At 39.4% G+C, this 72,089-nt stretch overlaps 1 non-coding gene across 1 annotated transcript; it reads right to left on the bottom strand.

Annotated features, from left to right (window-relative positions):
• On the bottom strand, positions 37,900 to 37,971 carry TRNAC-ACA. Its single transcript has one exon. It is a non-coding gene; the product is annotated as a tRNA-Cys (tRNA).

Genomic DNA, 72,089 nt, shown 5'->3' with positions numbered 1-72,089 from the left:
ACTTTTTTGAGGGTTAAAGTCTAGCAGGAGATAGGAACATGATTAAGACCTATTTATGCCATGCTATCGGAGAAGGCAATGGCACCCCACTCCAGTACTCTTGCCTGGAAAATCCCACGGACAGAGGAGCCTGGTGGGCTGCAGTCCATGGGGTCGCTAAGAGTCGGACATGACTGAAGTGACTTAGCATGCCATACTATAAAGTCTCATGTTTAACCTCTATGAGATTTACTTGGAAGCTTTAAGCAGTGAAGCATTTTTTTTGAAGTATACTTGATTTACCATATTATGTTAGTTTCAGGTAGAGATGGTTTCTATGGTAGCTCAGATGGTAAAGAATCTGCCTGCATTGCAGGAGACCCAGGTTTGATCCCTGATTTGGAAAGATATACCCTGGAGAAGGAAATGGTAACCCACTCTAGTATTCTTGCCTGGAGAATCTCATGGACAGAAAAGCCTGGTAGGCTACAGTCCATTGGGTTACAAAGAAGTGGACATGAATGAATGACTAACACTTTCACTTTCATGTATATGACATGATAACTCAATATTTTTATAGATTGTACTTTGTGAATAAGTTTATTACAAAATAATGGTTGTATTTCTCTCATGCACAATATATCCTTGTTGCTTATTTATTTTATACATAGTAGTTTGTATCTCTTAATCCCACATCTTTATTTTACCTCTCCCCCTGTCCCTCCCCACACTGGTAACCATTAGTTTGTTCTCTATAACTCTGAGTCCATTTTGTTAGTCACTGTGTAAAATAGGTTCTTCAAAAAACTAAAAATAGAACTATCATATGATCAGGCAATTCCACTCTTGCATATATATATATGGTTTATATCTGAAGAAAACAAAAACATTAATTCAAAAAGAGATAGACACCCCAGTGTTTAAAGCCAAGATATGGAAGCAACCTAAGTGTCTATCAACAGATGAATGAACAAAAGAAGATGTGATATATATATATATATATACACACACACATATATATACACATATATATACACATATATATACATATTTATGTGTATATATATGTATATATATATGGTGTTGTTTAGTCACTAAGTTGTGTCTGATTCTTGTGTGAATCCATGGACACAGCCCGCCAGGCTCCTCTGTCCATGGGATTTCCCAGGTAAGAAAACTTGAATGGGTTGTCATTTCCTTCTCCAGGGGATCTTCCTGATCCTGGGATCTAAGCTGTGCCTCCTGCATTGCTTGTGAATTCTTTACCACTGAGCCACCTGGGAAGTGTATATATATAATATTTCTAATATTCCATTGTATACGTATACACATGCAATTTAATATTGCAAAGAACCTACTCATTGGAAAAGACCCTGATGCTGGGAAAGACTGAAGGCGTGAGGAGAAGGGGACGACAGAGGATAAGATGGTTGGATGGCATCACCGACTCAGTGGACATCAGTTTGGGTAAACTCCGGGAGTTGATGATGGACAGGAAGGCCTGGCGTGCTGCAATCCATGGGGTCGCAGAGAGTCAGACACGACTGAGCGATTGAACTGAACTGAACAGTCATAAAAAGGAATGAGATAATGCCATCTGCAGCAAGTAGGTGGACCTAGAGAGTATTTTGCTTAGTGAAAATAGTGAGACAGGGAAAGGCAAATTCTCTGTTATTACTTATAAGCAGTGAAGCATTTTTGAGGCTGGGCTGTAGAGACCGTAAGTGGTGTAAGGAAGACCAGATGGAAAGCTAGAGAATATTCCAGGCCCAGACCCAAGAAGATGAGGCTTAAATTACAACGATGGTTGTAAGGGTGGGCTTGAGCAATGTATCAAAATGAATGCTCAGTAAATATTTGTGGCTAAAAAGGAAGGAAGTTGGGAGGGAGGGCAAGAGGGAGGAAGGGAAGGTTGGAAAGAGGAAAGAAAGGAAAGGAGCGAGGAGGGAAAGAATGGGGAGCAGAATTAGCTAAAACCCCTTGAAATTCTCCCAGGTGGTGTATAATCTTTGTAACTGTATACAGTATTTAAAAACCACATTCTATAACAGCAGTTCTCAGTGAAGTGTCACATTAGAACCACTTGAGTAACCTATAAAATCTTGATGCTATGACTATATTCCAAACCAATTAAGTTAGAGCCTCAAGGGGTAGACCCTGGGTCTCAATATTTTTTAAAAGTTCTTCCCAATGATTCTAATGTGTAGTCAGGACTGAAAAATCAGTGCTCTGTAGACTGCCTGTCTCTGGAATCAATCTCTGCCTAATAATTGGTTGCCATGGAAATTTATCCACTAGTTTGGTGAGGGTTGTAAAACCTCCAGGTTACTTTAATTCTAAAAATAGCTAATACACTTTTCAGTCATTGGGATAACAAAGTCTTATTATGATCCACAGCCAAATTAAAAGTATTGCAGTAGGACCCACTTTTCTCTATATGGATCCATTTAGATCAACTCAGAGAACTCAGGTTAGGCTCTGGTTCTAGCTATGCACTAAACAGCATCAGAACAGTCACTGGACATTTGCTTCTAATTTGCTGGATAGAACCATTTCTAAGGTTAACCTCCAAAGTTAACCTCCATGTTACCTAGGAGTGATGTGGACAATAGGCTTACGTATTGTTCCTGCGTTTTTATTAGCTGTTACAACACTAGGGAAATCACTTAACCTGCAGTTTCTTATCTGCATAATAGAGACACTCATATCTCAAATTTGTTTTTGAAGATAGAACAAGATAAGACATTTGTCAATTTGTCAATTTCAATTATTATATAATATGATAGCTGTAATAACAATGGGCTTCCCTGGTGGTTCAGCTGGTAAATAATCCACCTGCAATGCAGGAGACCTGGGTTCTATCCCTGGATTTGAAAGATCCCCTGGAGAAGGGAAAGGCTACCCACTCCAGTATTCTGGCCTGGAGAATTCCATGGACTACAGTTCACGGGGTTGCAAAGAGTCAGACACGATTGAGCAACTTTCACTTTCATAACAATGATAGTAATAGATGTTTCTTCTGTCTGTTGATATCAATAAAGATGTACAGAAATTTAAGATTAAAGGCAATTTATGTATTAGCTTTCCTTCATTCTACCAGGTTTTTAAATATCAGCATCCAATGTGCACTCCCTTCTCTTTTGAATCACAGTGCTTAACAATAATTCGGGGGACTTCCTTGGTAGTCTAGTGGCTAAAACACTGTGCTCAAAATGCAGGTGGCCTGGGTTTGATCCTTGGTCAGGGAACTAGATCTCACATCACTAAAGAACCCACATGCTGTAACAAAGATTGAAGATTCCAGGTACTGGAACTAAGACCTGGAGCAGCCAAATAAATAAAGATTTAAAAACATAAAGCAAAACAAAAACAATAATTTGGGTTGCCAAAACCTGTGACATGCATGTTACACTTTTCTGAAGGTTGAAGGGGATGTTCAAACTGAGTCAGACAAAGATCCTCATTAACAATTATTTATCCTCTGGGGTGCAGTGACTGACATGGCTAGAATCTCCACATTCTTGCAGGGAACATAATCACTTTGTGAAATCAGTGTCATTCATGAAACACCTCCTACACATACATAATTCCTGCAATTGACAAGTTTATCTCAGTGTATTACAGATGCTCTGTTATCTAAAAGGCAAACTTGGAGAGGAAAAAAAAAAGCGAAACAATTCATTTTCAGTCTAATTAAAGTCATTATAAACAGCCTCCTGGTGCTTAACCTTTTTTCCTCCAAAATCCCAATCTTTGAGTTGAATGCTCAGATCTGGAGCTTCACTGAGGTTTTCCTTAATTGCCTTTCCATCTAATGGGATTCACTTCATTATTACCTCTGCCAAAAGCTGCCTCCAACTTTCGGCTCCCATGCTGAGCCATTTACATGCCTATTTATAATGTTAAATGCTGAAGTCACACCACCTTAAAGCTTAGGTAGCTAAATTGGAGTGTGACTGCACTGACTGGGAAGCGCTGACTTAGATTACATTTTCTTAGATATCTATAAACTGTCTCCAAACACCTCTCTTTCTGCTCATTCATCCCCTGAATTTTGGGCTCACCTTCCTTTCTTCCTTTCTCCCTCCCTCCCATTTTCCCTCCTTCCTTTCTCCCCTTGATTCTTTCTCCTTCTCCACCTCCTTTCCTTACCCTGTCATGTTCCATGTCCATCCTCACAATAACCTCCCAGAACCATCATACTATTTCAACAACGTCTACGATCATATCACCACTATCTTTTTTTTTTTTTTTAACAGCTAGCTTGCCATCTATCTTTAGTTAACTTTAACAAAAGTCTGCGTACTCAGTTTCAAGATCCCAGTTTAAAGCTGGGCTGACTAAAGGTCAAGAGAGAAAAATAAGATGATGAAGACGACCAGTTCACATGCGAGTAAGGCAGGATTTGAACCCAGCCCTTGTCCTCTGGGAACAACTGGGTGAATCAACATAAATGAACTGTCACATCATAGAAGGGGGGTGACCAGAGATGAACAGTGTGCAGCTAAGTCCTCTCAGTGAGTCTCTAGGGCAGAAACAGCAGGAAGTCAGACTTACCAACCCCCAATGCCTTGTTCTTTTTATCCCTTTTCACAAAATCTCCTTGAGCAGCGTATTAAGTAGGAATCTTTGTGGTCTTGTCAAAGAGAACATTAGGGTTAGAAGTGGCTCAAGGGTAGGGACATATTCTTACCTAGCGTCACAAAGAGGGCAGCGTTAGATAGGGCGTCAGGAATTTTTTGTTGGTTTGCTGCATTGTTGCCATGAAGCTTTGGAACTGTTGGTCTAGTGAATCCTCCTTTTTCTGTGCATATGAACACAGAGCTTTGAGGAGAACACGGGGATATTTCTGGGAAACTGGAGACGCTGGCTCACTTTAGGGGTTTCTGTCCCATGTCTACCAAACCTTGACAGGTCATGTGTGCATGTGCGCATATGTGTGTGAGTGTGTGTGTGTATCTGTGCAAGTGCACATGTGCATTAAGCACTAGTGTGATCCTGAGCAGGGTCCTGTGGGGCTCCTGGAAACAAAGCCTTTCTGTGCCCCTCCCCCATTTCTCCGATCATAGGAATCAGCCTTCATTCAGCCCCCATGGCCTTCCCTGAGTTCCAGTGGGCCGATTCAAGAGTTGCTTATTAGGGACTGGAGGATGTGAGCCCAGGAAGAAGTGAAGGGTCAAGAGAAAAACATTGCACCCTTCCGGCAAAGTCCTGGTTCCCCAACAAGGGCCACCCACAACAGTATTTTTGAGTTGTTTTGCAGACACTGAAACCCCCAGTAGGTACAAGTTAATAGTTAATGACGGTATGCTGCCCACAAGAATGTTGACCCCTGAAGGTTAATGATACTGACTCCTACTCACCTTACCACCAACCAGTCAGGAAAATGTCCACAAGCTAATCATGTCTCTTTGAATCACTACTCTAAAACCTTTCAATTCCCTCTCCACGTTGGGACACACCGCTTGGAGGGCATCAGCCTCCTGTAGCCCTCTTTGACTGGTGAAGCAATAAAGCTATTCTTTTCATTTCACACAAAACTCTGTCTCTGCGATTTGATTTAATTCAATGTTGAGGTACAGAGGCCAGATTTGGCTTCAGCAGTAAACACATCCAGAGAGGTGTGTTTTAACATAGCCTCTGGCCTTCAAAGCGCTTACAGCTCAACCAGAGAAACTGGCTAACACTGAAATAATGAACAAGATACAGCTTAAGAATTTTTAAATGCAATAGAAAGACGAAGTCTATTACAGCCCAGCTCCAAGAACAAATATTATGAAGACTTTGGAAATGGTGATTATGCAAATATTTACGGGATGCCTATTATTTGCAAGACTCTGTTTGCTACTGTTTAAATATTCAGTGGGAGATGGCATTGTCTTGTTCGTAATTTTAATCAAGTATAAAATATCTTGAGGTGAACACTGGAAGCAGTGAGAACATAGAGAGGAAAGCAGCCCATTCTCACTTCCTTGATAAGGCAGCATCTATGCTGAGGGCCAGAGAATACATCCAAATTAGGCAGGAAGGGTGGTTATTTTCTCTTCAGCTTCCCCTTTCCTGGTTGTTCTCTGCTGCAGACTAAGCGGGTGACATCTGTATGATATAGTACTGTTGCTTCCTTGCTCTTTGGTATCTGCTTGGGGCTTGGCCAGCAAGCAAATACTGATAGGAGATAAGAGGCTTGGTGGAGAGAGAAATGGGGTGTTTCTACCCTGCTCCCTCCCTGCTGGAATATCCATCAGTTTCATCTCTCCATGATTGCAGCACTTGCCAGGAGGCTCCTCTTCTGGGATTCTAGGTTCTGGTCCTCAGCTGGCCCCAGACTACGTGGCCCTACAGGGATAAGAACGTCCCAACTTGCTAGTTTCTGAACATCTCACTATTAATTTCCTCAGCATCCTTTTCTTAAACCAGCCTAACATTCCGTTCCATAACTGGTTCTTATATTAAAAGCCTCTTCATGTGAACAGTTAAGGGTGGATTCTGTTGCCTGCCTATAAGCTGGTTGATGGATATACCAGGTGAAGGCAGAGTGAGAGGTGGGTTGGGAAGGGTGTAATGCCCAGTAACCATGTGTTGTTCCATATGGATGGAGTAAATTATGACAGTGTGGTAGAGAGTGCTGAGACTAAAGAGGGAAGCTGAACATAAAGGGCTTTGCATGTTGCACTGGTAAGTTTCTACGTGACAATATAGAAAAATGTTTACGATATATTAAGTAACAATAAAAACCAATTTTGAAATGTTTATGTGTACATTATAATTTTAACTGTATTATACTTAGGGTAAATGATATAATAAAATACGTAAAATGACCGTGGGGCTATCTTATGGTATTTACTATTTCAGGGATTTGTTTTATCTAGTGAATTTTCTGAATTGGATTACATTGATTTTATGTATTTTAAAATACACTTTTAAAGAGCAAATATCCTGAAGCACTTGTTCAGTGGAACTCCCTTAAGCACAATGGATAGAAGGTGCATTCCTGATGAGTTCAGCCTCACTCACAGAATTCACAATTCTGTGCAAGTGGGCTGTGAGCACCTCTCTAAAGGTAGTCCCCTAATGGGGTATAGACACTGGAGATTTCGTGGTGGAGCACAGTGGGAGACAACTTTTTTCCATATAAAGGCTGAGTCTAGGGAAACAAAGTTTCCCTGAAAACAGGATATTTCACTAACTGTCCCAAAGCTAGGGTATTTCAGGGAATAGAAACTGCTCCCATATGTTGAAGTAATTTTTGTGTAGGTTCTTGAAAGAAGAGATGAGTATTCCATAACATGTGAATATAGCATGATCAGACAGGCAATCTACCACAAAGCAGTGTCAGTGGTTCGGGTTTGCCTGTGCGATGGGTGAGTGGACACAAATTTGGTTTGGTAAAGAATCTGACTTAATATCACACTCTTAATGTTCCTCATTCTGGCCTTTTCCACCACCAGCCTTCTATTAAATACTTTGTTGAATAGGTCACAGCGAAAGATGAGTTTGTGGCCTGATTTAAGCTGATTTGAATTTCTCGTAACTGCATCTGTCATTGAGGATTAATGCATTTGATCATAAACCCTGCTGGGGAGGAAAAACCTTTTCGCTACCATTCTAGGTTCCTCTGGCTGATGTAAGACTTAAACTGACATAAGACAGATTAACAGGAGAAAATCAAACCATGTTCAGTAACATGTATACACGGGAGAGGTTCACAAAAACTAACTTGTCAAATAGTCAAAAATCTTCATTTAAATATCATCTCCAGGTGATGACAAAAGAGAATGTTGAGGGTAGTGCTTTGTAATTTCAAAGGGGAGGAAGGCAATTGGCATGGAGCGGAAAAATAAAATGTTTGTAATAAAGGTTTGCTGGGTGATGAAAAGATAATGGGCCACAGAGTTAAGCCTGATCTCTAAGAGCTTCCTTCACCACACCCAGTTCATGCTCGAAGGTATCTCTAGTGATAGCTGGATTCCTCTATCTAAATTCTTCAGGCAGTTAGGGGGAAGGTCAAAGTTTGCTCTTGAGTCTTTTGGACCTTGATTATCTTCAGCTCAAAATACTCTTCATGCCAAAGAGATATCTTGGAATAGCAAGTTTTGCACCCCTACAACAACCTCCAAGAGCTTGGTTTGTGCAAATCTGTTTCTGAAAGAAGGTTCCACCTACAAAGATAATAAACTTGGTTAGGTGCCTCTAGGAATCTCCCTTCCATTCCCCTAGTCTGGGGCTCCTCTTATGGACTATTCACTTCCAGTGGGATGATGTCTAGGACTTGGCCTGGCTAAGGAGTGAACACGTCCATGAGTAAGGATGGTCGTATGCACCATCTTATTTCTTGACTAGCCTAAGAAATGTCAGCACAGATGACATCTTTCAGCCCTCAGAAAACCATTTCCTGGTAAAGGGGAAAATCTGCAGAACAGCTCCCAAAGTTGTAAACATCTATCACAGGCAGAGAGTAAACATTTAATCAGTTCCGAGCCTTTGGGACTTTAGATCACGGCCCTGTGCAGTAGCTGTGGCCTTACAGTGCAGAAGAGAAGGGAAAGTCTGTGGTGACAACTGGCACATTACTGGCGCTACCCTACCATCCGTCTTCCTTTGGATTCTCTAGTCTCCCTGCCTAGGCTTTGCTTGGGGGGCCAAATCCAGCTATGAGACAAACAGAGCCCGTCATGGCCAGGGGGCCACTTGCAAAGGAGGACAGCGCACACTGATAACGTGCTTGCCACAAGGGCATCTCTCAAAAATGCCACTGTGACAATCAGACTTGGCAGCAAGGAGTTATGCTTCTTAGAGAAGAGGGCTGGACCACGAGTTCTGAGAAATAGTATGTCTCAGCAAGTCTCGTGAGTCAGGCTTATTGGAGATCAACTCTTAGCTCTGCCACTAACTCTCTCTGACTCTGGGCATGTTATTCCACCTCTGTCCTAATTTCACCTAGTTTCGTAGGTTAAATGAAACCTATCTGTTAACGTTAACTTGGTTGCTAGATGACTAGCAAAGCATAAGCACCTATATTAGACAAATGTAAGCAATACACGTTACTTCCATTTAAAATTCTTCTACTCATTTCTTACATGAGAAAATCAGTGCTCAGAAGGGAGAATGAAATGTTTTTACCGACGTTACATAGCTGTTTTTTGGTGAAAAGTGTATACTGGAAAACACATGGAATCAAGAAGAAATGGGTTTAAATCCCAAGTTTATTTTTCAATGTGATGTTGGGAGAGTTGCTTAACTTCTCTAAGCCTCGGTTTTCTCATGGATATAAGGGGTTAATGATGTTGCTCTGCCTTGTCTCTTCCATACAGTTATTAATAATTTATGTTCCACTAAGAAAGAAAAATGTTCTAGCTAAGGAGTTTGATAGGAGACCCCCACATAAATCTGGGATACCAAAGGGTTATGCCCTCCAGGTAAGTGAAATAATGACATCCCCAGAAAGTTTGTATACCTCAGCCCTGGCGGCAGAGGGGGCATCTTTCTTAAGAACTTAAATCACATGTGTTCAGGCCATCATGCCTTCTGGATTTACACTGCCAGTATAATCCCCCATTTCCAACAAAGAGCAAAAAACCCTAGTGCAAAAAATTTTAAATTGGCTTGATGCCCCCATATGACAAGTGGAAGCTGACTTTTCTAGAAAAACTAATAACAGTCCATAGAGATTTTAATATATTTTAAGATCCATTCCAAGTTTCAATTTGTGAAAGTATGAAAAAACATGCATGTTAGAATTGATGAAATATGATAAACACAGCAGTACTCTCTCACATGATTAAGGAATAATGATTACATGTATACGTAATCATACATGATTACAAGTATAAGTGGGGCTCTGTCTATGTACCTTCTTAATTGTGTGTGACTTTGAGTGGGTCTCAGAAAAGGATGACATCTGTGGTTCCTAACATCCTCTTCACTTCTGCTTTAATGGTTTATCTTAGAATATTGCATGTTATTTTTATTTATTCCCAAAGATTTACTTCTGTCAGGTCTCAGGCTCAAATTAAGGCATCCTTAACTGCACTGAAATGTCCAACAGTTTAATGGCTCAATTTTCTGAAGAATTAGGGGAAGGAAATGCTTCTACTAAATTCCTCTTTATCACCTACAGTTTCTATTCTAATCACCTGATATTGTTCATTATCTCTTTTAACATTGAAGTATATTAGTAGGCCAACAGTCTCCAGCTCTGAAATCTAGCCTTGGCCGAAGGTGGCAAAGAAATCCCAGGAGAAGCATTTTTCCATTTTTGGATCCTAATAATAAAGATGGTAATAAGGTTGCAATCTTTTATTTTCATGCCACAGTAAGATACTTCATGAGGGATGCATTTACGAAAGACCACAAAGGGGCATATCAATACTTTTTAACCATTGTCTACCTCAATGAAACTATGAGCCATGCCATGTAGGGCCACCCAAGACGGACAGATCATGGAGGAGAGTTCTGACAAAAAGTGGTCCACTGGAGAAGGGAACGGCAAATCACTTCAGTATTCTTTCCTTCAGAGCCCCACGAACAGTATGAAAGGCAAAGAGATCGGACACTGAAAGATGAACTCTCCAGATTGGTAGGTGCCCAATATGCTACTGGAGATCAGTGGAGAAATAACTCCAGAAAGAAAGAAGAGATGGAGCCAAAGCAAAAACAACACCCAGTTGTGGGTGTGACTGGTGATAGAAGCAAAGTCTGATGCTGTAAAGAGCAATATTGCATGGGAACCTGGAATGTTAGGTCCATGAATCAAGACAAATTGGAAGCGGTCAAAAGGAGGGAGGGACAAAAGGGCTTTTGGTGGAAAGAGAAGTGAGGAAAAGGGAGGAGTCCGTAAGCCTGCAGAAGGGCCTGATGCCCATCCTTTTAGCCACCTGTGCTTCCGTACTATGCTACCTACTTTCCAGGTCCCTTGCTCAGTTGAGTTGGCTGGACTATGAGGAGCATGTGAAAGCAAGATTTAAGTTGTGGAAGGAAGTCACATTCTGACGGGCTAATCTCAAAATCTTTTAACCAATCACACATGACAAGATATGGAAGCATTCTCTGAAAGCAAGGGGTCTGGGCAGCAAGGAGACCAGTGAGAAAGTTGAATGGTATAGAAATATGTATTTGCCACTCATTTGTTAATCCAGCAGAGCTCCCCAGGTGGTGCTAGGGGTAAAGAACCTGCCTGCCAAAGCAGGAGATGTGAGAGATATGGGCTTGATTCCTGGGTTGGGAAGATGCCTTGGAGGAGGAAATGACCACCCACTCTAGTATTTTTGCCTGGAGAATCCCCATAGACAGAGCAGCCTGGTGAGCTACAGTCCATAGAATCTCAAAGAGTCAGACACTACTGAAGTGGCTTAGCGCTTATTCATCCAGCAACAGTATACTGAGTATAATCCAAGCACTGCACCCTTAGCTAGGTTCAGAGGAGAGGGATAAAGTGTCTTGTAATGCCTCTTTTTGGTCAGGGAACCCTAACAACATACATCAGGAATGGAAAGAAGACCGTTCTTCAAATGAATGAGTACATCCTCCCTTTCTTCCTTCCTTCATTTGCTTTTCAGTTCAATAAATATTTGTGTGCAAGACACTATATCGCACACGGCAGCGAAGGAAATCTACAATCTAGTAGAAACATACATGTTTGTTTTGAGGGTATACTCAAAGGTCCTGTTCACAGTAGGTGCTCAGCAAATCTCTGTCAGTAATACTAGCGACAAGGATGCTGACTGGGCCCTTAGACTTTATTTTCAATATGTTGAACATTTAGAAAAATATTTGATATGAATCTCAATTAGTTATTAATTACCTATTTTAATATAATGACACTCATTTCAGCAAAAGATTAATTTAAAAAATGTCAAGTGATTCGTTAATGTATAATTGTTTCTTCCTTAATAAGTTGAATACGCATTTCTTTCTTTTTCTGAAAAGGAAAAGAAATCTGAGTGTTTTGAGTAAATCCTGAATAAGATTGGCAAAGAAATGAGATGTTAATTTAGATGCTGCTTAATAAAAATATGATTTCACAAAGTGAAACTTCACTTTATATTCTACCTGAAAGCTCCTTTATGAAGGATCTGGGAGACTGAGTCTATGGAAGAAACACATTAATTTTCCAAAACATAAGCTCAAGGTTGTAATCTCAACTCTTATCTTTGCATTAAACACTCTGAAGCCCGGTTCAGAAGGAAGGAATAATTTGCACCAGTCTTGATTATAAATAGAATAGTAACCAATTAAGGTACAAAACCAGGAGATAAAAAGTAGAGGCTTCAGCATCAGGAGAGAGACAGTGATATATACTGTGCCCCCAATTTAAAATCTAAGAAAACAGATTTGATAAGGCTAGTCACTTCTCTAGGTTGAGATGGTCTGAAAAGAGTCATCACTGAAGATTTAAGTCTAGGGCTGTCTAATCTGATGACTATATCCCTTTTCTGTTGGTCCCTTCAGCTGGGGTATAGCCAATGTCCCAGAAGAGAGAGATTTTATAATTTGGTTCTCATTGTATATTTTAGGTTTAAGACTAAATTTTCCAAGAAATATGGAGGATAACAAGATAGCCTTTATCTTTTTCACATGATTTCTCTTCCAAGAGCTTCTAGGTGCACAGGGAAAAATTTTCACAGCTTTCAAAGACTATGGGTGTAGAAGGGTTAGAGGCAGTGTTTTCCAAGCCAAGAGCCTTCATGGTTGTGCAGGAGTCCAAGAGCCTCAAGATGATGATGCTAAAGTGATCATCTAGGAAACATATTGCAGCCTGGGCTCTGGAACTGGACCAGAGACCCCCTTTGTTTAAAAACACCGCTCTGTATTTTTTACTAGCTGTTTGATTGAACTTGAGTAAGTTATTTCACCTCTCCAGGTTTCATTTTGCTCTAATAATAAAAAGGATGTAAGCCTAATTCACAGAGACCATGTAAAGAGCAAACAAATTAATCAGATTAAAATGCTTAGTCCAGTGCCTAGCACATAGTAGGTACACAATAAATCTTAGCATTTTTAGCATAAGTTTTAGCTCTTATTTTTCAGTCTACCGTTAGAAGGAGAAACAGGTTAACTACCAGAAAAATATCACCATGGTTTAAATATGCATGAGAAAAATCAAAACTCTGTGTCCACATATTTGTGGAAAAAGAAAGCTGTTGAAAAATAAACATCTGAGCTGTTTCTGAATTTTCTCATTAACATTTGTTTGCTCTTTTTGATTCCTTTTGTTTTTGCTAGCAGACAAGTGGTAACAGGTGCCAAAGTTTAAGGAAAAATACGGGAGAAAAAATTTAAATGTGATTATAACTATCTATTCATTAACTCTTTTTTCCCATGCAAATTATGGGGGGATGTGAGTAAGAAAATGCAACTCAGGGAACCAATCACGTTATGATGAGCACCCTGTGTTGGTCTTCTGGAAGGCAGGGCTGAGGCTGCCCGCAGAGATAGATAAAGAGCTTCCCAGTGGGGTCTGAAGCCCCAGGTCTGAGTTTTAACAAAACTGGGCCAGGTATGGGATGAATGCTGGTCCCAGTTGCCTGGGATGTTTCCAGTTTTTAACACTGAAAGTGTCACATGCTGGGAAACTTGGCACTGAAAAATCAGGATATGTGGTCAATTCTAGTGAGAATTAGATTCAGCAGCAGGTGAGATACTAGACCCAACTAATCATTGTTGTTGTTGTTGTCTAGTCGCTAAGTCATGTCTGACTCTTGTGACCCCGTGGACTGTGGCCCACCAGGCTCCTCTGTCTACGGGGTTTGCCAGGCAAGAATGTTGGAGTGGCTTACTTCCCTGGTGACGCAGTGGTAAAGAATCCGCCTGCCAATGCAGGAAATGTGGGTGTGACCCCTTATCTAGGAAGATGCCCTGAAAAAGGAAATGGCAACCTACTCTAGTACTCTTGCCTGGGAAGTCCCCTGGACAGAGGAGCCTGGGGGCTACAGTCTATGGGCAGCAGAGTTGGGCATGACTGAGTGATTGAACAACAACTAACCATGCACGCCTGTAATAGACATTTGAATTAAATTCCCCACCTTCTACCTCGTGCCTTTGTTCACTTTTAAAGAACTAGGCACAGTCACTATGCAGTCAAACCCACCTAGCTGGACAGAGAAAAATGCAAAAGGGCAGAGATTTTTTGTCTTAAGTAGACTCTTAGTTCCTGTCCATCATTTGCTTGTTCACATGGAGTATATTTGTGGGGCTATTTTTCCCTTTGCAAGGAGAACAGCTGAGCTGTACTAGTAGCAATGGTGGCAGCAGGACAGGGCAAACCTGGAAAAAAGATTTCATGGATGTGGTTCACAGTGTGACAAGTACCAAGTAGGTAGAGTGCACTCAGAATGACTGTCTACACAGGTTCAATAAGATGAAATAACATGGAAACCTCACTCATTCTAGAAAATGCAATCTGATATTTTGCAGAGAGCCTAGAAAGAAGAGTATTTTCATAGTCTCTTTTTTGAGCACTTAGAAGTGCCATGCATTTATTTATATGTGTTCTCACGTAATCTTTTAATACCTCTGTGAGGTAGTATAGACCAGAAAGACGGAGGCTCAGTGACAAGTCTGTGGATGGAGAAAATAGTTTTCAGTTCAATCTGTGTGGAAAAGTAGGTAGATCACCTTGGGTGTGTTTTTTTGCTGCAGTGAGAATATACCCCTTTATATTTATTTATCAAATAGGTCCTCCTGATTTCTTAGGGTAAGTTTCAAGTTTAGCTAAGAGAATAAACATGAAGTTACTTTGTAAGATGGTATCTGGGTATAATAATACCTCCTCTTATACCTACATGCACACAAACTTTCACAAACATGCACACGCAGATACATGTACCCTAATGCACATAGTAACTTTAGAAAATGTGTTTATTTGATATTTGTGACAATAGCTAACCAAGAAATGATTGGGGAGTGGGGAACTTTAGTCTTTGTCAGTCCTGCCACGCCCTCTGCAAGCCGCACAAAATGAATAGGATGTTAATACAAAGCGCAAAGCCTTTCAGATGCGGCTTCCTCTGGGTCCCTCCTAATTAGAAATTCCTTACTCCATCCTTGCTCTATGCTGTGGTTTTACATCTATACATCTCAATTTTTGACTGTTTGCCTATCTATTGGAAATACAGACACAACTGCAGTATTCGTGCTTTGAATACTGATGACATTCCAAGTATTTGTGAATATTAACTAGGATATGTTGTCTCACAAAGAGAAATGGTTAAAATTATAATTTGTATCTTGTTATCTTGTGGGATTTTGTTCTTAATCTTTCTAATTTCACACAGTCATTCTGGAGTGATACTCCTTGTTTTTGTTTTTGTTTTTTTTTTTACAATGGGTAAACAGCTTGTTTTATACTTGGTAGTAGCTCATTTTCTGTCATATATGATGAGGATTTTATATATCAGAGCAAGCCAAAGGATTAAAATTTCCAGGCAATTTGGCATTTGAATTCAATTCTTGACTTTGAAAGTTTGCATTTAAAGCAAACCAAAATGCTGTTTGACAGAGTCCTACACCATCAAGTATATTCATGTCTGGTTCAAAAGAAACAAAAAAAGTCTGTAAAGCACAAACAAGAAAGTTTGAAAAATTGACTTGTCTTGACAAAGGCCATCTGAAGTTCACAGTTTCCCTATAGAAATAATAGTAGTGTTTTGCCAATGACAAAACAAATCCAAATATCAAAGTTTTGATGATGTTGAAAACTAAGATCCCATGAGGTCTGAGGGACTTTGAGTTAGACATACATACTCTCTTATCTTTTTGAGGCTTGAGATGCCCATCCAAACATCGCAAGACTATGTTATTGTAGAAGCTTTCTAATGTCTTTAGTGCACTGATGAATATAAATGAGTCAAACTGCTCTCAAGACACCAATGGAAAGAAACATGGCTGTTCCTTGGAGGGTTTGACCAAATCAGGAAGGCTCAGCAAAGTTCCGGGATACACAGCTTCTAACCATGCTTCTTACCTTCATATGGATCTCATTGTTCCCTTGGATCTAGTCTTGCTGCCTTCCCTCAGTCCCCAACATTTAAGATCTTGTATCAAGGAGTCACAGAGACTGATGGCTGAAAGGGAGCTTATTTAATTTAAACTAAACCTTTCAGGGCTTCAATTCTCTCTATAGACTATGAGTCACGTGTTCATTTCACTGATAACTAAGACCCCGCCATGATTAAGACTAGATCACCTGCAGGGTAGTCTAGTTCTTTGAATGGCTGTCCTTTGTTCTCACCTAGATTCATTTCTGCCTTCCTTTCTTCATCCTCTCTTTTCCTTCTCTCCTTTCCCTTGTATTCTCCTTCCTTCCTTCTGTCCTTCCGTCCTTTTCTTCCTTTCTTTCTTTAAAAAAACTGATAAAGATACCAAGTGCTAGGTGCTAAAACGTAGGAAGTCATACCCAAGAGAAGGATTAAAGCTTCAGTTTCTGCTCTCAAATACCTGAACCTTTGTAGTGATAGAAGAAAATATGATACGCAAAGAAAAAACACCATGCTGTGGAAATAAGGAAATGGTGTTCAACCCATCCTGCCTCCTAGTCTCCTAATACATATGGGTTAATCAAGCAATGGGGAAATCCAGGGGACATTTCTTAGCGGAGGGTTGGGTTGGTAGAATTCTTGGACAAAAAAAAAAAAAAAAAAAAGAATTCTTTAGAAAATCATCTTTCCACCTTTGTGAATCATCAAATCAGGTGACCAGAATCCTCCAAGGGGAGGTGAAGGACTGATATGAGCAAGGCCAACTACAATCCTTCTGTAGGTATTTTGAATCTTAGTCAGAGTAATAAAGTGATAGAGAAATCTTTTAGAGTAGATATTTTTAAATTAAAAATATTATACTGAGGGCTTCCCTGGTGGTCTAGCAATTGAGAATCTATCTGTCAATGCAGGGGACACAGGTTCAATCCCTGGTGCAGGAAGATCCCACATGTTGCAGAGCAACTAAGCCTGTGTGCCACAGGTACTGAAGCCTGCCTGCCTAGAGCTCTTGCTTTGCAACGGAGAGAAGCCACTGCAATGAGAAGCTGGAGCAGCACAGTGAAGTGTAGCCCCCACCCGCTGTGACTAGAGAAAGCCCATGAGCAAGAATAAAGACCCAGCACAGCCAAAAATAAATAAACAAGCGAATAAATAAATCTTTCTAAAAAGCACATTGAGACATAGTTGATATATAGTATTATGTGAGTTTAAGGTATACAGTGTGCTGATTTGATACGTTTACATATTGCAATATGATTACCACTACATATTAGTTAATACTTCTATCATATCACATTATCATGTATATTGTTTGTGAATATTTAACATCCACTTTGTTAGCAACTTTAAGTATATAATACAGAAACATTTGGGACATTTCATGAATTTGCATCTTTGCCAGCGATCATTCCAAATTTCTCTATCCTCGCAGTTTAGTGTATGTGCTGCTGAATGTGGACTGGGGCAGATTTGCACTGTGTAACTTACATAAGAGGGAATAGAAGTCAAGGGTTTCGTGTTCTCCATATTCATAGCACCGCTCTGGTTTTGTTTATACTATGAGTTATGCAACACCTTTCCATTATATTTCAATGGTTTTTATCTAGCAAGAGGTAAAATCAGTCATTTTTAGTCAAATAACTAACTGCAACATAAAGGTTATGAAACAGACAAGATATCTATATATATGTGTGTGTACAAATGCATGTGTGCGTACCAAGTTGTTTCAGTTGTGTCCAACTCTTTGTGATCCTATGGGCTGTAACTTGCCAGGTTCCTCTGTCCATGGGATTCTCCAAGCAAGAATACTGGAGTGGGTCACCATAACCTCCTCCAGGGGACCCTGAAAAGTCTGTCTGTCTGTCTATCTATCTATCTATCTATCTATATACACACACACATACATATTTGTGCAGATATATGTGTGTGAAAACCTGGAGGGCCAATATAACCTGAATGTATATCTGAAGGATGAGGTTTGAGGAAAGAGGTGAGGATGTCAGGATAGAATTATTGGGAAACAAAGTTGGAGAGATCAGAAGAGAAATTCTGATTGGATGTCTTGTGCAATCTTCTCAAGAGCTGAAGAGTCAAAACATTAAGAATTTTATTCCTGACTCTTATCTCCATCCTGATTTTTAAAGAAGTGGACAATAATGTCCAAAGAGCTTAAACCACTCTCCATAATGTGGTAGCTGGTGCTGGATATGAGCACAGATTTGTGATAGAAGATTAAATCCACACTATAATGATATCTGTCATACCCTTTTGATGGAAATTAAGAAAAGAGGAAAATAATTTGGTTTCTCAAAACAGATATTACAAGGACTAATAAACAAAATGAAAACAAAAATATTGAAGTGACCACAGATAATGTTCAGTTAGAATATTTCAATGTTAGAAAGCTTATTGATGCAATTAAATATATTAAAAAAAGCCTCTCAATAGAATTAGAAAAAAAATGACAATATTCAGCATCTTTATCTGATTAAATACAAACATCTCTAGGAAAGGTGTGTAAGGAACTCTTTTACTTTTTAATGGCTACTTACTAATAACAAACACAGAAATTACACTTAAATATCATAATACTGGACATTCACTTTAAGCTTAGAGACATGATACCTATTCTCTCACTAATGCTGTTCAGTGTGCATTGAAGAATGCAACATGTAAGTGCGAAAGCAATGAAAGCCTGCAAGACTGAACAGAGTCAAAAGCATAGTAAGATACAGATGACAGAGCGATGCATGTAAGATACCAGGGGTCATCAGAACTAACACTGAAACTGACTACAAAACGTTAACAAAATTTCTGGTTACACATTCAATACCAGCATAACCTTGCTTTACGGCACTCTGCTTTATGATGCTGTGTAGATATTACATTATTTACAAAATTGAAGGTTTGTTTCAATCCTGCATAGAGTAAGTCGCTCAGTTCCAACTTTTTCAAAAGCATTTACTCACTTCTTGTCCCTATGCCACATACAGTAATAATATAGTATCGAAACTTTTTCACTATTATGAATTTTTATGATGATCTGTGACCAGTGATCCTTGATATTACTATTGTACTTATTTGGGGGTGTCATGAACAAGGCTCATATATGTTGGTCAACTTAATAGATAAATATTGTGGTGTTTTGACTGCTCTACCAATCAGATGTCCCCACCACTACTACACACACATCCCTCCCTTTTCTCAGATGTCCTTTATTTCCTGAGATGTATCAATGTTGAAATTAAGCCAATTAATAATCCTACAATGGCCTCTCAGGGTTCAAGTGAAAGAAAAGTTGCACATCTCACATTAAAAATAAAAACCAGAAATGTTTAAGTTCGGTAAGAAAGCCATGCTGAAAGCCGTTAAGCCAAAAGAAAGATTTCATATGCTAAAGAATTAACTAAGCTGTGAATGCAAAGAAAACGTTCTTGAGGGAAATTAAGAGAGCTACTCCAGTGAACACAGGGATGATGAGAAAAGGAAACAGCCTAACGCTGATAGTGAGTTTCTGGATAGCTGCAGCATTCCCGTAAACCAAAGCCCAATCCAGAGGAAGGTTCTAACTCATAGCTGAGAGCTGTGAGGAAACTTCAGAATAAGAGTCTGAAGCTAACAGAGGTTGGTTCATGCGATTTAAGGAAAGAAGCCATCTCTATAACATAAAGTGCAAGGCGAAACAGCAAGTGCTGGGTCCGTCTAGTCAAGGCTATGGTTTTTCCAGTGGTCATGTATGGATGTGGGAGTTGGACTGTGAAGAAGGCTGATCACCAAAGAATTGATGCTTTCAAACTGTGGTGTTGGAGAAGACTCTTGAGAGTCCCTTGGACTACAAGGAGATCCAACCAGTCCATTTTGAAGGAGATCAGCCCTGGGTATTCTTTGGAAGGACTGATGCTAAAGCTGAAACTCCAGTACTCTGGCCACCTCATGTGAAGAATTGACTCATTGGAAAAGACTCTGATGCTGGGAGGGATTGGGGGCAGGAGGAGAAGGGGATGACAGAGGATGAGATGGCTAAATGGCATCACTGACTCGATGGATGTGAGTCTGAGTGAACTCCGGAGTTGGTGATGGACAGGGAGGCCTGGCGTGCTGCGATTCATGGGGTCGCAAGAGTCGGACATGACTGAGCGACTGAACTGAACTGAACTGAGGTAGAAGCTGCAAGTTATCCAGAAAATCTAGGTGAGATAATTAATAAAGGTGGCTACACCAAACAACAGATTTTCAGTGTAGATGAAAACAGTCTTACATTGGAAAAAGATACCATATAGGACTGTCATAGCTAGAGAGGAGAAGTCAATGCTTTGTTTCAAAGTTTCGAAGGACAGGTCGACTCTCTTCTTTGAGGCTAATGCTGCTGCTGACTTCAAGGTAAAGCCAAGGCTCCGTTACCATTCTGAAAATTCTAGGGCCCTTAAGGATTGGGCTGAATCTACTCTGTGCATGTTCCATCAGCAGAACAACAAATCCTGGATAACAGCACATCTGTTTACAACATGGCTTACTGAGTATTGAACCCCACACTTGAGACCTACTGCTCAGATAAAAAGATTCCTTTCTTTTATGACTGCTCATTGACAGTGCATCTGGTCACCCTAGACTTCTGATGGAGATGTACAACAAGATTCATCTTGTTTTCATGCCTGCTAACACGACACCCATTCTGCAGCCTGTAGATCAGGGAGTAATTTCAAATGTTGTCTTATTATTTAAAAAATACATTTCATAAGGTTATAGAAGTCATAGATGGTAATTCCTCTGATGGAGGTCAACAAAGTAAACTGAAAACCTTCCTGAAAGGATTTACCATTCTAGGTGTCATTAGAAAGATGAATTCATGGGAAGATGTCAAAGTATCAACATTAATAAGAATTTGGAAGAAGGAGTTGATTCCAGTCCTCATGGATGACTTTCATGGTTTCAAGATCTTGGTGGAGGAAATAACCTGCAGATGTGGTGGAAATGGCAGGAGAATTAGAATTAGAAGTGGAGCTTGAAGATGCGGCTGAATTGCTGCAATTTGATGATCAAACTTTAATGGAGGCAGAGCTGCTTCCCATGAATGAACAAAGAATGTGGTTTCTTGAGATGAAAACTACTCCTGATGAAGATGCTATGAAATGACAACAAAAGGTTTAGAATAGTACATAAATTTAGTTGATAAGGTGGCAGCAGGGCTGAGAAGATTGATTCCAATTCTGAAAGAAGTCCTACTGTGGGTAAAATGCTATCAAATATTTATAGCATTGTGCACTCCAGAGAAATTATTCATGAAAAACATAATCAATCAATGTGGCAAAGCCTAACTGCTATCCTACTTTAAAAAATTGCCACAGCCACTCCAACCTCCAGCAACCATCACCTTGATCAGTCAAAAGCCATCAACATTGAGGCAGAGAAAGTTTTGCCTGCATCCTCTTCTTGAGTTTTATAGATATCTTGTCACATATATGTCTTTAGGCCATTTTGAGTTTATTTTTATGTATGATGTGAGGGTGTGTTCTGACTTCATTGGTTCACACGCAGCTGTCCAACTTTCCCAGCACCACTGCTGATAAGACCGTCTTTTCCCCATTGTATATTCCTCTCTCCTTTGTCAAAGAATAATTGTCTATAGGTGTGCGGGTTTATTTCTGGACTCACCATTTTGTTCCATTGATCCATATGTCTGTTTGTGTTCCAATTTTAATTATTGCAACTTTGAGGTATTGCCTGAAGTCTGGGAGGCTTATGTGTCCTGCATTGCTGTTTTTACTCAGAATTGCCTTGACAATTCTGAATCTTTACGGTTCCTTATAGATTTTGACTATATGGACCTTTGTAGGCAAAGCTATGGTTTTTCCAGTAGTCATGTATGGATGTGAGAGCCAGACAATAAAAAAGGCTGAGCACCAAAGAATTAATGCTTTCAAACTATGGTCCTGGGACAGCAAGGAGATCAAACCAGTCAATCCTAAAGGAAACCAACCCTGAATATTCATTGGAAAGAATGATACTGAAGCTGAAGCTCCAATACTTTGGCCACCTGAAGGGAAGTACCAACTCATTAAAAAGACCCTGATGCTAGGAAAGATTGAAGGCAGGAGGAGAATGGGGTGACAGAGAATCAGATGGTTGGATGGCATCACCAATCCAATGGACATGAGTTTGAGCAAGTTCTGGGAGATGGTGATGGACAGGGAAGCCTGGCATGCTGCAGTCCATGGAGTCGCAAAGAGTCAGACATGACTGATTAGTCAAACAACAACACTAGATTTTAGAATTATTTGTTCTAGTTCTGTAAACAATGCCATGGGTAATTTATTAAGGACATTAAATCTGTAGATTGCTTTGGGTAGGATGGTCATTTTAAAATTATTAATTCTTCCAATGCAAGAACATGAAATATCTTTCCATTTCTTTGAATTATCTTTAATTTCCTTAATTAATTAATTTCCTTATTAACGTTTTATAGTTCTCAGCATATAACTGTTTAGCATCCCTGCTGAGGTTTATTCCTAAGTATTTTATTTCATTTTTTGATGTGATTTTATAAAAGATTGCTTGTTTACATTCCCTTTCTGATATTTCATTGTTAGTGTAAAGAAATGAAAGTGATTTCTATATTTTTGTATTTTCTGTAATCTTGTATTCTGCTACTTGCTAAATTTGCTTATCAGTTCTTGTACTTTTCATGTGGAGTCTTTAGGGTTTTTCATGTATAGTATCACGCCATCTGCATATAATGACAATTTTCCTCTTCAGTACCAATTTGAATATCTTTTATTTATTTTTCTCTGACATAAATAGTACCAATGTCTTATTAGGTAAATCTCCTAAGGAAATTGATATAAGAGCAAAAATAAACAAATGGGACCTAATCAAACTTATAAGCTTTTGCACAGCAAATGAAACAAAATGAAAAGATGACCTACTGACTGGGGAAAATATCTGCAAATCATGTGACCACAAAAGGCTTAATTTCCAATATATACAGACATCTCACACAATTCAACAACAGCAAACAAAAAACCTCATCAAACAATAGGCAGAAAATCTAGATATTTTTTCATAGAAGACATACAGATAGCCCATAGGCACATGAAAAGATGCTCAACATCGCTAGTTATTAGAGAAATGAAAATTCAAACTACAATGAAGTACCTCTTCATACTGGTTGGAACGGCCAGCAGTAAAAAATCTACAATAATAAATGCTGGAGAGGGTGTGGAGGAAAGGAAACCCTTTTACACTATTCGTGGGAATGTAAAGCAGAAACATTACTTTGCCAACAAAGGTCCATCTAGTCAAGGCTATGGCTTTTCCAGTAATCATGTATGGATGTGAGAGTTGAACTGTGAAGAAGGCTGAGTGCCGAAGAATTGATGCTTTTAAACTGTGGTGTTGGAGAAGACTCTTGAGAGTCCCTTGGACTGCAAGGAGATCCAACTGGTCCATTCTGAAGGAGATCAGCCCTGGGATTTCTTTGGAAGGAATGATGCTAAAGCTGAAAGTCAGTACTTTGGCCACCTCATGCAAACAGTTGACTCATTGGAAAAGACTCTGATGCTGGGAGGTATTGGGGGCAGAAGGAGAAGGGGACGACAGAGGAAGAGATGGCTGGATGGCATCACTGACTTGATGGACGTGAGTCTGAGTGAAATCCGGGAGATGGTGGTGGACAGGGAGGCCTGGCGTGCTGCAATTCATGGGGTCACAAAGAGTCAAACACGACTGAGCGACTGAACTGAATCTGATGCAGCCACTATGGAAAACAGTTTCAAAGTTCTCATAAAACTAAAAACAAAGTTGCCATATTATCCAGCAATCCCACTCCTGGGCATATACTCAGGCACACTATAATTTGAAAAGATACACACATCCCTATATTCATAGCAGCACTATTTATAATAGCCAAGCCGTGGAAGCAACCTAAATGTCCACTGACAGATGAATGGATAAGGGGGATGCGAAACATATTTACAATAGAATACAGCTCAGTCGTAAAAAAAGATGAAGTCATGTCATCTGCCACATGGATAGACCTAGAAATTATCATACTACCTGAAGTAAGTCAGAAAGAGGAAGATAATGCCGTATGACATCACTTATACATGGAATCTAAAAATATGATACAAATGAACTTATCTATGAAGCAGAATCAGATTAAAGACAGATTCGCGGTTGCCAAGGGGAAGGAGGGTGGGAGAGGAAAGGACTGGGAGTCTGGGGTGAGCAGATGCAGACTATTATATACAGAAAGGAGAAGTAACAAGGTCCTACTCTATAGCGCAGGGGACAATATTTAATGCCCTGTGACAAACCATAATGGAAAGAATAGAAGATATTAAATATGTATGATATATACACATATGTGTATGAGTCATGTTGCTGCACAGCAGAAATTAACACAACATTGTAAATCAAGTGTACTTTGATAAAACTTTAAAAATTTTAAAAAAGTCAAACCAGGGCCTTCCTCCAGCTAAAAGCTTATGACTCGCTGAAGGCGCGTAGATGATGGTTAGTATTTTTTAGCCATAAAGCATTCTATAATTAAGGCATGCACATTTTAAAAGACACAGTGCTGTTGCACACTTAACAAGGCACAATATAGTGCAAATATCAGTTTATATGCAATAGGAAACCAAAAAATCTGTGGGACTTACTTGATCCTGATATTCTCTTTCTTGTGCTTGTCTGTTCCTGAATCTTCAGTGATGCTAAAACATGCCTATTTATGCAATCAAGAATACTTCACTATACCAATAAGCAACCATGAGGTACAAAAGACAATTAATTTATATTACAAAAAATACTCTAAAGTATCTAAGAATTGAACTAAAAATAGACAATCACTTTAAGAAGATAAAAAACAAAGTTCTAATAAAGAGTTTGCTGCTGCTGCTGCTAAGTTGCTTCAGTCATGTCCGACTCTGTGTGACCCCATAACGGCAGCTCACCAGGCTCCGCCGTCCCTGGGATTCTCCAGGCAAGAACACTGGAGTGGATTGCCATTTCCTTCTCCAATGCATGAAAGTGAAAAGTGAAAGGGAAGTCACTCTGTCGTGTCCGACTCTTCGTGACCCCTGAACTGCAGCCTACCAGGCTCCTCCACCCATGGGATTTTCCAGGCAAGAGGACTGGAGTAGGTTGCCACTGCCTTCTCTGAATAAAGAGTTTAAATAAGACTAAATAAATAAATACTATATACTGGGATAAAGTACTTAATCTTGTGAAGAGGAAAACTCCCTAATTTAATCTATTATTTCAAGGCAATTTTGCTCAAAATTCCAGGGAGGACCTTGGAAAATGTCTTCAAAGTATAACAAACACTAAAATTATGTTGAATAAGAAGAGCAAAATGGGAGACTAGCCATATAGTATGAAATATTACAAGACACTTCTGCTTTCAAGCAAGATACCAACAGGAATTGGATTTATTATCCTGCCTGAAACAAGTTTTCAGAGAGAGACAAAACGTTTCTGTAAAAGTTTCTGGTTCTCAGCCACCAGCACAGGACTGTTACAGCTGGGAAAGTCCTGGGGTTGCCTCCCCATTTGGCCTGGAGAGAGTTTCCAGACCAGTGCCCTGTGAATGAGAACCCAAATGGATCCCTGACCAAAGCTATGATTCTGGGGTCCCAATGTATTAATAGCTACAGTTCTCCGTACTTACTCCTGGAAAGGTCAGAGCTTCTCAGAGAGAATAATAGAGACCTGCAGAATTTCCCCCCGAGTTTTCAGCTGAGTTTTTCTTTCTCTCTTTTTTTTTTTTTAATTAAAGAGGGTATTAAATCTTTACTGATTATACATGATAATGGATGATACACAAGCTTCATTCCCATCTATAATTTTATCTGGTACCATAATTCAATTTAGATATATTACATCAGTTCAGTTTAGTTCAGTCCAGTCACTCAGTCATGTCCGACTCTTTGCGACCCCATGAATCACAGCACGCCAGGCCTCCCTGTCCATCACCAACTCCCGGAGTTCACTCAGAGATGTGCCAAAAGTCATTAATAACCAAAAAACGAAAAAGAAAAGAAAAACCCCATGACTTTGCATGGGCGACCCTTTTAACAGTAAACTCCAGGTCACAACACAGTAACTGTGAGTTCAACTACACCAAGGTTTTCTGAAGATAACAGCTTCTCCATCAAGGCGAAGTCGCTCAGTCATGTCTGACTCTTAGTGACCCCATGGACCGTAGCCTACCAGGCTCCTCCATCCATGGGATTTTCCAGGCAAGAAAGTATGTTGTAAATAAGTTTCAAATGGAACCTGGCATCATCCTGAGGGAATTCTAACTTCACACTGTTGGGGTAGTTTACCAAAATGGCTTCAGAGTAGACTAACTTTACATAGCACAATTTTAAAAAAAAGACATTTATTTAGATGTCAGACTGTTACATTTAGCAATTAACAGCATGGGTGCAAAAAAAAAGAATAAAAAAGAAAGAAAGAAAAATCTGCATTAAAACCCTTTGCTGGAATGCTTTACACTTTCCACAGAACAGACACTAAAGTGACTTGCTATGTAGTTAGTCACAAGTACAGTCCTTGAGGTTTCTTTGCCCATACACATTACTATTGTCTAAAATGTATCTTTTTTGTAGCTTTAGCTGAGTTTTAGTAAGAACATGCTTATAAGGAAACCACAGAAGCCTGGGAAAGAACCACCCTGAAAGACTAGGCCATTCTGGGACTTAGTGGTGATGGTGATGGATTAACCGTGGATTAACCACCATCCTGGGGCTCATACAAAACCAAGAACAGGCATTCCACATCAGTGAGTCAGTATTCGGTTGTTTATTAAAATGTGTTAAGAAAATGAATTTGGAAGCCTTTCTTAAACCACTTATGACAATAAACTTCAAATAGATTCAAAGTAATAGTTGGTTCCTGAAAACGTCTGATTGTCTTTAAGACCACTGGAGTTTGGAAGGAGTTCTCAAACAAATTAAACACACACACACACACACACACAAAGGTTTAAAGAAAAAGTTTTAGGATTTGATTAAAAGTGAATTTTTCTATTGGACAAAGGACATCATAGATAGATAAGAAGCTGCTGAAAGTCCTTGAATTAACTAGATTTAATAGAAATAAAACTGAGAAAATAAAGTACCTCTTATGAATCAGAATAAATAATAAGCTGAGATATTAATAATAGTAAAATAAATTTGCTTTTTTACAGTGACAAACACACGATGATACCTACTTTTAAATTTTAAATTTAAGTGGTAAATACACATTTTCAGTTATCATAAAGTTGTTTAGTCACTCAGTGGTGTCTGATTCTTTGCGACTCCATAGTCTAACTGTTAGGCCTAATCAAGTTGCACAGAAATAATTACAGTGGAAAGTCTTCTACAGCTACATAGTTCCCCTGCCACTGCCTCCTGATGCAGTGGTTGTTAATTTCTTATATCTCCTTCTGGAAACATTTTATGCATTGTAGATGCAAATAAAAATATTTATTTTTAGTTAATGATATTTCTGGAAGATCATTCCATATTAGTACTCATAAAACTTCTTCATCTTATGTTTTAAAATTGGGTCTAGTTGCTACATGCTGAGATGGTCACCATAAAATCAAATTGTGCCAAGACAAAACTTTTTTTCCTCTCAATTAAAAAAAAAAGAGAGACAGAGAGACCTGGTTGATTCAATTATAGTATAGTTATATAACAAAATGTTATGAATTTTTAAAAAAAATTAAGTGTTTTTTCTGCATAGAAGCTCTCCCTTGCTTAGTCAATAGCTTCTGGTATTATGCTTGATGGGTGGCCTCTGTCTTTGATACCTTTCAATGCTTCCCCTTTGCATGAAATGTTCCCTTGGTATCTCTAATTTTCTTGAAGAGATCTCTAGTCTTTTCCATTCTGTTGTTTTCCTCTATTTCTTTGCATTGATCGCTGAAGAAGGCTTTCTTATCTCTTCTTGCTATTCTTTGGAACTCTGCATTCAGATGCTCATATCTTTCCTTTTCTCCTTGGCTTTTCACTTCTCTTCTTTTCACAGCTATTTGTAAGGCCTCCCCAGACAGCCATTTTGCTTTTGTGCCTTTCTTTTCCATGGGGATGATCTTGATCCCTGTCTCCTGTACAATGTCACGAACCTCCATCCATAATTCATCAGGCACTCTATCTATCAGATCTAGGCCCTTAAATCTATTTCTCACTTCCACTGTATAATCAGAAGGGATTTGATTTAGGTCATACCTGAATGGTCTAGCGGTTTTCCCTACTTTCTTCAATTTGAGTCTGAATTTGGCAATAAGAAGTTCATGATCTGAGCCACTGTCAGCTCCCGGTCTTGTTTTTGTTGACTGTATAGAGCTTCTCCATCTTTGGCTGCAAAGAATATAATCAATCTGATTTTGATGTTGACCATCTGGTGATGTACATGACCATGATGTACTTGAGAAACCTATGTGCCGGTCAAGAAGCAACAGTTAGAACTGGACATGGAACAACAGCCTGGCTCCAAATAGTAAAAGGAGTACGTCAAGGCTGTATATTGTCACCCTGCTTATTTAACTTCTATGCAGAGTACATCATGAGAAACACTGGGCTGGAAGAAACACAAGCTGGAATCAAGATTGCCGGGAGAAATATCAATAACCTCAGATATGCAGATGACACCACCGTTACGGCAGAAAGTGAAGAGGAACTAAAAAGCCTCTTGATGAAAGTGAAAGAGGAGAGTGAAAAAGTTGGCTTAAAACTCAACATTCAGAAAATGAAGATCATGGCATCTGGTTCCATCACTTCATGGGAAATAGATGGGGAAACAGTAGAAACAGTGTCAGACTTTATTTTTTCGGGCTCCAAAATCACTGCAGATGGTGATTGCAGCCATGAAATTAAAAGATGTTTACTCCTTGGAAGGAGAAAGTTATGCCCAACCTAGATAGCATATTCAAAAGCAGAGACATTACTTTGCTGACTAAGGTCCGTCTAGTCAAGGCTATGGTTTTCCAGTAGTCATGTGTGGATGTCAGAGTTGGACTGTGAAGAAGGCTGAATGCCGAAGAATTGATGCTTTTGAATTATGGTGTTGGAGAAGACTCTTGAGAGTCCCTCGGACTGCAAGGAGATCCAACCAGTCCATTCTGAAGGAGATCAGCCCTGGGATTTCTTTGAAAGGAATGATGCTAAAGCTGAAACTCCAGTACTTTGGCCACCTCATGCAAAGAGTTGACTCATTGGAAAAGACTCTGATGCTGGGAGGGATTGGGGGCAGGAGGAGAAGGGGACGACCCAGGATGAGATGGCTGGATGGCATCACGGACTCGATGGACGTGAATCTAGGTGAACTCTGGGAGATGGTGATGGACAGGGAGGCATGGCATGCTGCGATTTATGGGGTCACAAAGAGTCGGACACGACTGAGCGACTGAACTGAACTGAATGCTTCCCCATCACTTAGAATGCTGCACCAACATACAAGCTCCATAAGAGTAGGGACATTTTTCTATGTTGTTTCTAGTATCCCCCTCAACAACTGGGATATTGCCTTGTCAATAGTAGGTTCATTTTTTTTTTAATTATTATAATTTTTTAATTTATTTTATTTGACTGTACTGGGTCTTAGTGGTGGCATGTGGGATCTAGTTCCTGGACCAGGGATTGAACTCAGGCCTCCTGCATTGGCAGCGTGGAGTCTTAGCTACTGGACCAGCAGGGAAGTCCCAATGGCAGCTTCTTAATAAATATTTTTAAACCAATATTCTGGGGACTTCCCTGATGCTCCTGTGGTTAAGAATCCGCCTTGCAATGCAAGAATCCAACATGTGATAGATCCCTGGTCAGGGAACTAATATTCCAAATGCCACAGAGCAGTTAAGCTTGCACACCACAACTATCGAAGCCCATGCATCACAACTGGAAAGTCCATGCACCGCAGCAAAGATCCTGCGTGCTACAACTAAGACCCTATGCAGCCAAACAAGTATTCAAAAAAAAAAAAAAAAGAATATCCTGATACCAACCACAACTCACAGTGGAGAAGTGAATCTGGAGAATTAATTGCTATGACTAAAATGGTTGGAAAAAAATTAATAAAAATTTAAAAATACATAAATAAAATGGTTGGGTCTGGAATTAGAGTTTTGAAGGGTATTGCCAAACCACTTGCATATACGTTGCACTAACTTAACTATACCAACAGCGATGAGACTATTTTTTTTCTCACAGATTTACTAACAGTGTTTTAAAATGTCATTATTTTTCTGAAGCTGATAGAAGATACTCAAGCATTAAAGTAATTAGTACTGTGTATGTATACACATACACAACTACTAGCTACCACTTGATAGTCATTCAGTGTGCAAGAATTATAAATTTTTATGATATAAATGTGAGGAAAAATGCTTTTATGTTCTGCTTGGAAAAGTATTATCTGCTAGAAAAAGATGCAGGCATTTTAGAGCGCACAATTGAATACCTTTTTGAAATTGAGTGTGTATATACTTTAAGACAACCATTTGCCATGGCAGTAATTGGTTTTGGAGTAAAATGTGATTGAATCTTAGTCAATAAGGCCAGAGAGAAAATCTGCTGAGAAGTATCTAGAAATAATTTCTGTAAGAGGGGACATACAGAAAAGACATTTGTACTTCTGTCAACAACTGGCCTATCCCGAAGTGTTTCTTGGGTAGGTGTTGGGAAAACATGAGAATAGGTATTCTAGTTTGACAGAGCAGTAAGGTGAGAGGGTTGAGGACATGGGTAAGCCTTGGAACTACTCTAATATACAAACTAACATAACAGTAAGAAAAGAAAAGTTGTTATTGATTAAACTATTGCAAATACTGTGTTTTCTTTTATGTATCTGAAGACATCCAAAATGACCAGGGATCCATTGAGCTTATGCTCATTTTCCAGATGTTTAAACTGAGGCCCTTTTCTGGGAAATGGCTACATTTAGACTGTTGAACCTAAGCCTATAAACAGGATAGCTAGACATCAGGTACAGTTTGTTAGCGGAATAAATAGAAATAGATCTTCCTCAAGAAATAGATCTTCCTCAGATGTGATTATCAAATTCTGAATCTAGTCATAATGTTTTAAGGGCTTCCATATTGGTCCGCCATGCTGCTAAGTTCCATAGGATGACCTAGTAGAGAGGCCTAGGAAGTAGAGTCAGATGACCTAGACTTCTGTCCTGAGCCTTCCACTCCAGGCCGTGTGATTTCAGGTAAGTCATGGAACTTTGCTGAGAATCAGTTTACTCTTCTGTTCCATGAGGTAACAAATGGGATTTCTCTCACTGGCTTTAGAGTCGCTGACAGGCACATCTGTTTCATAGCTGGGATTGGTTGGAACACATGACATGCAAACTACTGAATGCTATGCTCAATCAAGAGGTGACTTTACTGCTAATTTTTTGACCTTGAGAACTAAGGTAAATCATTTAAATTCCTTAAGCCCAAGTATTTTCACAATGCCTGGGAAGATTTAGAGCAAAATAGATATTCTCTAGGTTTGGGGGGCTCAGCTGATTTTTATACTATATATATACTAGTTTAAGCAGAACATATATTATTTTTGCAATCATAAAGAAACCGTTAAGTATTATTGAAAATAATTAGCAAAGCTTTTCCCAGCACAGGTGATTTGTGTTCCCATTTCAGTGGCCTGGTGTGTTTAGGCTTGATAAGGAAATTGTTTCTCCAAAGGAAAATTTCATTTATATGTTGCATGGATCTATGTGAGAGGCAAGAGGATACCATTTAACACAAGCTGGTTTAGACACACTCTGATTTCAGCAGCCTAGCAGCCCAGAGTTAGGAAGAATTGGAAAAAAAAAAAAAGTAAAAGATTTCTATGCTAGGACATATTTTATAACTACTTATGTGTGTATGGTCATATATCTGTTCAAAAGCAATTTTTTACAAGTATTAACTTACACTATGTATGCTATTAATGTTTAATGTCGTTAAGGCAGGTATTATTATGGTTGCTTTGTTCTTATTAGGGCTTCCCTGGTGACTCAGACGGTAAAGCGTCTGCCTGCAATGCGGGAGACCCGGGTTCGATTCCTTGGTTGGGAAGATCCCCTGGAGATGGAAATGGCAATCCACTCCAGCACTCTTACCTGGAAAATCCAATGGATGGAGGAGCCTGATAGGCTACAGTCCATGGGGTCGCAAAGAGTCGGACACGACTGAGCAGCTTGACTTTACTTTTGTTCTAATTGTTGATAATTTTTCAGGAAACAAGGTGTCCAAAAAAACTTACTTACCCAAAATCACAAAGTTATAAAAGGTAAAGTGTGATCTTAAATTCAGGTTTGTTTCTTCGAAGTAAAGCAAACTGTCCACTCAAATAGTAATGAGAAAGAGAGCTAACAGTTGTTGGTCTTCTAATACACTCCATGTATACTACTTAACTTAAAACTGTATAATAAGCCCATCAAGCAGGTACTATTTTGCATTTGAAGAAACAGACTAAACCTGAGAAAGTGAAGAGATTTGCTTAAAATCAGACAATAAATTCTATCAAGTTACTTTGAACACAGGTTTATCTGATAGCAAAGTATATCCTTTGTACTTTTTGCCCTTTTTGCTCAGAATAACCGACCCTACTGCCATCTTAATGCAAACAATTAGTTCATCTGCCTTCTTCCACTTCATTTCAGCATTGTTCTCTGCTTTTCTGAGTCTCTTTGGAAAAACTACTACATTACATTATTTTCCATTTTGTTCCCAGATGGAATCCAGCCCTCTAGACAGTAGTATAATAAGGCAAAAGGCATTGAAATACTGGCCTGGCCTAGGTTAAAGATCATGTTCTCTTGCTATTATCTGTGTGCAAAAATCACTTGAGAAATCAGTGGACCTCTCTAAGCCACAGGTTATCAATGTAAAAAATGTAGATTAGCAAATCTGCTCATACTATAGGTTTATAGTGAAGACAAAAATCGGTGGTAAATGCTTGCCTCTTTAAACTGTAATTTTATAAAGATATAGATGTAATTCACTTACAGTACTATTATTATGACAGATTTATTTACTGGACTAATATACACATTCCTATTCAGGGCACTAAGCTTGCTAGATTTATATACACTATCTTCTGTACAACACTGAGAGGTGAATGAAATATTCCTCCCTTTGCCTAAGAGGAAACTGAGGCTTGAGTTGTTTGAATAACTTATCCAAAGTCATAAACTTGTCAATAACATTTTTCCTTCTCTGTGATAACCTAATTTATATGAACCAGTGGCTTGGCCCAGAGTAACTTCACAGAGGGAGAGAAAAATATGGTAACAAATGTTACTCATTCTTAATAATTTCAGAGAAACATGCTAATTATAGTGCTGTGACTTTATGCCAACATACTGCTTCTTTGTGATATGAGAGGGAGATAAATACCAACCAGTCTCTGAAGCCAAGACTGGACAACTTGACCAAGCTGAGGAATTAGTTCTTTGCTTGAGGCATCAACAAAGGATTTTCATCACTGCTGCTCAACCTTTTATAACCAGTATTCTTTCATTATCTCAGATGTGAGCCACAAATGTTTATGCTGTTTATTCATTAATTCATCTGCATAGGAAATCTGTCCTCTAGGAGGGTCTTTTAAAGGACAGACTATTCATTTTAATCACAGCATTGATACAGTTTGGATTTTGTTTTTCCTCACATGTCACTCATTCATTCATTTATTGAATAAATATTTATTGAGCATCAATTACATTTAACACACTGATTCAAAGACCATGAATAAAGATACAGAACAATAAGGGGTGGTTTGCAGACAAGAATTTGTGCCCATCCCCCATTTTCTTCCACCTGGTATTCAAAAATCAAAACTCACCTCATCTGAGACTCATAAACAATCTATAAGGTCAATTACTCCAGCCTCTGAACACAGATTCTGAATCTTAATCATTTTAGCTGTGAAATCAGTGGTTTGTGATCTGTGGCTCACAATTCACTGGTCCCATGAACCAGTGACAAAGGAGCAGAATCTCTCGGGCAATGTATTAAAATTACAGATTTCCGTTCTGCATTTATATCCAGAAAGTCTGAATCAATACATTCGGAGGGGGTCCAAAGAACTCTATCTTTTCTCCTGATGTTTTATTTAAGAATCCATGTCTATATTAATACCTATTACTTTTCAGAAAAATGATAGTTTTGGATCCTCTCCCATTAATGTATAAATATTTGCATAAAGTATACACTTTACATATAATCTGAGGGCTCATGGAGTTTCTCCAGTTCATTTAGTCATCATTTGGAGGTTTCAGACAAGATTAAGAATTCTCAATCTGGATATATTCCCTCATCTTGCAGCCTATAGAAGAAAGCCTAGGTGCAGGATGGACGCTAATAATTTCAGAGTAAGAAAGAAGTTTAGAGAAGTAGAGACTTGACCCAGATAGCGCAGTAACTGCATACTAAGAATTATTCTTTCTAGTTTCTTTACATTCTTTCTTAATAAGGAAAGGTTAATCAGATTGATCAAAAAGTCATTGACTATATTCAGTTAAGGTGATCGTATTAAATAAATATTTTTTTAAAAAATGATAAAGCAGGATTTAAAGATGGGCAGACTGAAAACCTGCTGGGCTTAGGGAAACAGATTTTGAAAACTCTTGTCTTGCTGTCCTGAGCTGGAAGCTTTGAGATGGCAGCTAGAAGAGAGTGTGTAGATTTCAACTAAGCACTGGTGAGCATTCCAAGTAGTGGAATGAGGTTATAGGGAGCGATGTCAATTGACTTGGTGTGGGTTACAAGGTTTCAGTTTTAGTTTCAGGTGAGAGAAATACAGAGTGTGAGGAAAAAGAGTATATCCATCACATAATGATTTTACATCTGAAATAGGACAATAGGAGAATTAAAGACTTTGGCAACTGAGCTTATCAGCCTATCTGACATCCTAAGCTTCAGAAGACTGAGTTTAAATGCACCTCCCTCCCCACATACACACATACAGAAAGAGGGAGAGAGGCGTTATAAAAGGCATATGTTTCTGTGATTAGTAACAAACTCTGACAACAATAATCCTTCGAGTGAGTGAATCTTTAGCTAATCATGCCAAGACAGTAGATACTATTGGTAGGTCCTTCTAAGACATTCTAATTTTAGGTTATACTTGATTTTAGTAGGTAGTTTTCAAACTCTTGTTGCCGTGGAGACGCTAAGGCTTCAGAGAAAGCATATTAGAAGGAGCTAGGGCTGAGGAGGAGTGGCCAGGGAAAGAGAGGGCACTGTCTTCCCAGGGAGTTGCTCTGCCTTATTTCGTTTTAAACCAAGATTTTTGCATAGCATTTTGTTTGAAAAGAAAAGCTCTGCTGTTTCTTTCAAAAATGGAAGTAATTGATTAAAAGTAGTATTTAATTTTCCAAAACGTCCTCAATTATGTTCAAAATCCCTAATGAAATCTGATATAAATCTCTAATTTATTTACACTTTCTTCAGAAAGCTTAAATATTCCAGCTATATAATCTGGGTGGGGTACCATGATAATTTAGAGTCAAAGTTCATAGAGAAATGATCTTGCATGGTGTGTCTTAAAATCCAGCCTCTATATATTGGTATCTCAGGTGTCTTATTCTTCAAAACCCATTCTGGAGGGGAATATCTTGGGGGACTTTCTAACTGTGGAGAAAGTGACCAAATGTTTTCAAGTTATGGCCCCTCTTCAAGTTGCATGTTGTAATGGAAATACTAGTCTGGGATGAATGTGAGAATTAAATAAACTAGCACAGATGGCTAGCACTCAATGAGTAATATTCATTCCCCTTCGGAATCTCCTGGAGAAATGAGGAAGGTGGATCAAAAATCTCTAGTGTGACAACTTTACTTTGAGAACCCCACTTGGCCAGGTTGGATGGGAGAAGAGACCAACGCAATGGCTTTGGGAAGGTATACGCAAGATCACAGGGTCAGATGCGTGACTTCCAAATTCCTTTCTAAGTCTCCAGACCCAAGATCCCTAGGTTTGAGGACAACATTCACCAGGCCTCCAGCTTTTGTAAACTCTGAGAAACATTTGCTTGGTAAGAAGCACTTTCCCTCCCAAAGAGAATGGATTCGAAACCTGATCCAATTAATGAAATCAGTTTTAAAAAGTCTGAAAGTACAAAAGAAAATTCCCTCTATTCTCTATACAATGTTTCTTACCTAAATGACATCAAAGTTCAAACCAATAAGAATTCTGAGAAGAATATAAGAGAAGTGTCGATTCAAAGGAGACCCAGATACCTGGTGGAAGCATCAGGGAGGTAAGAATGCATGCTAACTGCCACGATGGGGGCTGCTGTAACTAGCCTGCCATTTAATCTCCTTGAACAATTTTGCGACTGTAGCGGAGTTAAAAAAAAAAAAATCTGGTGGAGGGCTAAAATTACCAAGATTCTCTTACTGGAATAATACTAGGGAACTGCATATGAATTTTAATGGTTTGAGAATTCTAAGGTGGTATTCTTGGAAAAAAATAATTTTTAATTTTATACTTTGATCCATCCCACTTTGGCAATTGTCTACCCCTGTCCTTAATTGTCTATTGCACAGTTTTATAGCAAAGAAAAATAATGTTGTTTTCTGCTTCCCTGATGGCTCAGATGGTAAAGAATTTGCCTGCAATGAAGAAGACCTGGGTTTGAAGATCCCTACTCTGGGTGGGAAAGATCCCCTGGAGAAGGAAATGGCAACCCACTCCAGGATTCTTGTCTGGGAAATAACATGGACAGAGGAGCCCGGCAGGCTACAATCCATGGGGTCCCAAAGAGTCAGACATGACTGAGTGACTAACACTTTCACTTCCACTTTTCACAGCAATTGCTACTTCCCTATCATAAAATAGTAATTTTAGTGCCTCTTTATGTTCAGTATCATCCTATGTATTTTAGGCATCATGAGGACAGGCATTGCATTTTATTACTCACCATTTTAAGTCTAGCACCTTGCATTATCTTTGAATGTTAGCCATTTAAGTGGATATAATTCCATGGACAGAGGAGCCTGGTGGGCTATAGTCCATGGGGTTGCGAAGAGTTGGACATCACTGAGCGATTTAATACATGCTACAGTGGTATCTCATTGTGGTTTTTATTTTCACTTTCTTTATGAGTGATGATGATGAGGACCATTTTACATGCCTACTGGCCATTCAAATATCCTGTTTGTGAAGTGTCTGTTCAAGTCTTTTGCCCATTTTTTTTTTTTTTAATTGAATTGTACCAATTGCCTTGTGGCTCAGCCAGTAAAGAATCTGCCTGCAATGTGGGAGACCTGGATTCAATCCCTGGGTTGGGAAGATCCCTGGGAGTAGGGAAAGGCTACCCACTCCAGTATTCTGGCCTAGATAATTCCATGGGCTGTATTGTCCATGGGGTAGCAAAGAGTCGAACATGACTCAGTGACTTTCACTACACTTCTTCACCAATTGTCTTCCTGACTTGTAGGAAGGAATTCCTAATATATTCTGGATATGAGTTTATATACATATATATATGTCCACATGTATGAAACAAATATATTTTTCCTACTCATTTTTAAAATCATTAAGTGAAAAATTACTGTAAATCTAACACACTCTAATTTCCGTCATAGCTCAGTTGGTGAACAATTTGCCTGCAATGCAGGAGACCCCGGGTTGATTCCAGCGTTGGGAAGATCTGCTGGAGAAGGGATAGGCTACCCACTCCAGTATTCTTGGGCTTCCCTTGTGGCTCAGCTGGTAAAGAATAATTGCAATGAGGGAGACCTGCGTTGGGAAGATCCCCCAGAGAAGGGAAAGGCTACCCACTCCAATATTCTGATCTGGAGAATTCCATGGACAGTGTAGTCCATGGGATCACAAAGTGAAGTGAAGTGAAGTCCTTCAGTCGTATCCGACTCTTTGTGACCCCATAGACTGTAGCCTACAAGGGATGGGATTTTCCAGGCAAGAGTACTGGAGTGGGTTGCCATTTCCTTCTCCAGGAGAGCTTCCCAACCCAGGGATTGAACCTGGGTCTCCTGCATTGTAGGCAGACGCTTTACCATCTGAGCCACCAGGGAACAAAGAGTCGGACACAACAGAGCTACTTTCACTTTCACTTTTCAACACATTCTAAGGACAATGCATTTTTTTTTTTTTTGGACAATGCATTTTTAAAGGATTAATAAAGGCTATTTTATAAATTAGATATTTCATAAGAAAAGGACATTAGTAAGTTTTATAATAAGAAATAGCTACCTCTGCAGAAATATGGTAGTTTCTTGCCTCTGAATAACCAATAATCTCTCATCTAGACATTTGGAGTATCAAAATTATTTTATAGTGTGTTTTTGCAGATGTAATATTCTTCATCACTGTAGGTATCAGGGATTTACTTGAATGTTAAATAGCTCTAAAATTATAAGTTGGAAACACATTTTTAAAATATGTATTGGGGGATACATGTGCTCTGAATAGTTCATAAAAAATAAACTTTTTTTAAAGTTATTATGAGCAAGATTGCTTATTCCTTAAGTAGCTTTTAACATTGAAATGGTCCCTTATTGAAAAGATTCCAAAGCTTTCTGATACACAAATTTCCTTTAGTCCTATTGATTTCTTTTTTACATATAGTCGACTTTTGACTTATCTTGGAAAAGTAGAATGAGGTTTAGTTTTTCACTTTGGCAGATTAATAAAAGGAAGCTTATATGGGCATCACATTAATGAAGATATATGAGTGATTGTTACATGATGAGTCATTTAACAAGTGATAAGTTTCCCTCCAGTTTTAAGAGTGGTATCTAGCAGACATAGTCCTAGAAGTCAAAGTCTCTTTCATTGTAGTAATTAATGGAATATGCTACTCATTTATTCAATCAACAAGTCCCTCAGCCAGCCCATCAACAATATTTATTAACTCAAATCCTGTGGAAGACCCTATACTATGCACTGAGTAGGTGTAAAAATATAGAAAATGGAGTTCTTCCTATCAAAGTTTGTATAGTCTAACATTAGAGATAAACTATGTAACTGAAATTAAATATACAAAAGTATATATCATAAGCAGGTTATAGATAAAGGGCTATGACCATTTAAAGAATTCAAGCTCATGGGAAGATGATGTGTTTGAATATATTTGAATATAGCTGTGGAGGACTGGGATATGAAAGGAGACAGTCTGTTCCTAAACTGTTTGATACATATAGCCTTATCCTTTGTAAATGTTTATATTGAAATTAATTAAAATAGGATAAAATTAAAAATTCAGTTCATTTTCCAAGGTTAGTTCATTTTCAGAACTAACCTCATTTCTAGTGCTACACGTGAACTGTGGATCTCCTATGTAATGGTGCAGACTGAACATGTCCTTCATCCCAGAAGGACATCTTGTTCCATTGAACAAGACTGATTTAGATAGAAAAGCACTAGAAAAAAAAAAAAAACAAACAAAATCTCAAGCATCATATATTTGTGGAAGAGCAAATGTTTCAGCTTATGCAGGTAACTTGAAGGTAAATGACTGAAGTAACATTGGAAAAAAGTCAGAATCAAACCATGAAACATCAGAAACTGGGTTTTATTTTGCCCTTTTCAAATTTTAAGTAAAAGGTGGTCAAAATGGACATTAACAATGTTGGTCTTAGAGTAATCAAGTGATTTAAAGAGGGAAAAGAGAGTTGCTTTACATCCAAACTAGACCAGGGGTAGCAGACATATAGGAAATAAAGGGCTATGGGCCTAGCACTGAATCATTTAATAAATATTTACTGAATGTATACTCTGGGTCAGCAGTTTTCTAGACAAAGTATAGAGCAATTTAAAAAAAACTGACAAAAATTCCTTCTTAATACAGGATGCATTTTAATGCAATCAGTTAGCTAGACTTTAAATTCATTTACTACTTCCATGTACTTCTTACAACAAACGTATGAGATGGATATATTAGCTCTCGTTGTATAGATGAGCTTAATTACCACAGGTTCCAAATCTATATAACAGCTATAATAATAAAGTAATAAGGTATAGTTGTATCTATATTATATGCAGGTGACCTTGGAACAACACGGGTTTGAACTATGTGGGTGCACTTACCCACAGATTTGATTTTCAATAAATCCACAAAGTACTACATGGTCAGTGGTTGGTTTCATTTGTGACTGTGAAACAGTGAATACAGAGGGAAGTCTATGGGAGTTGGGTATCTATGGATTTTGATATAGGCAGTGGCGCCTTGAACTAATCCCTTGTGGTTACTGAGAGGCAACTGTGTTTATAAATGTGATTGATACTATTCTAAATACTTTACTTATCTTATTTAATATTCATTTAAAATTCCTAACAACTTTGTGAAGAAAAGATAAGCATTTCCATCTTCTTTCAACAGGTGAGAAAAGTAAGATTTTACATTTTTTTCTAATATTTGCCTAAGCTTATTAATAACTGCACAGTAAACCAGGACTGAATTCAGGTCATCTGAGTTCCAAGGTCACCTCTAATGGGGAATGCACCGCTCATAGATCTATTTGGTTCCAAAGCTGATGCTTATACTTGAAAAAGAGAAATTGTAATATTCAGTGACTTGACAGGCAGTGAAATATAACCAAAAAGAAAGAATAAGACTCCAGGGTATCAGTGGCATTCATTTAGGGATGCATGATAACTTTATCCTGACTTCATGTTGTCCCCTGAATAAAACCCAAGCTCACATGATCACTGCTTTGACAACATTAGTATATCAAACAGGGCCTAGTGTCTTCTTCGTGGATTACTCCTAAAATTAGAGGGCAGGCTAGGAACAAAAGTGGAAACATGTATCAAAGATAGCTTAAATAAATGGACTTGGAGGGAGAATGTCCATGTGACTGCATAGATCGGAGAGTGAGTTTTCTATAACACATGAAGGTGATCACAGCAAGCTCGGGGTTCCTGTACCTGAGTTTGGAATTAACAAAGTTGCAGTTAAAACATTTCCTTGAGGTAGCTGATTGGCAGTTTGCCCCCTCAGTGAATGAATTATATTTCTAATCAAGGGAAAGTGGCTGAAAATTCAGGACCCGTCCCTCTGACTCTCAGGCTGCACAAAGGTGGGAGCTGATGATGCCCAGGGGACTCAGACAGCTGCTCAGTTAAACCCCTGCTGTCTGTGGTCCAGCCCTTCGTTATTTCTTAGAAGATGAAGTTAGTCTCTGTCCTCTGTTTCTTCTCTTCTAAGCCACATTTCATCAAACCTCATCCACCCAGCACCCTAGAGAGTGTTAAACTCTTCTCATCAGCCTCACTCCCTCATCCTCAGTGTCTCTCTTCATCATATTTTGCCTCACTCACTCCACAGGTTTCCCAATATGGTCTCTTGTGGTTGCTCAGTTGCTGGGTCATGTCCGAGTCTTTTGCGACCTTGTGGATTGTAGCCCACCAGGCTCCATGTCTGGGGATTTTCCAGGCAAGAGTACTGGAGTGGGTTGCCATTTCCTTCTCCATATGAACTCTAAATCCCCTCTTTTCCAGCTACATTGCAATCTATTCTCCACATTGTATCCAATTAGTCTTTATAAAATGCAGATCTGATCATGTAAGTTTCTTGATTGAAAACCTATATTAATACAAATAGATTTTTGATGGTACCCAAACCTCTTAATATGCTTTTCAAGGACTTAATAATTTGATCTTTTTTTTTTTTAATATCAACTGACACTCCCCTCTTGCTGTGGCCTTTTCTGCAACTCTGAGCCAACTGTTCTTCCTTAAAACATATCAAGCTGTTTTGTACCTCATACCTTTGAGAGAAGTGACACAAATTAAAATTTTTCCTTCATGTATTTTCAGTTTTATTGTCATATATTTAGTTGTTGTTTCAGACCCCAGGAACTATCTAACTCAGACACCTGGGAACCAAGACCAATGCATGGCTCCCTAAAAAACTTTTAATCAGGCCAAGTCAGGGGCCTCTGAAGCGAGATTTAAGACATCTCTGGACCCAGGACTTGAGATGGAGCTACCTGTAGCCCACTGGGGCTTCCCTAGTGGCTCACAGGTTAAAGTGTCTACCTCCAGTGTGGGAGACCTGGGTTTGATCCCTGGGTCGGGAAGATTCCCCTGGAGAAGGGAATGGCAACTCACTCCAGTACTCTTGCCTGGAGAATCCCATGGACGGAGGAGCCTGGTGGGCTGCAGTCCACGGGGTCATAAAGAGTCGGACACGACTGAGTAACTTTATTTACTTACTTACTTACTTACCTGCAGTCAGGATGCTTTTGTTGTTCCAGAGTGTATAGGTGTTGCTCTTGTACTGATTTCTAAATGCTAAGTATCCCTGATGCTAATTACCTCCCTGTTCTGGCAGTGACCAACTGACAACACATTTAATAGTTAAACTCTGCCAACCAGGCGTACGCCCTTCCCTGCTCTCCTCTGAGAAAGGCACTATGTGCTGCTGTGACAATGGGGCTCTTGCCAGAGATGACAATTATCAAGCCTTTAGGGGCCACAACTGGGTCACGTGGAACTAGAAACTAGAGGCAGCAGTGAGAAAAGACGTGGAGACAGGACATGAGAAAAAACGTGGAGCCAATGGTCTCTTTGTCTACCGATTCATTCATTTTCCTCTTGCACCATCAGAGGAAAAGATCACAGAGACTAAAGATGGCTGCATGAAAGCAACACGACCCAAAAAAAAGTGGGAACTGGCTACTCAAATTGGATCTAACGGAGAACTTAATAAGGGAGGGGGTGAGGATGGGAAGAGAGTCTATTATCAGTTGTAAAACTGACCAAAACAGGGAATTCCATATACCCAGGCACATAAGAGGCCTTGGGAATATGTCCTGAATGAGACACTTCAGACCACAGGTAATATTATAGAGAAGAACAAACCCGACTCCATACTGAACCTATTCCTTTATGCTCTAACGTTGTACTCTGCTGCACGTGCCAATGCCATTTGTCATTTCTTACATTCTACAGTGAGCAGCAGGGAGAAATAGCCATTGAATGTCAATCACATAGTTATTGAAAAATACAAGAAGTTGAGCATCTTTGCCATGCTGACTTTCCAAGGATATTTAACAGAAGAAGTGGGCGTACGGAGCTGGATGAGAGACTGCATTTAGATCTTAAATAAAGCAATTAGGACTTGGAGTTTTCCCATATGGAGTGACAGTGTGGTATAATGGAAAGAGCATGAACACCAGCTGATGTATCAGCCCACCCTCTACTCTACACAGAGTCCCTTGGCAATGGGACTGATGGCTGGGGTCCAGGGTCACACTCTCTCCCTTTTCTCTCTGCTTTCCCTCTTACTCCTCCCACCTACTTGATTAGCATAACTGTACATTTCAATCTGTTCACTCTTGTCACCAAAATTGCCAATTCTGGCCAATTAGTTTTGGGACTGGATAAGCCAGTCAGCCTCTCTGGGCCCCAGATTTCTCATTTATGAAATGAGGTGTTGGAACAGATGGTTTCATACCTCCCTTTGAGCCTTCTGACATTATGAGTGAGAATTTATATTTCTCAAAATCCACTCCCTTGAGAGCTTTGACTTTCGAGGATCCAAGGAGGAGCAAGGTTTGCTCTGTATTCAGCAAGACACAGCTTTGGATTTCTCATCAGTAGCTTTCATTTGTGTTCAAATGGCCAGAGAGAAACGCCACAGTGTATTTATAAACCTGTGACTAATGGGACATTAGAAATACTTAAAAGGCAACACCATGCCAGACACAGTGGCTGAATATTCATTAGAACATTTTTATCTCAAAATTGAACCAACAAAAATGTTCAAAAAGCTTTCATATGTGACTGATCTTTACCACAAATTGTTGTTACTAAATATGGCACAGTTCTCAGTTTGGTGGAACAATATATAAGTCCTTTCTCTCGTCTGATTTTTATTTTTTAATATCAATATCCACAATGCAAAATAAATGCACTTTTTCTCCATAAAGGGGAAAACATTCAAAGAACTATTCTCCCTTTCACAGAAGTTTGTTCATTAAAACTCCTCTTTCTTTTATCTTGAATTTGGGGACTTCAGCACCAAACTGAGTAATACAACTTTTAGGATATGATGAAAACTTTCCGAGGTGGAAACACAAAGGGAAAGAGCATTTATTAATCATTGTATGAGCCTAGCCCAGGATGTGGTCCCAAGCATTCACAGAAAGCTTGTTAAAGGGGTGAACGAACACACACACTTCTGGTAAAGCACACTGCAGAGCTTCCCTATTTAAAGCCCAGTGCAGGCCACTCTGTTAGAGAGCGCAGGGACCACACCAGAAAAAGGGAAGGTGCCCGAGGGCCCCTAGCTGGTAAGTGGGGAGGAAAGAATGCGAGTGGATACAAAGCTCATTTTTGAGGGGGAAAAGTTAGAACTTAAAGCCACTTTCTCATGGCATAGGTATAACAAAATTATCGAATTTGCTTTTACTCTCTGGGGAACATTAGGTGCCTAGAGATAGTACAATAGACTTTGAAGAATGCAGGGTTTCATATAGAAAATTCCCACCGGCTATCTATTTTACATATGGTAATGAGTGAATATATTTCCATGCTTGTCTCCCAATTCATCCCATCCACTCCTCCCCCATTTTGTCCACAAGTCTCTCCACTACGTCTGCGTTTCCATTGCTGCACTGAATATAGATCTATTTTTCTAGATTCTGTGTGTATGCATTAATGTATATTTGTTTTTTTTTCTTTCTCACTTCCTTTATTCTGTACAATAGACTGTAGGTTCATCCACTTCATCCAATGACTGACTCATTCATTCGTTTCACTGACTCAAATGCATTCTTTTTTATGGCTGAGTCATATTCCCTTGTTTATATATGTAACTTGTTAATCCATTCATCTGTCGATGGGCATCTAGGCTGCTTCTGCGTCCTAGTTATTGTAAATAGCACTGCAATGAACAATGGGGTACATGTGTCTTTTTCAGTTATGGTTTCCTCAAAGTATATGTCCAGTGGTGGGATTGCTGGGTCATATGGTAGTTGTATTCCTAGTTTTTTAAGGAATCCATACTATTCTCCATAGTGGCTATAACAATTTACATTCCCACCAACAGTGGGAATTTGCTGTATGATACAGGGATAATATATTCTATAATATGCTATATGATATAATACATAATCAAATCTGGTGCTCTGTGACAACCTAGAGGGGTGGGATAGGGTGGGAGGTGGGAGGGAGGTTCAAGAGGGAGGGGACATATGTATAACCCATGGCTGATTCATGTTGACATATGGCAGAAACCAACACAATACTGTAAAGCAAATGTCCTCCAATTAAGAATAAATAAATTTAAAATGCAGAGTTTGAGATTAGAGAAATAGACTTAACTCCTACCTTTGCTATTTAGTAATTGTGTAACATTGGGCAAGATCATTAACACCAAGGCACAGTTTCCTGATCTGCAAAATAAGGCTCACAATACCTAGAAAGGTCTGTCTTAGAATTAGGGAAAATATGCACACAGTATTCTCCTCTGTCCTGATGCCTTCTGGTGTTCAGCAAACAGCAGCTATTATCACGACTATAGATGCTGATTAAATATTTTGTAAATGGTAGTCTTGATGACACAAACATTTAAACAGCTTCTCAAAAGTGAAACAACACACCTAACCTTTTGAAACCTCTAACGAGCAAATGGAAAATGAAGGTTCTAGCATTAAAAAGTCATGACTGCAGAAGTGCTAATTATTAGTGCGAACTGTCTGGTGCATCAGTAACGTGACGCCTAATTTTGTTTGGGACAAAGGTCTTCACAATGCATAATCAGTTAAGTCCTGAAAAGAAAGCAGAATTTGCCTGAGCGGCATTCGTGCCTCCTTTCCTTACTGCTCAGGCAAAGTTCTTCGCTATGGCTCCAAAGAGTTCCATGCGTGCTTCTGTACCTTCCAGGTGATTTTTGTTTTGTGCTTAGCAGTCACGAAGTGAATAACATAAGTCACACACCTTTTGGTTTCCGTATCAGCAGCTCTTTCAATTACACACCCTGATGTGCTAGGCCCATCTGCCTGGCTGAGCCTTGTTGCTAATGGGGTTTTCTCTGCTTATCTTGCAAGAAAGGAGGGCTGTGTTGGTTTTAGCTTGTATGCAGTATAACTACTTAGCCCTCAGTCTTTCCTTATACACAGACACTAAAGACTGCTTAATGGTGTTGCAGATCCAAATGTTGCAACTGGTAAGGACATAAAGATGTTGATTATATTTAAAAGCAGAGAAAAATCAAATTTAAACTCTTCTGGATAATGCATGAGAAAAATGGAGTGAGGCAGGGGAAGTGGTGTGTTTATGAAGAGTGCAATATCTAAAGACAAAAATCCTGAGTTCAAATTTTAGCTAAGCAAGCCATCATCATTTTATCATCACCAAAACAGCAATTATTACAACAAAAACTACAAATATAAACAAGACAACAGTTGTTGTCATACCAACACAGCCCACCCTCATTCATATCCTATATGGGTAATCATGTTACCACTTCTATTAGCCATTTTAAATATCTTATGTCACTTAAATTTTATAATAATATAAAGAAGAATATATCATGTCTTTTTTTTAGGTAAAAAACTGAGTCTCAGGCAATCATATCATGACCTAGGTGTCTCAAGTGGTAAATGACAGAACCAAGATTCACACATGGTTGGTCTGACTTCAAATTCATGCACTTTCAGATGTCACTCGGCACCCCACCCTTATCCTATATGGGTAATCATGTTTACTTCCCTGGTGGCTCAGACAGTAAAGCGGCTGACTATAATGTGGGAGACCCGGGTTCAATCCCTGGGGTGGGAAGATCCCCTGGAGAAGGAAATGGCAACCCATTCTTGGACTCTTGCCTGGAGAATCCCATGGATGGAGGAGCCTGGTTGGTTACAGTCCATGGGGTGGCAAAAGGTTGGACGTGGGTAATCATGTTTGGGTCACATAAACTCTCTAAATCTCTGTTTCCTCATCTGTATAGTTCTTAGTATTAACTAGGTCACACAATAATTTGTGGATCAACTATAATAATACATAAAAATAGGTGTTATCTAAGATAATATATTATGTAATTAACAATGGGGCTATTTTTATCCTTTGCAATAATTACTTTACTCCTGTCATTTTAACAAAAATATCTGGCCCCTCCCTCACCAGGATTCAGAAGAGCTTTGCCCCCACTGTTCCATTACTTCCTCCCCTTCTTACATTTTAATATAGTCACCAAACTGATGCTGTCCACAGGTAGGTAACTGAGGGGCAATTCCTCACTCTCAAGACTACAATGGATAAAAATGTACTGAACGGTAAGTACTGTTTTTGTCCTTGTTTCTGCCAAGCTCCTCGGCAAGGGAATCTAGGAAGTGTTTGTAGAACGCGGGTTGGAAGTCAGAGTAGGAAAGTCATTTCTGGAAAAGGGGGATGAAACTCATCACAAGGACATCTGCACCTGAGAAAAGTGATGTTCCTATTTCACGGTCTCCATTTCCCCGTTCTTCCCAGGTCAGCCCACCAGTAGGGGGTGCTAGAAGGAGACTGCAAGGCTGGAGCAGGAAGAAGGGGCTTTCCGGCTCCTTTCCCTTCCAGCGAGTTCCCTGCCTGCTTGCTGCTCCTGCAGGTATTCTGGGTGTACATCTTCACACCTTCAACAGCACTTGCTTCTCAGAACAGCAGCTAAGACCAATTTGCAGTTTTTTTCCACTTTTGCAGCAAGCCCTCGCACCTTAGTCATTCCCCCTTCAGAATCAGTAGCATCAGCAGAGCAGAATCCTTTGCCCAGGGCACAGGGTCACAGCCCCATAGGGCGCCTGCATTGAGCTGAGGCTGAACAACCAGCAGAGCAGTGCCCCGTCCTCAGATGCCTTAACTTCAACTCTTTAGTGTCCCTCCTCCAAGCTTCTCAGTGTTAAGATGTCTAATCTCTTCCCTTCACTTTCTGTACTCACCAACTCCAGGAAACTCCAGGAAAGGCTCTTCTTTTGTCTTTTCAGTTCTCATAAAGAGGCTTATTGTTCAGTCACTAAGTTATGTCTAACTCTCTATGACCCCATGGACTGCAGCATGTCAGGCCTCTCTGTCCTTCACCATCTCCCAAAGTTTGCTCGAACTCAGGTATATCTAGTCAGTGATGCCATCCAACCCTCTCATCCTCTGTTGTGTCTTTTAATTTTTTGGTTGCAGTTACCGTCCACAGTGACTTTGGAGCCCAATAAAATAAAATTTGCCACTGTTTTTACTTTTCCCCCATCTGTTTGTTGTTTTTAATACCTAGTTAACAACATGTCCTCTCTGTTCAGTGTACACCCTTGGTATACACTCTCCCAGCTGCCCTTGTAGTTGGATAAAAGGATTAAGGTGTATAACCTTTGGCAGAAAGGGGATTGGAACACAAAACCCAGGCATCTGAAAAGATTCTGACTCTGTGTCTGGGAAGTGGGTGAGGACTGTCACTGATAAAGAAATCTACTGTGTGCAAGTACAAAATTCCAGGCTGGATGAATCACAAGCTGGAATCAAGATTCAGTTCAGTTCAGTCACTCAGTCGTATCCGACTCTTTGCGACCCCATGAATCACAGCACACCAGGCCTCCCTGTCCATCACCAACTCCCGGAGTTCACTCAGACTCACGTCTATCGAGTCTGTGATGTCATCCAGCCATCCCATCCTCTGTCGTCCCCTTCTCCTCCTGCCTCCAATCCCTCCCAGCATCAGAGTCTTTTCCAATGAGTCAACTCTTCGCATGAGGTGGCCAAAGTACTGGAGCTTCAGCTTTAGCATCATTCCTTCCAAATAAATCCTAGGGTTAATCTCCTTCAGAATGGACTGGTTGGATCTCCTTGCAGTCCAAGGGACTCTCAAGAGTCTTCTCCAACACCACAGTTCAAAAGCATCAATTCTTCGGCGCTCAGCCTTCTTCACAGTCCAACTCTCACATCCATACATGACTACTGGAAAAACCATAGCCTTGACTAGATGGACCTTAGTCAGCAAAGTAATGTCTCTGCTTTTGAATATGCTATCTAGGTTGGTCATAACTTTTCTTCCAAGGAGTAAGCGTCTTTTAATTTCATAGCTGCAGTCACCATCTGCAGTGATTTTGGAGCCCGAAAAAATAAAGTCTGACACTGTTTCTACTGTTTCCCCATCTATTTCCCATGAAGTGATGGGACCAGATGCCATGATCTTCGTTTTCTGAATGTTGACCTTTAAGCCAACTTTTTTGCTCTGCTCTTTCACTTTCATCAAGAGGCTTTCATCAAGATTACCAGGAGAAATATCAACAACCTCAGGAATGCAGATGATACCACTGTAATGGCAGAAAGTGAAGAGGAACTAAAGATCCTCTTGATGAAAGTGAAAGAGGAGAGTGAAAAAGCTGGCTTAAAACAACATTCAAAAAACTAAGATCATGGCATCTGGTCCCATCACTTTAGGGCAAATAAATGGCTCCAAAATCATTGAGGACAGTGGCTGCAGTCATGAAATTAAAAGACACTTGCTCCTTGGAAGAAAAGTTATGACAAACCTAGACAGTATATTTAAAAGTAGAGATATCACTTTGAGTGGGAGGGCTCAGGAAAGGAGTGAGTGAGGCATCAAACATGCTGGGCTCTGTGAATGAATCATAACTGTTGCTTCCTGCCTTCACCTCCCCTACAGTGCACACTGGCTGTAATTAATGGTGACTGATTTGGAAGTTCCAGTTGTATCTGCTGGGGTAAAATATGTACAGCTATGGAAATAATAAAAATGAAAGCTCTTTATGAGTTGGGGAAGGGCGGGGCGGGTGGGGGGGGCTTCACAAATAACCACTGAGTCCTGAAAATGAAGCTGTTGCTTATCCTATCAAATAACATTGTAGTTGCCCAGGGTGCAGCTTTCTCTGCTCCTAGACATGTAGACAATGAGTGTGTGTATAAGTACTTCTCCCCAGCTTTTCACTGGGGTTGCACCACAGAACTGGGGCTTTGACTACAGTCTGCTAATAGGTCTAAAACAGTTGGACTAAGTCATTTTAAAATGCAATTACTACTGGACTGAAGAGATGCAAAACACACACACAAATTCCCCTTAGAGGGTATGATCAGTTTAGATACCATTTCTGTTCCTCCTTGACCCTGTTGTACCACATCAATGTTTTATATCTGAGAGACAAAGGTTTTTGAAGTACAGCTGATTTGCAAAATTGTGTTAGTTTCAACTGTACAGTAAAATGATTCAGTAATATTTTTTTCAGGTTAGAGTTCGTTATTACAAGGTATCAAATATAATTTTTGTACTATGAAGTATATCATTGTTGCTTATGTAGTTTATGTATAGTCATTTATATCTGTTAATCTCATACTCCTAATTCATCCCCGCTTCCCTCCCTCTCCTCTTTGGTAGCCATAAGTTGTTTTCTACGTAGATGAGTTTCTGTTTTGTATATAGATTCATTTGTATTATTTTTTAGATTCCACGTGTAAGTGATATCACAGAGTGTTTGCCTTTTTCTGTCCAAATGACTTCACTAAGTATAATATTCCCTAGGTTCATGGATGTTAATGCAAATGGGAATATTTCATTCATTTTTATGGCTGAGAAACATTCTTCTGAAGCCAGTTGTCTGCTGATGGGAATTTAGGTGGCATCCATGGCTTGGCTATCATAAACAGTGCTGCTATGACATGGGAGTGCATGTATCTTTTTAAACTAGAGTTTTTGTTTTTCTCTGGATATATGCACCAGGAGTGAGATTGCTGCATCTTATGGTTACTATATTTTAAGTTTTATAAAGAAGCTCTATGCTGGTTTTCCATAGTGGCTCCACCAGTTTACATTATCTATCAACAAAAGTACAGGAGGCGTGTCTTTTCTCCATACCCTCTCTGTAATTAGTATTTTTAAACTATTTAATGACGGCCATTCTGACCAATATTAGGTAATAACATTGTGGTTTTGATTTTTTAAGTAATGTTTGATGAGTCAATTGAAGGATCGAACAAACAATGAAACATGTGGGAAGTCAGAAAGGAAGACCAGGAGAAGGGACAAGATACACATTTAGCCCTTAATATCTGTTGTACACTGCGCTTGAAATTAATTTACCTTTTGTGACTAATCCTATTGTATCAATAATAAAGTCTCTGGGACATAGAAAAAACCACCTTGTACAGCTTCTAGAATCTTCAGTCCCTGTTAAGTCAAAGTTAGAAAACAGATTTCTCCCCACCACCCACCACCCCCATGCGCATGTGGGTCACTTCCAGGAAGGAACTTCAAGCTCTCATTAGGAGTTATGGAGCTGAATTTCCTGGGCCTCAATTCAAATTCCACCATTTTTATTAATTCTGTGTCTCTGGGCAAGAAAACTAATCTTTCTGGTCCTCAGTTTCACTATTTAGAGAACTGGATAAACACCAATATCTATTTCATAAGATGTTTGTGAAGAAAAAAATAAAATAAAAATGAAGTCCTTTGAATGGTGTTTGAATTATTAGTTCAGTTCGGTTCAGTTCACTCACTCAGTCATGTCCAACCTTTGCAACCCCACGGACTGCAGCATGCCAGGCTTCCCTGTCTATCACCAACTCCTGGAGCTTACTCAAACTCAGATCCATCCAGTTGGTGATGCCATCCAACCATCTCATTCTCTGTCACCCCTTCTCCTCCCACTTTCAATCCTTCCCAGCATCAGTGTCCTTTCAAATGAGTCAGCTCTTCCCATCAGGTAGCCAAAGTATTAGATTTCAGCATCAGCCCTTCCAATCAATATTCAGGACTGATTTCCTTTAGGATGGACTGGCTGGATCTCCTTGCAGTCCAAGGGACTCTCAAGAGTCTTCTCCAACACCGCAGTTCAAAAGCATCAATTCTTCGGCTCTCAGCTTTCTTTATAGTCCAACTCTCACATCCATATATGACTACTGGAAAAACCATAGCTTTGACTAGACAGACCTTTGTGGGCAACGTAATGTCTCTGCTTTTTAATATGCTGTCTAGGTTAGTCATAACTTTTCTTCCATGGAGTGGGCATCTTTTAATTTCATAGCTGCAGTCACCATCTGCAGTGATTTTGAAATCCAAGAAAATAAAGTCTGTCACTGTTTCCAGTGTTTCCCCATCTATTTTCCATGAAGTGATGGGAACAGATGCCATGATCTTTGTTTTTTGAATGTTGAATTTTAAGCCAGTTTCTTCACTCTCCTCTTTCACTTTCATCAATAGGCTCTTTAGTTCCTCTTCCCTTTCTGCTATAAGGGTGATATTATCTGTATATATGATGTTATTGATATTTCTCCCTGCAATCTTGATTCCAGCCTGTGCTTCAGCTAGTCATGTATTTTACATAATGTACTCTGCATATAAGTTAAATAAGCAGGGTGATGATATTCAGCCTTTACATACTCCTTTCCCAATTTGGACTCAGTCAGTTGTTCCATGTTCAGTTCTAATAGTTGCTTCTTTTTTTTCTTTTTTTAAAATTTTTCTTTTTTTTTAATTTTTATTTTTACTTTATTTTACTTCACAATACTGTATTGGTTTTGCCATACATTGACATGAATCCACCATGGGTGTACATGCAATCCCAAACATGAACCCCTCTCCCATCTCGTTGCTTCTTGACCTGCATACAGATTTCTCAGGAGGCAGGTAAGGTAGTTTGTTATTCCCATCTCTTTCAGAATTTTCCACAGTTAGTTGTGATTCACACAGTCAAAGGCTTTAAGTAGGCAATGAAGCAGAATTATATGTTTTTCTGAAAATCTCTTGCTTTTTCAATGATCCAACAGAAGTTGGCAATTTGATTTCTGGTTCCTCTGCCTTTTCTAAATCCAGCTTATTCATCTGGAAGTTCTTGGGTCACATACTGTTAAAGCCTAGCTTGGATAATTTTAATCATTACTTTGTTAGTGTGTGAGATGAGTGCAACTGTATGGTAGTTTGAATATTCTTTGGCATTATCTTTCTTTGAAATTGGAATGAAGATTGATCTTCCAATCCCGTGGCTACTGCTGAGTTTACAAATTTGCTGGCATATTGAGTGCAGCACTTTAACAGCATCAACTTTGAGGACTTGAAATAGCCCAGCTGAAATTCCATCACCTCCACTGGTTTTGTTTGCAGTGATGCTTCATATGGCCTACTTGACTTCACCCTCCTGGATGTCTATCTCTAGGTGAGTAATTACACAATCGTGGTTATATGGGTCATTAAGAACATTTGTATACAGTTCTTCTGTGTATTCTTGCCACCTCTTCTTAATATCTTCTGCTTCTGTTATATCTGTACTCTTTCTTTCCTTTATTGTGCCCATATTTGCACGAAATAAAGAATATCTCTAATTTTCTTGAAGAGATCTTCAGTTGTTCCCATTCTTTTTCCCCTCTATTTCTTTGCATTTATCACTTAGGAAGGTTTTCTTATCTCTCCTTGCTATTCTTTGGAACTCTGCATTCAGATGAATATATCATTCCTTTTTTACTTTGCCTTTAGCTTCTTTTCTTTTCTCAACTATTTGTACGGACTCCTCAGACAACATTTTGCCTTTTTGCATTTCTTTTTCTTGGGGATGGTCTTGATCACTGCCTCCTGTAAAATGTCATGAACCTCCATCCATAGAACTTCTAGTAGTCTATCACATCTAATCCCTTGAATCTGTTTGTCACTTCCACTGTATAATAATGAGAGATATTCCACTAGACTGAATGGTCTAGTGGTTTTCCCTCCTTTCTTCAATTTAAGCCTGAATTTTGCATTAAGGAGTCCACGATCTGAGCCACAGTCAGCTCCCAGTCTTGTTTTTACTGACCCTATAGAGCTTCTACAACTTTGGCTGCAAATAATATAATCAATCTGATTTCAGTATTGACCATCTGGTGATGTCCATGTGTAGAGTCTTCTCTTGTGTTGTTGGAAGAAGGTGTTTACTATGACCAGTGCATTCTCTTGGCAAAATTCTGTTAGCCTTTGCCTGCTTCATTCTGTACTCCAAGGCCAAACTTGCCTGTTACTCCAGGTATCTCTTGACTTCCTACTTTTGCATTCCAGTCTCCTATGATGAAAAGGACATCTTTTTTGGGTGTTAGTTCTAGAAGGGCTTGTAGGTCTTCATAGAACCATTCAACTTCAGCTTCTTTGGCATTACTGGTCAGAGCATAGACTTGGATTACTGTGATATTGAATGGTTTGCCTTGGAAAAGAACAGATCATTCTGTTGGTTATGAGATTGCATCCAAGTACTGCACTTTGGACTCTTTTGTTGACTATGATGGCTACTCCATTTCTTCTATGGGATTCTTCCCCACAGTAGTAATTATAATGGTCATCTGAATTAAACTTGCCCATTTTAGTCTATCTTAGTTCACTGACTCCTAAATTGTTGATGTTCAGTCTTGCCATCTCCTGTTTGTCCACTTCCAATTGACCCTGATTCACAGACTTAATATTCCAGGTTCCTTTGCAATACTGTTCTGTACAGCATGTGACTTTCTTCCATCGCCAGTCACATCTGTAACTGGGCATTCTTTTCACTTTGGCTCTGTCTCTTCATTCTTTCTGGAGCTATGTCTCCACTCTTCTCCAGTAGCATATTTGGTACCTACTGATCTGGGGAATTCATATTTCAGTGTCCTATCTTTTTGCCTTTTCATACTGTTCACAGGGTTCTCAAGGTAAGAATATTGACGCAGTTTGCCATTCCCTTCTCCCATGCACCACATTTTGTCAGAACTCTCCACCACGACCTGTCCGTCTTGGGTGACCCTACAGGGCATGGTTCATAGTTTCATAGAGTTACACAAGGATGTGATCCAAGTGATAGCCAGTGCTTAATACAGGCATACTTTATTTTACTGCTCTTCACTTCATTGAGATCCACAGAAATTGCTTTTTTTCCACAGATTGAAAGTTTGTAGCATCCCCACATTATCAAATTATGGTTAGACTTTTTCACAATCAAGCTGTTTTTAATTAAAGTATGTGCATTGCTTTTTTTTAGACGTAATGCTACTGCACACTTAATAGTGTAGTGTAACTATAATTTTATATGCAAAAAGAAGGCAAAAAAATTGTGGGTAGTTTTATTACAGTCAATTACAATATTCACTTTATTATAATAGTCTGGAATAAGCCTGCAACATCTCCAATGTATGCCTGTAATAATACTAATAACCATGATATGTTCATGCATACACTATAATAAACATACACTATATACATTATCTAAAATCCATATAACAGTCTTGAAAAAATATTAAAATTCCTCCTATGTAGATCAAGTAACTAATGCTCAGTTACTTTAAATGGCTTGTTCAGGCTACAGAGTCAATAAAAAAGGAAACTCGGGTTAAGAATGATCCCCTTTAGTTTCTGTAGAGCTTCTAATCTTACTATTGTCAATTACACTAACTCTTAAAATTCATCTTTATAGCGTGTTTCCTCACTTAGGCTGCAGTCATCTCTCAGTATCTGGGAGGAACTGGTAACAGAATCGCTCTTGGATACCAAAATCCAGGGATGCTCAATTGTCTTATATAAAATGGTATAGTATTGATATTTGCATACTCACATTCTCCCATATACTTTAAATCATCTCTAGAATACTTATAATTTATAATACCACATAAAATATATGTAAATAGCTGTAAATAGAATTTAACAATATGGAGGTTAAGGAAAACGATTTGAACCTCCTTCTTTCAGTCATTCAAAAATCTGCTGATAATCTAAAGTCAGTCCCTTGTAACTGTGGTTCAGCATTCACAAACTCAGTCAGTCCTGGTTCATGTAGTACTGTATAACATATTTAGTAGAAAAGAATCTGCATAAAAGTGGACCAATACAGCTCAAACCCATATTATTCAAGAGTTCACTGTACCCAGTTGCTGGCTTGCAGCAAATTCAATTTTTGCTTCTTGGAACTCTCTGGACTTTTCTCCCCAATTTTGTTGATCTTCTGTTGGTAAAATCCATGGATGAGAAATCTATAGATTTGGAGTGCCAGCTGTATTAGCACATGATAATTGTGACCACATCTGCTTTAGTCATAACTGTTTTTCCAGCACCAAGACTAGCACCTGGGATAAATTATACTTAATCATTAATAGATAAATTAATTAAGTAGATCAAAATACACAATATGTGGGGCATAGTATTACAGAGAGGGAATCCATCAGGGCTCAGATTATCCCCATATCCACCACTGTTCATCTGAATGATACTCACCCCATTATTTTGAGATTTAGTTTTCTTGTTCCTAAAATAAAGGAGTTGGACTAGCTATCTCTGAATTTGTGACTATCAATTGCTCAGTACTCAATATCCAAATTGCCTTGCTTCATTTGTAAAGGCTACCAAGCCATGGTATGGCCACTGACCATTGCAAAAAATGGTGCATGTTTTTCATTGTTCATCCTTGTTACAAACAACATGAATCTTAGCCAAGGCTAAACCTCACCTCCCATGGACTATCCATTTCTTCTGCTCTTTATAATACATTTATTTTAAAGGTCAATGATTGTTTTTCTTTACTCCTCTTTTCAATCTTTCTTTACTCCTCTTTTCATCATCACCATAGCAATCAATATTCCACAGCTAAGTTTCTGGTAATGCTAAGCAGCCTACAAATATTTTATAAATATAATCTATTTGATCCTTTTATCAAGACCATGAGGACGTTATTATAATAAACATCATCTTACAGAAGAGGTAAGCGATGCTCAGAACATTTTAGTGACTTGCCTAATGTTACACAGCAAGTAAGCGGTGAAATAAACACCAAAACCCAGATATGACTGACTGAATGAAGTCTTTTTTCATATAAGTAATGGTCAAAATTCTCCAAAATGGGCTTCAAAAGTATATGAACCAAGAACTTCCAGATAGTCAAGCTAGATTTAGAAAAGGTAGAGGAACCAGAGATCAAATTGCCAACATCTGTTGGATCATCAAAAAAGCTAGAGGATTTCAGAAAAACATACACTTTTGCTTCATTGACTATGCTAAAGCCTTTGACTGTGTGAATCACAACAAACAGTGGACAATTCTTAAAGAAACTGGGATACCAGACCACCTTATTTGCCTCCTGAGAAATCTGTGCACAGATCAAGAAGCAATGAATAGAACAAGAACCACACATGGAACAATGGACAGGTTTCAAACTGGGAAAAGAGTATGTCAAGGCAGTATATCCACACCCTGCTTATTTAAATTATATGCAGATTACATCATGCAAAATGCATGGCTGGCTGAAGGAATGCATGCTAAATCACTTCAGTCGTGTCTGACTCTGAGACCCCAGGGACAGCAGCACACCAAAGCACCTCTGTCCACAGGATTCTCCAGGCAGGAATACTGGAGTGGGTTGCCATTTCCTTCTCCAACGTATGAAGCAGAGTTGGAATCAAGACTGCAGGGAGAAACATCAATAACCTCAGATATGCAGATGACACCACCCTTATGGCAGAAAGTGAAGAGGAAGTGAAGAGCCTCTTGATGAAAGTGAAAGAGGAGAGTGAAAAAGCTGGCTTAAAACTCAACATTCAAAAAAATAAAGATCATGGCATCTGTTCCCATCACTTCATGGGAAAGAGATGGGGAAACAATGGAGACAGTGACAGACTTTATTTTCTTGGACTCCAAAATCACTGCAGATGGTGACTGCAGCTATGAAATTAAAAGACGCCTGCTCCTTTGAAGAAAAGTTATGACCAACCTAGACAGCATATTAAAAAGCAGAGACATTACTTTGCCAACAAAGGTTTGTCTAGTCAAAGCTATGGTTTTTCCAGTAGTCACATATGGATGTGAGAGTTGGACTATAAAGAAACCCTAGTGCCGTAGAATTGATGCTTTTGAACTGTGGTGTTGGAGAAGACGCTTGAGAGTCCCTTGGACTGCAAGGAGATCCAACCAGTCCATCCTAAAGGAAATCAGTCCTGAATATTCACTGGAAGGACTGATGCTGAAGCTGAAACTCCAATACTTTGGCACCTGATGTGAAGAACTGACTTACTAGAAAAGACCCTGATGCTGAGGAAGATTGAAGGCAGGAGGAGAAGGGGATGGCACAGGATGAGATGGTTGGATGGCATCACCAACTGGATGGACATGAGTTTGAGCAAGCTCCGGGAGTTGGTGATAGGGAATCCTGGTGTTCTGCAGTCTGTGAAGTCAAAGAGAGTCGGACAATACTGAATGGCTGAACTCAGCTGAGCTGAACTAGTATTAACTCTTCATATGTGCTGCATAATAAGTCGCTTCAGCCATCTGACTGCAACCCTATGGGCCATAGCCCGACAATCTCTTCTGCCCATGGGATTCTCCAGGCAAGAATACTGGAATGGGTTGCTATGCCCTCCTCCAGGGCATCTTCCCAACCCAGGCATCCAGTCTGCTTCTCCTGCATTGCTAGGTGTTTTTTTTTTTTTTTTTTTTTACTATTAGCACCACCTGGAAAGCCCTTTTCATACAAGACAGTGAAAATCTCAGATTAGAAATGAAATACTAGTGAAACATGAGTTAAAATAACCTTTTTAAGTTCTTCTTCACAACAAAGAGAAAAGCCTTGGTGCTAAAATAATTAATTATGTAACTATTCTTCCATTATGCATGCTGAATGGCATTGTACCATTTCTTAGTGAGGAGCTCGTAAAGGTAAATGGCATATACTGTCAGTGGTTGTTATTAAAACTTTGACAACCCACGCAAGTTATAAAGGCCAATGTTTATAAGTGCTAAGCAACACTGACAATCAGATTTGCCAGGATAATCAGACATTAAATTATTTTTAAACACTCAATTGTTCTTTTAATTCTGTTTTTTTTTATAATGTGTAATTTGAGTATATACACTACAATATTTTCCTAATGCCTATGTCACCATTTTTCCTATTATGAGTATCAGAATTATTGTTTGCTAAGAGAAAATCTTGGAGTAAAATTAAACTTTTTCCTTTAGAAATGAGAGCTGAGTGCTTTTGTAATAGAATCATTTGTTTAAATAAGGTAGACCTGTGCTTTATTATTTCACAGGGATTCTGGTTCTGCCATTCTATTCTGCATTTGTTATCAAAACAATAATTAAGGACAGATATTCAGCTAAAGGGAAGAATCAAGGAAATTTAATTGCTTTTGTACTTCAGAAATCTAAATATAACTCACTCCGACTCTCAACAATCTATTTCTGAACAAGCTATGCTTTCTCCTGTCTCCAAGACTCTGAGCCTGTGGTTCAAAGACTTTGAACGCTGTACTGAGTACACGTGGAAGGATCTTGGAAGAAAGATCTCTCCACTTAACAAAGTCCTATTCTCCATGAAAAACTAACAAAGAGAACAAAACACATATGGCTGAAAGTGATCATAGATTTTTTTTTTTTTTTTTTGCCTTCTTCAAGAAATGGTTATTACCCCTCTGGGGTCCCAGGTAACATCTGCATTTTCCCATGTTTAAAACCTCAAACTGTCAGCCCGTGGAGGGATTTGACTAGTAAACACATTCAGTGTTAAAGAAAGATGGAAAAGTTTGCAACAGTTTTAAAGTGGGGAGATTTCATGTAAAAACCTAGATTTCCACTTCTTTTGAAAACAATATAAAAAGAAAGTATCCGACTGTACTGGGTTGGCTGGCCTCTGAACGAACAATCATCTGGGACTGAGAATTTCCTGTCCACTTCAGAGGAGACAGGCTCTCCAGGGCACTATTTCCCTTCTCTTTTTTAATTTGACCTACTTCATTCATTCTGTGTTTACAGTAGCATGGGTAAGCATTTGAGTATAAGACCCTGACTCTATGATCACTCTTACCTTTCTGTGAAAGTTATAGTCATTTTTCCTTCTCCTCACTATGAAAGAACTAGGCATTTTCCCTTAAAACACTTATTTTGCATTAATATATTATTTTCTGTTTTAATCAGTTTATCTACAGTAGCTTATTTAATTCTTACCATGATATAATAAGCAAGAAACTTGCATTATCTCACCAATCTGATGAAGAATGAGCACAGAAAGCTTAAGTAATTTAAGAACATCATATAGTGATTATGCCTTATAATCAGGATCCATCTTTTTATTTCAAAGTTTATCACATCATCTATGCTAGTAAACGTTCAGGTTCTAATACAGTATCATAGCTTCAGTTGAAGTGTTAATATGATCAACATTAAATATCAAAATGTCTGAGGAATGGATCATGTGCAAAATATTAAAAAAAAAAAAGAAAAATCTGTTCAATGGGACTTGAGCTCTTTTACTTGCTTAGAAAACATGAAAAAGAATGAGGGTAGAAGTCTGGAATTAAAATACACATGTTATATACATCAAACAGATAACTAACAAGGACATACTGCATAGCGCAGGGAGCTATATTCAGTATCTTGTAATAATCTATAATGAAAAAAATGCAAAAAAGGAATATATATATATGGCTTCCCAGATGGAATGAGTTGTAAAGAACCCACTAGCCAATGCAGGAGACCTAAGAGACTTAGGTTCAATCTTCAATCCCTGGGTCAGGAAGATCCCCTGGAGGAGAGCGTGACAACCTGCTTTAGTATGCTTGCCTGGAGAACCCCATAGTCAGTGGAGCTTGGTGGGCTACAGTCCAAGGGTAGCAAAGAGTGGGACATGACTGAAATGACTTCATATATATCTACACACACACACACACGCACACACACACACACATATACATGCACACAGACATTAGAATCATTTTACTGTACACCTGAAATGAACACAACATTGTAAGTAAATTATTCAGTTCAGTTCAGTCATTCAGTCATGTCCAACTCTTTGTGACCTCATGGACCACAGCATGCCAGGCCTCCCTGCTCATCACCAACTCCTGGAGTTTACTCAAACTCATGTCCATTGAGTTGGTGATGCCATTAAGCCATCTCATCCTCTGTCGTCCCCTCCTCCTCCTGACTTCAATCTTTTCCAGCATCAGGGTCTTTTCTAATGAGTTAGCTTGTCGCATCAGGTGGCCAAAGTATTGGAGTTTCAGCTTCAACATCAGTCCTTCCAATGAATATTCAGGACTGATTTCCTTTAGGATGGACTGGTTGGATCTCCTTGCAGTCCAAGGGACTCTCAAGTGTTTTCTACAACACCACAGTTCAAAAACTTCAATTCTTCAGCTCTCAGCTTTCTTTACAGTCCGACTCTCACATCCATACCTGACTACTGGAAAAACAATAGCCTTAAGTAGATGAACCTTTGCTGGCAAAATAATGTCTCTGCTTTTTAGACTAGTGCTGCATTGGGCTTATCCTATATATCCCAAATTCATCAGGGCAAAGGATATTCAGGAGTATCCTGTGGTCCAGATAGATGTGGGTCACAGATGAGGGAATGTTCAAGTGAGGGTGGTATTGAGGTCTGTCTAACAAGCTCACAAAGAAAGTGAAGAGACTTTAGCCTCTAGTTGCTTGGCTAGAGGCTGACTTATTAGTGCTGAGTTAAAAAGTCCCAGATGACCATCAGGAAGAGGGATGTGGTTTGTCTGGGTTAAATAAATTCTAGCACAAAATTTCTCAGTGAAGCAAATTTCTGAAGAAACACATGTGTCCACGAGAGAAAGCATCTCCTGTAAATATTTGCAAGTCTGAAGAGTATGAAGCCAATTGAAAATAAGTCAGAAGTTGGAGTAAAATTCATCTCCATCACCCTTGATAGTCAGAAGCTGGCGAGCAAGCTGGATGGTGAAATGAAGAAGCCAGCTATATTACTACTTCCAACTGTAGCCTTCTTTCACTGAAATTAGGTTTTTAAGACAAAGCTTAATGCTGAACTACATGTGAATTTTGTAAAAAACATTGTTGGATCAGACAAACGCTAGTAACTTAAAGTGACTTCAGTGGGTAAAGTATCTGCCTGCAATGTAGGAGACACAGGTGATGCAGGTTTGATCCCTGGGTCAGGAAGATGCCCTGGAGGAGGAAGCGAAAACCCATTCCCATATTCTTCCCTTGAGATCCCATGGACACAGGAGCCTGGCAGGCTATGGTCCATGGTGTTACAAAAGAGTTGGACACGACCTAGCCAATGAGCACATGGCTTGATTATGAGAAGAAGAGTCATTGAGCACACTTATTTTCACTTAACAGTGTGAAAAAAGATAATTCTTAGTGAATGCCTTTCAAAGAGATGATGGGGAATGCAAATGAATCTGTTTTGATAGTTACAGATCAGTTTCTTCCATACAGGGGTTACAAAATTGGTGGTGATAATGATGGTGGTGGTGATGATAATGATGATTTGATTATTCTATAATAACTAGCTTAGCATAATGATTAAGGACAAGAGTTTGGGGCACACACTAACTTGGATTTAGACTCCTTTTCTGATATCATCTGTATGACACTGGAAAGGATATAAAATATCTCCGAGTGAATGTTTACTATGAAATGGTTCTGTTAATAAATAATTTTGAGTATTACACAGAAGATTTAAGGAGAGGATGCTTATAAAGTACTTGATATAGGACTTGAATTTATTAAGCATCCAGCAATAGAAGCTGGTTAGCTACTGTGGCAATGATGATTCTCAAGTGAGTGGATGAAGGCTCTGGACTAAATGTACCTGTCTCTCTCTAGAAACTCAAAGCTGGCTTCATCTTCTACTGATCATGTATTTATTTACTTATCCAGAATGCGTTTTCTTTAGTTAGCTTGGGGTGGCAAAACAAATTGCCATATATAGACTGGGTGGCTCGAACAACAGAAATTCATTTCCTCATAGTTCTGGAGGCTAGAAGTCCCAGATCAAGGTCCAGGTGGAGTGATTTCTGGTGAGAGCTCTTTTCTAGGCTCGCAGATGGCCTCACTGTCCTCACACGGGTGTGTATACCCTCTTTTTATAAAGGGACCAATCCAATCGGATTAGTGTCCCACCCTCATGGCCTCATTTAACCTTAATTACTTCCTAAAGACACTCATATTTGGGGTTAAGGCTTCAACAGGTGAATTTTGGTGGGGGCGGGCAGCATAATTCAGTCCAGAGCAGCAGTCATAGAGGATTCAGTGGGGATGCACAAATGAGACAGTCACAGTCCTCCAAACGGTCACAGTCTTCTCAAAGAGAGGTAGGCCTGAGAAAAGAGAGATTATTTTCTGATCTGATCCCATATGCAGAACCTGTGCTAAAGATTGTGAGCAGCTATTACCTTTGGGAAGTCATCAAGACACTGAAGAATAAATAAATTTTGTCACTAAAATCTAGAATTATTTACATACATTTATATTGCTTTGCACTTAATTCTTAAAAGGAGCTTCTAAAACCAGCATCATAAGTGTCTCCCTTTTACAATAAGCAAACTGAGGCTGTGAGCTTGGGAAACTTGCTTTAGGTTACTAAAAGTAAATGGCAGAATTCTCAACCTCTACTTTTCACCCTAGGACAATGAGAATAACGATAGACTGTGGAGCATGCCTGATGGAAGACAGATCAAAGACTGGTGTGAATCTGAGAGGAGAGTCAGACACTAGGGTTAAGGGATTTGACTCTTGAGGCAATGTTTGAATCAAGGAAGTATTGAAAGACAAATCTTACTTCCAATGCTCATGTAATTTCTGCTCCAATTATATATAAGCATTTGGCCAATCAAATAAAACACAGCTGTAAACTTCTCAAGTTTATATCAAATTCACAGGATGAGTTCTGACACTCTACAACTTCCTCTGCCTTCCCATAGGAAACATTTTTCTGGATGTTATGCTTGCTTTTGTCAAAAATTCACTCTAAGAAGCAATCTAATAAACCAAAGTTGCCTATTAAACTGTATTTTCCTATATTTGGGATAAGGAGAGATTCTCATTTTGAAAGGAAGGTAATCATTTCTAAAAATTATGATGAGAGCTGAAAGGAAAAATCTCAGAATGTTTTAGTCTCAGATGGAAAAGATATCAAAACCAGCAAGTATTTATTTATTAAAGATTTATAAAGTCCTAGGAGATCACGGCATCTGGTCCCACCACTTCATGGGAATAGATGGGTAAACAGTGGAAACAGTGTCTGACTTTATTTTGGGGGGCTCCAAAATCACTGCAGATGGTGATTGCAGCCATGAAATTAAAAGACACTTACTCCTTGGAAGGAAAGTTATGACCAACCTAGATGGCATATTGAAAAGCAGAGACATTACATTGCCAACAAAGGTCCATCTAGTCAAGGCTATGGTTTTTCCAGTAGTCATGTATGGATGTGAGAGTTGGACTGTGAAGAAGGCTGAGCACTGAAGAATTGATGCTTTTGAACTGTGGTGTTGGAGAAGACTCTTGAGAGTCCCTTGGACTGCAAGGAGATCAACCCTGGGATTTCTTTGGAGAGAATGATGCTAAAGCTGAAACTCCAGTAGGTTGGCCACCTCATGCGAAGAGTTGACTCACTGGAAAAGACTCTGATGCTGGGAGGGATTGGGGGCAGGAGGAGAACTCCTTCTGCGACCGAGGATGAGATGGCTGGATGGCATCATGGACTCGATGGACGTGGGTCTGAGTGATCTCCGGGAGTTGGTGATGGACAGGGAGGCCTGGCGAGCTGCGATTCATGGGGTCGCAGAGAGTCAGACACGACTGAGTGGCTGAACTGAACTGAACTGAGGTATTGGGTGAGCTGATAACACACACACATTTTCTCACTTCAATTTGTAACAAGTTAATGAACGATCATCCTCATGGTATAGACTGGAGCCTGGGGTTTAGTGAGATGCAGTATTTTAGCCAAGTGAGCAGTAGTAATAGGATTCAGTCTTGTAGCAGGAGATTCCTGAGCATGCCCTTTGAAACTCTGCAGTGTTCTGGCCCTGGAAGTGGGCTGCAAAAGCTCATAGAGAGACAAGGGCAGTTGTCTGAATCTCAGGTACATCCCGCTGTATGTAAGAGCCAGCTGGCACCTTGGTGTTCACCTCTGCAGATACAAGAGCTGGGCTATGGAGGCTGGGAGAACAGTAGGTAAACGGCTTAAGAATCAACGGGTGAAGTGACTCGTAAAAGCAGACACAGCATAGAAATAATCTGATTAAACGAGTGCTTGTTGTATGTCAGACACTGAACTAAGGGCTTTACAAGTAACATTTTATTTATTCTTTAAAATCATCCTGTTAGACAAGTATAATTATCTTTATTTTCAGATAAGGAAACAGACACAGAAGAAAGGTAAAAAAAAAAAATGTTCCAAAGTTAACAATAGCAAGTAAGTGGAAGAAGTGGGCTCTGAACCTCCATCTGCCAAGTTGAACCTTCATTTCTCTAACTTTCAGGCAGAGCCACCCCACATTAGAGCAGCTACTCTGCTTTCTTGGGTGAGCTGCCCCAAGACCATCACATTACAAATAATTATAACAGTTTGCAAATGTTTATGGATATAAGATATAAAACATATTTTGTTTATAATGTTCAAATAATTCTACAGGTTATAAAAAAAGGAAAAATAATAATTGGCATCATCATCACATTCACTATTGTTATTAATCTATGAAATGATCAAAGAGAGATTCTGGTCCTGAATATACATGAGAGAATTTAGACCAATAGAAGTTAGGCTTCCCAGGTGGCGCTAGTGGTAAAGAATCCATCTGCCAGTTCAGGATATGCAAGAGACTAGGGTTTGATCCCTAGGTCGGGAAGATCCTCTGGAGGAGGAAATAGCAACCTACTCCAGTATTATTGCCTGGCAAATTCCAAGGACAGAGGAGCCTGGCAAGCTAGAGTCCAAGGGGTCACAGAGAGTCAGGCACAACTGAGCACAGACTAACAGAGGTTAGAAGTACCCCCGAATCACATGCTAACTATTATTTAGCATAGTTTTACTCTTATAGTGAATCAACAAAGATTTGTTATAAACCTACTACTAAAATACAACAAAAAAACAACACAACAATGTGTCACCAACAATGCCTTGGCAATGCATGCAAAACAAGACACAAAAGTAAAATATGAGGAAATAGAAGCAACATGAAAATAAAATCGAACCAAGATAAAAACCAGTACTCAGCACATATTTAATTAACTGTAAACAATTTCTAGCAAAGATTTTGATAAAAGGGCTAACATAACAGTTCAGTTCAGTTAAGTTCAGTCATGCAGTCGTGTCTGACTCTTTGCGACCCCATGAATCGCAGCATGCCAGGCCTCCCTGTCCATCACCAACTCCCGGAGTTCACCCAAACTCGTGTCCATCGAGTCGGTGATGCCATCCAGCCATCTCATCCTCTGTCGTCCCCTTCTCCTCCTGCCCCCAATCCCTCCCAGCATCAGAGTCTTTTTCAATGAGTTAGCTCTTCACATGAGGTGGCCAAAGTACTGGAGTTTCAGCTTTAGCATCATTAATTCCAAAGAACACCCAGGACTGATCTCCTTTAGAATGGACTGGTTGGATTTCCTTGCAGTCCAAGGGACTCTCAAGAGTCTTCTCCAACACCATAGCTCAAAAGCATCAGTTCATCAGCGCTCAGCTTTCTTTACAGTCCAGCTTTCACATAAACATAACAGACTTCAGGCTAAATCCTTAGGAAGCTTGCATTAGGTTGGCTTCTGAGAACTTGGATTTCAGGAGGATATCCCTGATGGCTCAGATGGTAAAGAATCCACCTGCAATGCGGGAGACCCAGGATTGATCCCTGGGGTGGGAAGATCCCCTGGAGAAGGGAATGGCTACTCACTCCAGTTCCTGCCAGGAGAATTCCCCAGGCATGGACAGTGGAGCCTGTTGGCCCACATGGCCCACAGTTCATGTGGTCCCAAAGAGCTGGACATAATTAAATGACTAACATTTTCATTTTCACTTCCACCTTGAGAAGAGTGCCTGAACCATGTTTGTAAAAAATGTGTTTATGCTAAACGCTTGTGTTCTTTCTGGGCATCTGGAATTGGAACCCTTGCTGGACACAGCGTGTCTTTGTGACCAGCACCCAGTGAAAACCTTTGGCATTGAATCTTTAATGAGCTTCTCTAATAGACAACATGCCATACTAGTCACAACTCATTCCTGGAGTAATCAAGCGTGTCTTGTGAGTGATTCAACTGGGAGAGGACTCCTGGAAGTTCGTGTCTGGCTTCCCCAGACTTCACTCCGTGCTTCTTTTTCTTCTGATAACTTTGTTTGTATCTGTTTTCTGTAATAAATTATAGTTTAAAAATAATGATGGCCAATATTATTTCAGCTATTAGTAGTGGTACAGCTGATCTATATTAGACATGGAGCTAAGCATCACATGTAATACAATCTCACTTATTGCCCACAACAATTCAGTGTCATCTATCAGTATCTCTCCATTTTAAGAAGAGAAAATTGAGTTTCAAAATGCTTAAATAACTTGTCAAAGTCAAATTTGTCTGAAGTCTGTGCTTTCAACTGGCTCCTGAGAATCACAGCTATCTTCCCATTATGTTCATACCAAAATATGAGAGACATTTCTTCTGTGGATTTCTATTAAGAAGACACTGGCATTGCAAATTCTACTAGATAATATCTCTGAAGCAAATTCAGGAGCAACCCTCATATGACTCTATCTCAAAACAGCCTCCCCTGCAATCAAGGCAAAGCAACCCACTCTAGTCACATAGCTCTCAGGCTGAAAGAGAGGAAACTTGAATCCAGCTCTCCTAACCACCAATCCTCCCAGCCCTCCTAGTGTGCTCTAAACTTGATCTGCACAACAATCGTTGACAAAGACTTGTTTTTGAAGGAAAATAACTTCTGGGGATAAGGGGAAGCAATGAGGAATCACATTTTGTTTGAGGATTTATGAATCACTTCTCCAATGTGAGAAAGCTGGGATGCATCATCATTGTAGTGATGTTATATTCTTCCTGGGTTCTTCTTGCCTCTCTCTCTGTCCTCTCTCATGTCAGGGGAGCATCATATACAGAGAAATTTAGATAAATAAAACACATAGTGTTTGTAGGATGTTTCAGAGGGCCTCCCCTTTATCTTATTTTAGGACCTTCATTCTTACTTCCTGTCCCGCCTACATTTACAATGGAAACAGTGATGGGCTTTTTCTTGGACTCCAAAATCACTGCAGATGGTGACGACAGCCATGAAATTAAAAGATGCTTGTTCCTTGGAAGAAAAACTATGACCAACATAAATAGCTTATTAAAAAGCAGAGACATTACTTTGTCAACAAAGGTCTGTATAGTCAAAGCTATGGTTTTTCCAGTAGTCATGCATGTATGTGAGAGTTGGAGTATAAAGACAGTTGAGTGCCAAAGAATTGATGCTTTTGAACTGTGGTGTTGGAGAAGACTCTTGAGAGTCCCTTGGACTGCAAGGAGATCCAACCAGTCCATCCTAAAGGAAATCAGTCCTGAATATTCATTGGAAGGACTGATGCTGAAGCTGAAGCTCCAATACTTTGGCCACCTGTTAGGAAGAACTGACTCATTTGAAAAGAGCCTGATGCTGGGAAAGACTGAAGGCAGGAGGAGAAGGGGACAACAGAGGATGAGATGGTTAGTGGCATCACTGACCTGATGGACATGAATTTAAGCAAACTCTGGGAGATAGTGAAGGACAGCGAAGCCTGGTGTGCTGTAGTCCATGGGGGTCTCAAAGAGTCAGACACAGCTGAACTGAATTGAACCACATCTGGTATTCCTCCCACCTCCTCCACTCCACTGACATGGTAAAGATGGTTATCATATCATGTCATTCTTTCTAGGTCTTGAAAATAGTTTATCCTGATATGAAGAAAACAGCCGGAAAAAAACATAGCATAAATTAAGTTTCAAAACCAGGGTTGATTTCCTTGACCCAAGAACAATTCATGAGTCACCTTCTATGGTAAGTCTTAATGCTTAATTTTTTTTTCCATATATTTTTAACCTCAGAATATTTCCTTTCCCTTTTTTTGTTTTGTTTACATCTGTGGATGTTTGCCTTACACAAATGATTGTTCTATTGACATTAGGTAGCGTATTTACCATGTGTGTTTCTCAAAGCTGGGGATGAGCAGATCAACATATTTTAGAAACTGGTGAGTCAGGAAGTTGGCTATTATACTACTGACCACTTCACACACTTTACAACCACGTGGAAAAATCATGTGTGTGTGCTCAGTCACTCAGCCATGTCTGCCTTTGCAACCTCATGGACTGTAGACCACCAGGCTCCTCAGTTCATGGAATTCTCCAGGCAAGAATATTGCAGTGGGTTGCCATTTCCTCCTCCAGGGAATCTTCCCAAATCCAGGGAATCTTCCCAAATCCAGGGAATTCTCATTGGCAGGTGGATTCTTTACCACTATGCCACCTGGGAAGGGCCTGTGGAAAAATTAGGTAGGGCTAAAGATAGTTTGCTTATGGCTGTATTTAAGATTTTCTTGGCATCTGAATAGGAGAAGCCTCTGAGAGTCTGGCTGTGGGCTAAGATGTGCCAATAGTATACTGATACTATCAAAAACCTGACCGTTAATATTGCTTAGATTCTCAGAAAGAATAAAGGAATTTTTGGAAGATTATATAACAATTTTACATAGGGAAAGTCAAATTTCTTCTGGTGTTTAAAAAAAGCTGCCTTAACTTGTGGCTACCTCCAATAAGCTGATGTACTACTCCTTGTTTTGAAGACCTATAGAATTATGATTTTGTTTGTATCTTTACAGCAAATGGCTTATACAAACACCAGGAAGAGAATAAGATGCCTGTAACTCCTCAGCAGAAGGTAGAGTTCCTGGTGAGCTGCAGTCCATGGGGTCTTGGAGAGTCGGGCATGACTGAGCGACTTCACTTTCGCTTTTCACTCCAGTGTTCCCGCGGCAGCAGCAGAGTCCTTGTACCCCTGCCTTCTTTGCACCCTGGCGACGTGAGCCCTGCCCAGGGGCAGTGAGAAGCGGTGTGAGGAAGGAACTCTATGAGCGCCCTTTAAGAGCCCTGGAGAAACAGCCTGAATTTGGGCAAGTCTGTGTGAGCCAGCTCTTCGACGGCATTTTATATAATCCTGGGAACAGCACCTATTGACTCTCGGTGACTTTGTAGGAAGATGTGATTTGCATAGTCCCACCCAGGGGCGTGGTGAAGCTTCTCTTAGTCTCAGCTAGTGCGGTGGCTCAGAGGTTAAAGCGTCTGCCTCTAATGCGGGAGATCCGGATTCGATCCCTGGGTCGGGAAGATCCTTTGGGGAAGGAAATGGCAATCCACTCCAGTATTCTTGCCTGGAGAATCCCATGGACGGAGAAGCCTAGTAGGTTACAGTCCATGGGGTCGCAAAGAGTCGGACACAACTGAGCGACTTCACCTCACCTTCACCTCAGTTCATTGCCAGACAACGCAAGCATGGGGCATCTGGGTCACCAGCAGGCTTTCCTCTTGTCTTTCTATCCTCAGCAACTACAGGGTATCTAAATGGACACCTGGCTTAATGACCATTGATTCCCAGAATGATTGTGGATCAGTGATCTACATTAAAAAGGCCCAATTTAGGTAGATATCTTCCAACATTTAGACGACTCTTATATTTCATAATGCTATTCAGAAATGCAACTGATTAGATTGCCTTTCTGTGCACTTTGCAATCCATTTATTTTATAGGCATACTAAGCTGTTTTATTTTTAGGCAAATCATTCTATGGGTGCATAGAATGGTCTGAGTGGGGAGCGGTTAGTTCCTAATTTAAAGATCTTAGATGCCGAAAGCACATTACTGTTGAATAACTAGTTGAGTGAATGGACAAATATTGCAATTGTTGGACGATACTGAAGACGTGAATTCTGTGGATTCTTAGGTATGTATTTGCCTAAACACTGGACTTGATCCAACACAAGTTGTTGAGAAAAATATTGATTGTCTTTATCACTCCCCTTGAATTCTGTTCCATAATCTGAAATTAGAGGTAAAAATTATACATATTGGCCCATAAATTTCTCAACTTCCTGTTGAGTTCAGATCTGAACTCATGCAAAAGCGAAATAGCTGTGTACAGATGGTCATCCAGGATATGCGACTTCAGGTATACTGCCTGCCAGTATTTACCAAAAGCTTGAATAAAGGAAAGAGTGCTTGTAGAAGGTAACCTAAAGGCCATTCATTACTGGGCTCTGAGGTCCATTATTAGGTTGTTCTGATGGAGCTGAGACTATGTATAGCAGTAACTGTCCTCCTTTATCTCGACATACTGTGACTTGGCTTTATATCATCAACGTGTTAGTGTTAGTTACTCAATCATGTCTGACTCTTTGCGACCTCATACACTACAGCCTGCCATATTCCCCTGTCCATGGAATTCTCCAGGCAAGAATACTGGAGTGGATTGCCATGCCCTTCTCCAGGGGATCTCCCTGATCCAAGGATCAAACCCAGGTCTCCTGCATTGCAGGCAATCTTTACTTCCTGAGCCACCAAGAAGCCCTTTCCTGGTGGCTCAGATGATGTCATCAATACTTGTGTCAAATAGTATGAGACCAAAAAAAAAAAAAAGAAAAAAAACTATTAAAGTAATCTGAATATCTGTCATTAGAATATTGTTGAAAGCCATTCCCATTGCATTATATACTGAATGGAGTTTTCTTTGGTCACTATTCCAGAATAATGATGCTGTTTCTGAATATCTGTTTTATTTCTACTTTATGGGCACTGGGCATTTAGTGATGTCTTTGAACTGACTGCTAAAAAACTTATAATGAAATCTGTGACCTAATTCTAGAAATGGCATAAAACTTGAAAGAAGATTTTTTTATAGGTCAATATTATGCATGGCTTCATATTTTATCTCAATTCTCATTCTCTCTTTTTCCTTCTTTCCTATAAGTATATTTTAAACTGATGTATACTTCATAAAAGTTACCTTAAATGATGGCTGTAGCAAGATGTGGAATAAATAAAACTTCTACAAACAGTCTGTTTACTATTAATAATTGAATGTGAGTGAAGTCAACATCAGCAATTTTGATTTGAGCTTGAGCTTCTTAGAGTCATTAGCTCATACACAAAAATATAACTTAGTCTCAAACAAGAGGCAGCACCTAAATTCCTTGAGTACATTCCTAAGGGAATTGACTGATGAGAAGAGTCTTGGTTCCCAAGATCCTCACTAATATGTCTGCTTATATATCTCCTACTTACAAAGCCTGGAGTATGGCACGTGTTTCATATGTGATTCTTGAAACAAACAATTTAAATTGGGTGAAAAATTAAAATTTATGGAAGGATTCAAAATAAAAAATGCAATTTCTAGTATATCAATATAAAGTAAATCAATGCAATTGAATTAATAAGGAATTGTCTGCCATTGA

The sequence above is a fragment of the Capra hircus genome, chromosome 29, assembly GCF_001704415.2.
Source record: "Capra hircus breed San Clemente chromosome 29, ASM170441v1, whole genome shotgun sequence".
In the NCBI taxonomy this organism is placed as follows: Eukaryota; Metazoa; Chordata; class Mammalia; order Artiodactyla; family Bovidae; genus Capra; species Capra hircus.
Note: the sequence above shows the minus strand (reverse complement) of the source record. Positions and strands in the feature narration are given on the sequence as shown.